Raw genomic sequence first — 72,089 nt, forward strand, 5'->3', positions numbered from 1 at the left:
TCTGTCTCCCTCCCTTTGTCAACCTCTGTCTCCCTCCCTCCCTCCCTCTGCTTCCCTCCCTCTCCCTCCCTCCCTCTCCCTCCCTCGGTCATCTCACCCCGTGTGTGTGTGTCAGCCCTCGGGCTGAGACAGATTCCCTGGTGCACACACACAGCCGCATCCGAGTACTTCACAGGTCTTTAAAAGACCATTTACATGTTAATTAAGTTTTGTTGTATTTCACCTCTTAGCACCCCTACATCTCCACTCTGACAATCACTGGAATCCCCCGGCCCCCACAGAGCAGAGTCTCTGAGAGTCCGGGCGTTTGCTGACACAATAAAAAAAAAAAAATTAAACACAGGTACGATGTCTGCATGGTCCGCAGGCCGCCAAGTAAGGCTTGCTGGGCCGCTGGCGGCCCGTGGGCCGTACTATGAGTACCAATGCCATGGAGTTTAGTGGCAAAGAGTGCATTGGTTTTGAGTAAAGTGGCATCGAGTGTATTGGCATAGAGTGCAGTGGCATAGAGCGGTATGGCATAGAGTGGAGTAGTGCTGAGTGCAATGTCCCCAAGTTCAGTGGCATAGAGAGGTGCAGGGTAGAGTAGAGAGCAGTGGCATAGAATACAGCGGGCAGAGTAGAATAGAGTGTTGTAGAGTGCAGAGACGTTGAGTACAATGGCGTGGAGTGCAGTGGCATAAAGTGTTGCTTCGGGGTGGAGAGTAGATTGGTGTAGAGTACAATGGCATGGAGTGATGCAGAGTGTAGCGGCGTACAGTGCATTCGTGAAGAGTGGTGTAGAATTGAGAGGTGCAGAGTATAGTGCAGCAGCATAGTGCAGAGTGGTGCAGGGAACAGTGGCATAGAGTACAATGGTGCAGAATAGAGTGGTGTAGAACACAATGGTGTAGAGTGGCATAGAGTGCAGTAGTACAGAGTAGATTGGCGTAAAGTTCAGTGGCAGTTAGCGCAGTATTGCAGAATAGAGTTCAGTAGACTAGAGTGGCAAAGAGTAGAATTGCATAGAATGGTGAAGTGGAGTTAGGCAAGGCAGAATAGAGTGGCATAGAGTGCAGTGACAGAGAGTACAAAGGCTTAGTGTGCAGTGGTGTAAAGTGTTGCAGAGTATAGCATAGTGGCGTAGAGTACTGTGGTGCAGAGAAGATTGGCGTAGAGTGCATTGGTTTTGTGTTAAGTGGTGTACAGTTCATTGGCGTAGAGTTCAGTGATGTAGAGTTCAGTTCCGTGGCGCGGAGTGCAGTGGCGCTGAGTGAAGTAGCACTGAGTGCAGTGGCATAGAGTAGATTGTTTCAGAGTAGAGTGTTGTAGAATGCAGAGTAGATTAGAGTGGCATATAGTGGATTAGCATAGAGTGCACTGGTGTAGAGTGGAGTGGCACAGAGTAGAGTGCATTGGAATAGAGTGCAGTGCTGCAGAGTAGAGTGGCTTAGAGTGAAGTTGTGCTGGATGCAGTAATGTCGAGCGCAGTGGTGCATAGTAGAGTACTGTGGCGTAGAGTGCATTGTCATAGAGTGGTTTATAGTATACAGGAATGGTGTGGTGAAGAGTAGACACGGTGTGGACAAGTGCAGAGTAGAGTGGAGTGGCGTAGAGTGCAGTATGCATGGTGTGGTAGTGCACTGCCCAGTGGCGGTTCGTCCATTGGGGGCGTTGCGGCGTTGCCCCACTTATGCCACAGCCCCATTTAGAATGTAATAGTTTTACTTCTGATGCTAATTGCAGCAATCAGGGCTCCTGATTGGAATTAGCGACAGAAGTAGAACATGCCACGGACGCTGAAGGGAAGGGGGCGGGGCAGCGGCAGCACTGTCAGGGTTGTGTGACAGCAGGCAGAAGAGCGCAATAGCTGCTTTGGAAGAACAATGGTTCAGGGTAGGCCTTAAGAGGTCCTTAGCGAGGAATAGAACAGAGAGCGAGTGCTTAATAAGTCGCTGGGGAGCAGAGGTAGTAGGTATTGGTAGGAGTTTTTTATTTTACTCTCTTTTCATAAGGGTATACATAAATAATTATACTGTATTGCAGGTGCTCAAGTGAATAGTACGGTGCAGGACGTGACATAAGTGATCAAAGTGAACGAACTGTCACACAACAACAACAAGGATAAAAACACAACAATTATATACAAATAGAACGGGTGAAATTCCTTGGGTGGGTCGACGGCGTTTCGATCTATATTAATCTAGATCATCATCAGGACAGATGAGCCTCCTGAAACTTGCCGGTGCTCTTTAAGGCAAGGATGATTAGTTGGCAATACAGTAGATGTTGCTGTACTCAATTTGAATTGTTTACTTAGTGAAAGCATGGGTCTTCCACTGAAGGGAACAAGTAGCGCTCGGTCACATCTACTTTGCCGAGGGTCCTACTTGAATTTGAGGGGTTTAACTGTGAGAACCCGAAGTTAGTAGAAGGGGTTCGCTTAGCAAGGTCGCTTTTGCAGTGCAGCAGTCTTGGCGCCTGTAATTAATCGGGCGTCACGTCGTGGCAGTAGAAGGGAGTCCAGGTATCTCTTCCGCGATAGCTCACCAATAGTGCGCAGGTTTGTTTTTGGGCTGATCGTTTTTCCAATCAGCTCAAACATGCGCAGTAGGCTTCTCCTTAAGAGACCGAGGGTTGCTTCATGCGCAGCCCCGGTCTCCTAACGGGCAGGGAGTATCCCTGCCCTCTGCCAATCCTGGCGCTGCTGGCGCAGCGTCTGGGTTGGCTGTGGGGTTGCCAGCCACTCACCCAGAAGTCATTGAAGTTAAGGCGCCAACGCACCGGAACCCGGCCCAGGAGCAGTCAGCAGAGGCAGCGTGGACCCGCCTGGTCTGGTAAGCTTAAGGTTTTTTTTTTCAACTTTATTTTTAAAGCCCCGGCACACGTCCCGGCGCAACCCCCCCGCGTGTATTAAGAGCTGCGTGGTACGTTTTAAAATTATTATTGATCCCCGCGCTCAGTCACTCTTCCCCTATGCTCCTTCCACCGTTTGTTACTGTCGGCCGCCGCTGCATACCAAAGACAATGCCTCAGTCACAGTGGTGTCTGATTTAAGAATTCAAAGTGCTGGGCAGCATTATCTAACTCCCCCGATTTTAATAATGCGGCACGACCTCTGTTTGTAAATAATTAAATAGTGACACATACCGAGGCTGATGTTTTGTAACGGAAGGCAAAATCCACCATATAAAATCCTTTTAAATTCACCCGGGTACCCAACCACATCCACCCAAGTATTCAGCCATCCAGCCATGCATTCATTAAATTCAGCCAGGCTGTAGGTGAGATAGCTCGGTGGATCGGGTGCTGGCTGCTTTGGATTTCAGGGCACAGGTCGGAAACCTGAGGCAGCTGGCTCCTATTTTCAACTATTTGGGAGTGATAAAAGGAGAAGGGCGCTGGGCTATGGAAGCAAAAATCAGTAAGTGCGAGGGCACCATTGCTGCGGTCAGCGGGGTGACTGACTCCCCTTTTCACAGGTTGGGGGGTTGCAGAGGAGAGTGCACGGAATGTCAAGCCGAATTCTCTCCTTCAAACAGATGTGCTTCTTTGAAAGCACGAAATAAAAGTATATCTATTTTTTCGGCAGGTCGCAATCATGTCCATATACTTTTATTGGCGCTGATATGAAAGCACTCCAGAAACACAAGAGAAGGGTTGTCATTAGCCACACCCCTTTAGACTTTAGACTTTCCCTATGCTTGTATGATGTGCATGAGGCTCCTTCTTAACCGAGCAAGAGCCATTTATTTCCCCTCCATAATATTACGTTTTATTTAGCGCTCCATTTCTAAGTGCTCTAAATTCCATTCCTAATGGCTCTAAATGTGGAAATTGGGAATGGACCTCTTGTTCCTTTTTGTTTCCTTTGGCATCTGAAAGAGTGAATGTCCCTCTCTTATTATCCTAACCGTCCCTTTCCCCTCTGTGTACATGTTCTAGATTCTTGAGTAGGGAACCTCTGACGGTCGCCATTTTCTCTTGCTTATCCACCGCTATACTGCCCTTCACCCTCTACGTTTTTCTGGATATGTCTTTTCGAGAGGCAAACATTGTACACGTTTGCTCACCTAATACACTTATTTCCTACTTTCTTGTCAAAAGTCTTGTGACCGTTTTAAAATGTATGGACGTATTTGTATTTTTACACATGGCTGTGCAGCACGAGTGATGTTGCTGCTTTGCACGGGACAGGACAGGTGCCAGGGCAATTAATCCATTTCAAGGTAAATGGGCCCCAGATTCCTCATTAGCTGCCACATATGAGTGTGGGAGAGGAGGAGGCAGGGGGAGGCAGGGGTGGTTGTAGCCTTCATCTCAAAAGTCCAGGCTGGCTAGCAGCTTTCAGGCTATGCTTTGCTGCCCACTCCTCATGATCACAATCTTCCTTTATATATGGGGTTGTTGATTGTGGATTTTGCCCTATTTATTTGTTTTAAAGCTATTTTACATCATGGTATTGGTAATTGCTCCTGGAAGGGAGGGGGCTCCAAGAATTGACATGAAATGGGCCACACTTTATCTTTAGCAGGCCCTGGCACAGAATGTGCCAAAGGTGCGGGGTATTTGTTTGTGTGGTGCCCTGTGTCACTATTAGATGGGTTGGACATTAGTGAGTTAAGAGGGGGCATGTGAGTTCATGCGAATGTTGGTGGCGTTCATATATAAGCTAGAGTAGGTAGTGTTAAGTTGCAGGGGTATCACTTTCCAATAAAGGTGAGGTTTTTATTTTTAAAGTGGGTTGTGGGCAATTCGCATGAAGTCAATGGTAATTAAGGCAAACATAAGCGTGTGTTAGGGAAAGTTGTGCTTAGAGTAAAGATACATGCAGAGGATGGACAGGAAAGTGAGAGTCATTTGGAAGGAAAAGGAAGAGGTGACCCTCAGAAGTGTTTGTTTATGCCCTAAAATGGCTTGCAGCCTACCTAAAGTGGTTTGATGAAATAAAATGCATGCCATGCTTTAGGACATAAACAAAAACACCAGGCCTGGTCAGAGAGGGTTTAAGGCATTGACAAAGTGGGCTCAGCTCTGGCCCAGGGTCCCAGAATTTCACGTTTCCCCTTATAGAGCCAGCTCTGCTCTGCAGAGATTCCTGCCCTGATGACATTGAATAATTCTTAAACAAACAGTTTTCATTATTATTTAATTTATTTTGAATGTAGGTGGGGTAAGAGGGTATTGTAGACATTTTTCAGAGAAATGCTTTGTTTGTTTAATGCAACATCCATATCAAAAGTTTCTTTTAGATCAAAACAGGACCTCACATGTGAGAAATGTGAGGTAATCACAGAGAATATTTGCAGTAATATTAGTGAGCATTATTGATGTTAAAACTAGAATTTAACAATTGCTTCATTAACCTTCTAGCTTTCTCAAATATGCTTGAAAATGCACCATTTGCTTGCTCTTTTTTCAAAACATTTCTTGGCGGAGAACCCTCCCCCAAACCCCCTTTTAGCTGTCTGGCTGGCTCACTGAGCTCGCTCGCCATAAGCCACTCATCACTAACTTTTACGCCCCACCACTTTCAAATCTCACCAGCCACCACTGGCACTGCCATTACAGACAACACATCTTCAAATGAAGTGACAATTAGCAGTTTTCGGGCATCAATAAAAGTGTCACAATAACTCCTGTGATTAGTGTACCTGCTAGAGAGGGTAAACAACGTTTACCCCGACACTTTCTCCCCGCAGGGAATCACAACGCGGTCATTACCATGACCGAGTTGTGATTCCACATACCATCACTCCGTAAGTCAGAACAACGACTTGTGGAGAGGGGGGGGGGGGGGGGGAGGTGTTGGATTTAAAATCCAACACCTTCCCTAGTGTCCGCACAGACTGGAGTTGGAATAGTAAATTATACTATTCCAACATCCAGCGCCCCCCTCAGCAAATCGTTGTTCCGACTTGCAGAGCAATTGTATGCGGAATCACAACGCGGTCGTGCTAACGACCACGTTGTAATTCCCTGCCGGGAGAAAGACTGCGGCGTAAACGTACATATTCGCTAGCGAGAGATTTGAGTTTTGGCTAGTGGCAGCTTTGACTCATCTAAGGTAATGCATATGGTTAAAATGCCTGCTGCAAAGAACGTATACCACGCACCAAAAAAAGAGTATTGTATGTGCATAGCTCAGTGGGTTAATGCTTTTGTCACAGAGATTCTTTTGTTACTGTGCAGTTCATAAGTTATAATCGTAATCTAGCACAGTGAGCTATGAACTGCCTTTAAAGAGCTGCATGCAAACTGCATGGTAAGTTATGTTTTTTCCCAGTCTTTCAGTATCCTGATGCTGTTACATTAGGTTTGTTTGGGTAGAAATACATTCTTATTATTAAAGTCAATGCTAACCACTGTTATGTTTTGAATACTGAGTTTGTGCTTTTATAGACCAAGCACTCTTACAAAATGCCTACCAGTATCGATGACATGTGAATCCTACACCTTGTGGTCCCCGTTGCCTTATGCAGCATTTTCAATACTCTAATTTACACACACACAAGTCATTGTCTCTGGATGTGTGTGAGGTAAAGTGCTCTGAAACACTATACTGGTATGAAAGGCAGCAGCAGTCTGTGTAGGTAAGTGGAGTGGGGTGGTGAGGTGGTGTGGGGCAGGGTGGAGGGGATGTCGACAGATGACAGAATATGATTCATTTATTTAATTTTCCCTATTCCGTCGCCTGTCAACTTTATCCACTCGTTCCGCCCCACCCCACCACACTTACCTGCACAGACCGCCTCTGAGGAGAGGTGCTATAAAACAAATGAAATACACGTGAGAGAGAGGCTAGGGAGACATGAGGGGCACTGTTAGAGGGCGATAGTGAGGGAATCATTGAAGAGTCCCAACAAATATTGTTGTATCCTATTGCACTGTAGAATGCACCGTTTTTGCCAGATTTTCTGGGGGGGGGGAGGGACGGCATCCCAAAGCCGCTTTCGTAGTGGTCAGGCTCACTTGCTGCACTTGGTGTGCACTGTGCGGGGATTGGCCTGACAACATTTGCTGCTTTGGGTTTCCAGTCTGACTCTGGCAGGAGCCTCATACCTCGAAAAAAAACTAAACACTGAATAGTCACTGAGCTGCCCCACTAAACTTCCCATTAAAATGTTTCAATTTTTGCAAATTTATTCAATATAAATGAATAAAATCTTTAGTAATTCGAGTATTTGTTTGGTGTGCACTTGTTTGGGTAATTTTTGCTAATGACTCTTTTAAGTTTGGAAATTTAAATCATACAAATTGCTTGGGGGGGGTCCCTGGCTTCCAGTAGTGACTCAGTGGGGGTCCTCAGGAGTCAAAAGTTTAGGAACCAATGAGCTAGTGTATTGATTTGTTTTGATCATATTAACATTTGTTCCCATCACACTTCAGAATTACCCCAAAATTAGCTTCATTTGTGCTTTTCTAATTCTGATATAGTTTGAAATATCTTCAAAGTTAATTCATGGACATTTACATTTTGTTGTGTGCTATGAAAAAAATAACATCATACAGCCTTCCTCAAGCACTCACCCCCCAAGCCCGCATGATTGTCACATAAATCCTCTTAGTCACACCAAGCTCCCTGAAGACAGAGCTTGATGTCTGACCTCTGTCTTTGAATGCGCAGCAAATGTGACAAGATAAGAACAAGATTTAAAGGCCTCTCTACAGAAATACGGTACTTGTGGAAAAGTACAGTAAATAGGGTTTGGGCAAGGGAAGTGATGAACTCAAGCTGGACATCCTAAAGCAAACAGAGCAAGCAAATAGAAAGCTAGCAAATGTAAGTTACAAACCACAAAGCCAATGGTCAGCGACAGGGGGATTGCATTGACCAGGGAAGCTTTCAGAATGTCCCCAACAAAGGCTTAGACCTAAAAAGCGCTAGGACAAGATGAGTGCCGGACTTTCATTGCGCTTTTTTATGGCTTGTCTAGGCAGCACTTGCGCCGTCTCTTCGAGACATATTTTATTCAGGTATGGACTTGAAGCTCCGCCCACTTTCTGCCCATGTTTTTAATTGGCTTCTGTCATTGTCCTTTGTAAATGGTGGCTTTTCATTCGTCAATAGGCTTAGTAGTCCGTACTCAGTACCGCCTTTTCTCTTCTTGTAACCTCCCATGGGGAAACCTCCTGTTACACGTGTTGTTACTCTGTACTTTGTAAATAGGGCCTAGGAGCACTATTTTGTTAAATGCCTTTCTCCTGCCTCCGGTTGTAGGCAGGATACACTTTCCCGCAACTTTATTTTTTTTCATTTAACCAGCGCAGCACGGCTTAGCCGATATAATGGCAGCCGCGCCTTACTTTTGTTATTTGCAGTACCGAACGCAGCCGCTAGTTTTTTTTCTTCTATATATTAACTTTTGTTATAATGGCAGCACCTGCGCTTAAGTTTTTAACATCTTAAGCTAAAGCGCGGGTGCAGCGATTGCTTCAAAAGTAAAGAGATGTTTTTTAAAAATGCACATTTTTTTTCTATTTCTTTACTTTTGAAGCAATCGCTTCACCCACACTTTAGCTTAAGATGTTTAAAGCTAAAGCGCAGGTGCCGCGATTGTAACAAAAGTAAATCAATAGAAAAAAAAATTTTGTCTGTTAAAAAAAAAATTCTTTACTTTTGTTACAATCACGGAACCTGCGCTCTAGCTTTAAACATCTTAAGCTAAAGCCTGCGATCCATTTGGGATGCGATAGCTCTTTCATTACTGAACGGTTCAGCTATTGGCGTTGCATTAATATTAGCAAGGCCACCAGCTTAAATTTTCAGTAATGCGAGACCTATTGCATTGCAAATGCTTTTTTCTGTGAAGAGTGCATCTACCAGGCGCGGACATGGTGTAACGGGAGATTTTTATGAGGGTAGATCTCCTGGTTGATGGCAGCAAAAAAACGCTGCATGCAGCAAGATTGCATTCGATGACGGAAATATACCGTCAGTAAAAATGCTCTTTTGAATTATTATTTGGTGCATGTATCATTATAGGTGTATCCCAGCTGCTCCACAAGGCAAGATCATGTTGTACTATTATCTACAGTGCTTGAAATGCATGAAACTGCCTTATCTCTTGTGAAAGTGATTACCCATATGGACTTTACCATTGGTGCGTGTAGGATTGTCTGTGAGGAGAAAAGGAGGAAATTGAGTATTGCAATAATGTAACGTACCATGGGTTGCATGGCAACTAACAATATGACAAATCCATGTATTTTTTCCTTTACTGATAAGCATAATGAAAAAAAAACTCGGATTTGCGCACTGACTCCGTGAAGCCCCTAGACGTAGGTGAATATGAATTCCTTGTGACCTGCAGCTGTGTAATTGTAACCTTATTTCAATTCAATGTAGCACCGAAGGAGTATGCAGTTCCTGTAGGGTGGGGAAAGAAGAAAAGGAGCCTAGGTTGGTCAACACCCTTACTCAGTAGTGGAGTGTGTGTGTCTCCAAATTTGTTAAGTGGGGCCTTCACACACCCATTTGGGTGTCATGCTTCATCATAGGGCTTGCTCCTCGTCAGGCTGGCGCTCCAATGCCTGACGGGCACCCTATGAGGGGCTCTTTGTCGGAGATCTTTTTCCCAAGCTGTATAGGTGAGGTGTGTGTGGGGGGCCTAGTGGTGTAGATGTGAGGTGATGTGAGGAGATATAAAATGAGGCGAGGTGGTGCTCCAAAATGAATTTTAATCTGCGAGTCCACTCGTCTCAATTAAAACCAGAATAGGGATGCCGCTGATTATAATGGTCGAAAGTGTCTATACGTGTATAGTCATGGTCAACATGTTTCTTGCCTTATGTGGATAAATCACTCATCAATTCTTCAGGACCTATCTTGATGCACTGGTTGGTTATGAAATATGAACCAATCACTCTGATCACCTTTCAATGAGGTACCTTAATAATACAAATCATGGGACCAACCCAATTCGGGTTCAAGTCACGCCTCATCAATAGTTAGGCAGAGCAACGATCGTTACAAATGTTAACGTCATGAGTTTTCCTGGAAAACAGGTGCCGAGAACCTACCCCTCGCTCTGCCTCGTTCAGCAGTCGAATCCTAACAGTGTTTTACCTGTACTACACCAGTAACTCGTGTCATGTGGTGCTGAGATAATCATGTATGTGTATCCTTATATTCTGGCAGTGAGATGGCTCCGTGCACAAGCACCCGAAACGCGGGTGCCAAGCCTGCTTTCACCCTTTTCCACCCAGACCCACGGTAACTCTGATTTTGTAGCACGCTAATCTGAGGGGGCCACAAAACCGACCTTGATCTATATATTACAAAAGCTCCCCAAGAAGGAGAAATTAAAAGTTTATGCCATGGTACTCAGAATTTGATTTACTAATAGGAAACAAGTCCAATTTCCATTGGAGCACTTGCATAAGTCATCAGTTCTGCTCTTCTTCCTCTCATCTTCAAGGTATCTGTTTACAGCTTTGTGTCCTGGGTAGGGTTGGGTGAGATCCGGAAGCCAGTCGTGTTTATAGCGTTTTATAGACAGACGAACCACGAGGGAAAATTAAATAAACTATTATTTTCCCTCCTCCTCGTCTGTCGAAATCTCCACCCACCTGGCCCCTCCCGCCCCACCGCTCTTACCTGCACGGGTCGCGGCTGCATGCATTGGCACCCTACGAAAAACTTTGAGCTCCTGCACTTATCTCTCTTTTTTTTTTTACAAATTAAGCACTGCCAGTCAATTTAGGGGTGTGGTCAGAGTTTCGCTACCCTGATAAGATAAGAAAAGCTCTGTTGGAAAACCTGTTTGGTGTACACGGATATCCGTTTGTACATTTATTGGTTGTTCAGGGCAGTGATAAGGAGGGCGTGGCTGTTGGGAGTCCTTTGAAATGTATACTTCTGTCGTGCTCCATAAGTGAGGATGATGGTACAAAAGGGGGTGGTGATGGACGGAGCATCTGAACCAATCAAACACTCACACCCAGCCAACAGATCTGGGTTTAATCCATCACCGTTCTTTAGCCCACTCTGCCACCCCAGTTCAGACATGGCCATATGCAAATCAGTCTGACCCTGTGCCTCATGGGAACAGTCCAGCCCGAACTGCCAAGCCTTGCCTTCCCTGGACCGGAAACAAGCTTCCGAGGACCGGTTTCTGGCATTTCAGCCGTCTTCAGCCCGGCTTGCTTGAATCCAGTGGCAAAGTGAGTAAGGGACTCACGTCTGAGCATACCCTGCCAACTTATGGCGAACAAAGTGGTACAAAAGGGGGTGGTGATAGATGGAGCATCTGAACCAATCAAACACTCACACCCAGTCAACAGACCTGGGTTTAATCCATCACCGTTCTTTAGCCCACTCTGCCCCCCCAGTACAGACATGGCCATATGCAAATCAGTCTGACCCTGTGCCTCATGGGAACAGTCCAGCCCGAACTGCCAAGCCATGCATTCCCTGGATCGGAAACAAGCTTCCGAGGACCAGTTTCTGGCATTTCAGCCGTCTTCAACCCGACTTGCGTGAATCCAGTGGCAAAGTGAGCAAGGGACTCACATCTGAGCATACCCTGCCAATTTATGGCGAACAAAGTGGTACAAAAGGGGGTGGTGATGGACGGAGCATCTGAACCAATCAAACACTCACACCCAGTCAAGAGATCTGGGTTTAATCCATCACCGTTCTTTAGCCCACTCTGCCACCCCAGTTCAGACATGGCCATATGCAAATCAGTCTGACCCTGTGCCTCAAGGGAACAGTCCAGCCCGAACTGCCAAGCCATGCCTTCCCTGGACTGGAAACGAGCTTCCGAGGACCAGTTTCTGGCATTTCAGCCGTCTTCAGCCCGGCTTGCTTGAATCCAGTGGCAAAGTGAGCAAGGGACTCACGTCTGAGCATACCCTGCTAACTTATGGCGAAAAAAGTGTTACAAAAGGGGGTGGTGATGGACGGAGCATCTGAACCAATCAAACACTCACACCCAGTCAACAGATCTGGGTTTAATCAATCACGTTCTTTAGCGCACTCTGCCACCCCAGTTCAGACATGGCCATATGCAAATCAGTCTGACCCTGTGCCTCATGGGAACAGTCCAGCCCGAACTGCCAAGCCATGCCTTCCCTGGACCGGAAACAAGCTTCCGAGGACCGGTTTCTGGCATTTCAGCCGTATTCAGCCCGGCTTGCTTGAATCCGGTGGCAAAGTGAGAAAGGGACTCACGTCTGAGCATACCCTGCCAATTTATGACGAACAAAGTGGTACAAAAGGGGGTGGTGATGGACGGAGCATCTGAACCAATCAAACACTCACACCCAGTCAACAGATCTGGGTTTAATCCATCACCGTTCTTTAGCCCACTCTGCCACCCCAGTTCAGACATGGCCATATGCAAATCAGTCTGACCCTGTGCCTCATGGGAACAGTCCAGCCCGAACTGCCAATCCATGCCTTCCCTGGACCGGAAACAAGCTTCCGAGGACCGGTTTCTGGCATTTCAGCCGTCTTCAGCCCGGCTTGCTTGAATCCAGTGGCAAAGTGAGCAAGGGACTCACGTCTGAGCATACCCTGCCAACTTTGGGCGAACAAAGTGGTACAAAAGGGGGTGGTGATGGACGGAGCATCTGAACCAATCAAACACTCACACCCAGTCAAGAGATCTGGGTTTAATCCATCACCGTTCTTTAGCCCACTCTGCCACCCCAGTTCAGACATGGCCATATGCAACTCAGTCTGACCCTGTGCCTCATGGGAACAGTCCAGCCCGAACTGCCAATCCATGCCTTCCCTGGAACGGAAACAAGCTTCCGAGGACCGGTTTCTGGCATTTCAGCCGTCTTCAGCACGGCTTGCTTGAATCCAGTGGCAAAGTGAGCAAGGGACTCACGTCTGAGCATACCCTGCCAACTTATGGTGAACAAAGTGGTACAAAAGGGGGTGGTGATGGACGGAGCATCTGAACCAATCAAACACTCACACCCAGTCAAGAGATCTGGGTTTAATCCATCACCGTTCTTTAGCCCACTCTGCCACCCCAGTTCAGACATGGCCATATGCAAATCAGTCTGACCCTGTGCCTCATGGGAACAGTCCAGCCCGAACTGCCAAGCCATGCCTTCCCTGGACCGGAAACAAGCAAATCATTGCACCTAAACAGAAAATAGGTTCTGCTATAGTTTATATTTTCAGTCCCAGGAACTAATGAGGTGATTTCTGGAATTGATTGAGTTCATAATGCATGGGGGGTTGCAACAGGATGGGCAGAGGCCAGAGAAACTTGAAGAGTGAGTGGGACACAGAGGCAAAGTGGAACTCAAGAAACCACAGGCGAGGGAAACAGTGGGGACAAAGTGAGACCAGGGGAAGAGCAGAGTAGTGGAAATGCTAGTATGCTATATGGACTGTATGTTCACATTTGGAATGGAAAAAGGGATGAACGAGAGAGGTAGTGCTTAATCTGTAAAAAAAAGAAAAAAAGAAAGTGCAGAGGCCACAATTTCTCTTCGCTCGACCTTCTTCTGAATGTCAGGTTGCTCTATACCAAAGCTGCCTGTTCTTGTTCCACTTCTGACTTCTTTCTTTTTCCACCCTACACTTCGGTCTCTTTATTTCAGCGTTGCAGGTTCTTTTTCATCCCTACATTATCCCCTTTTCCCAGTCTTATAGCTTTTTCTCCTTCTATTCTGCCTTTTCTGCCCTTCGTTCTCTTTTTTTCAGGCTCAGACTGATGATAAAAAATAAGACCTGGTCCCCAAAAACGAATCGTCCCCGATTATTGGCTTTTTTTCGGGACAACCTCTTCTCACAACTATACCAAATAAATAGTGCCTTGTTTTCCAAAACGATACCAAAGGGGGTGGGCTGTTCCTTTCAGGCATAGGGTCTGACTGATTTGCATATGGCCATGTCTGAACTGGGGTAGTGGAGTGAGCTAAAGAATGGTGATGGATTAAACCCAGATCAGCTGACTGGGGGTGAGTGTTTGATTTGCTCAAACGCTCCGTCCATCATCCCCTTTGGTATCGCTTTGTTGGCCCTAAGTTGGCAGGGTATGCCCAGACGTGGGCCCCCTGCTCACTCTACCACTGGATTCAAGATAGCCTGGCTGATGAGGATTATGAATCCAAAACCGGTCCCAGGATGCTTGTTTCCGGTCCAGGGAAGACATGGCTTGGCAGTTCGGGCTGGACTGTTCCCACAAGGCACAGGGTCAGACTGATTTGCATATAGCCATGTCTGAACTGGGGTCGTGGAGTGAGCTAAAGAATAGTGATGGATTAAACCCCGATCAGTTGACTGCGGGTGAGTGTTTGATTTGCTCAAACGCTCCGTCCATCATCCCCTTTGGTATCGCTTTGTTTTCCAAAACAGCAGCTTGCTGTTCCTGTTTTGAAATACACCCCGCAGTTGCAAAACTCGCTGAAAACACAAAGGGATAATATCTCCATCATCACCTTTACTACTCCACCTTACCATTACCCAAAGCAGGAAGTCTGGAAAGGAGATATACTAAAACATTAGAAAAGCCAGGAACATATTCCATCTTAAAGTTCTACTTAAGAAGTCAGTATAGTCACTTGGCATTTCTAAGAGTAGTTTTTGCACAACCCTTTGGCATTACAAAAGACAGATCTCATATATATGTTCTGAAATGATACATATTCTACACTAACAGCTAAGGCCTTCTTTTCAGTTGAATATTTAACCACTGCCTCCATCAAAGAAAGTGAAGCAAATTAACCCATTTCAAGTTTTCAGTTGGTATCTTGAAGTAATACTGCACCAATGCCAACATAACTCACATCTGTAATGATGACTTGAGTACAAGCCATATCAAATGTACTAGAGCTGGGGAACTTGCAATCAAGTTCTTCAGAATCTGGGCGGCACATCTAGCAGCCATCAGTCATGGTACCTACACCCGGCCGGGCAATCCTGGTTATGCCATGGACAGGTGGTTTCTTCCCGGGGGGAACTGTAATAGAGCTCTCTATTCCAAACCTCAACACTCTAGATGGGCTGGCCCACCAAACATTCAGTCCACGCTTGGCATACCGCTACTAAATGCCTTGGCTGGAATCACCGGCTGACGCTAGCGACTCCACTATGGGACACAGAACAGCTGGGTAACCTATGGAAATCAAAAGGGTGTGACAAGTGGGACCTTATTAGAATCTCGCACATCAAAGACCTCTGGGATAAACTGGATGTTAAATCATTTACCACCCTGCAACGTCAATTCGATCTTGCCGACACAGAATACTTTCGCTACACGCAGACCCGACACGGCTTGCGATCCCTTTTGCCGCAGGGTACCACCCTTCCTGAATCTTCCCCACTGGAGGACAGGGTACTGGATGGCCACCATCCCGAAAAAGCTAGCTCCCTGATATATAGAAAACTGATAAACAATATGCCAAAGCTTCTCCAAGCATTGCGGGAAAGATGGACGGGGGATGGCATTGAGATGGATGACGAAGAATGGCAGGAGACAGTATCCTCACCAAGAGTCGTTGCTATTCCAGTGCTACTTAGACTGGTACAACTCAAAATCCTTCACAGGGTATACATGACAGGACCCCAGCTGGTGTAGATGGGGAGAGCTGACGGGGTGAGTATATATTATGCACATCATTTGGGATTGAGACCTTATTCGTCCCTACTGGCGGAAGATACATGACACTCTCGATGCAGTGCTGACCACACACCTCCACCCTGAAGCCCGTAGGTGCCTCCTGAATGTTTGGGAGCCGACGGATTTAAATGTTTCTCTGACACAATGGGTCACCCTGGGTTTAATGCTCGCCAACAGGAATATTTCACAGTTATGGGGAGCATCTCATCCAACCACAGTAGAGACCTGGGAAAAAGACGTTGGCTGGTGAATGCACATAGAAAAGACAGTGTATGTGGATTGGGGCTGTCCTAAAAAATGGACCTGCATATGGGGCTTGTGGAATTCCTACCATGGGGATATATGCCAACCGCCTTGTAATGTCAATTACGATGAACCACCCTCCCCATAGACTTTCCATGTGACGTATAACTATATTTGTTCTCACCTATTGTCTCCATGATGGCAGACGTTGCTACTTCCTCTGTATTGAAACTAAGATGGCGATGCATGTTAATAAAAAGATTTACAACAAAAAAATGTTCTTCAGAATCGCAAACTTACTCTCACGTTCATTGTTCCACACAAATTCCACCGTTTCTTCATACGGTGCCTCATGCACGATGTTTTCTCAGAGAACTTTGGAATACATTTTGAGTAATAATCAATTCCAGAAATTACCTCATTTGCCGCTATATGTATCAAGCTATTTAGCATTCGCAAAGGCCGAAATTCTGCGAATTTCGGCCTTTGCGAATGCTAATTAGACAAATGGAATGTATCAAACTAGTTTGATGCAAAATAAGGAATAGCAAAATTTGCTAATCCTTATTTTGCGATTGCACTTAAGGAATTGCAAATTTTGCGATTCCTTAAATGCAATGTATCAAACAAATAAAATGCAATAAATGCCATTAAGGATTAGCAAATTACCACCAACTTCTAGTTGGTGGTAATTTGCGAATTCTTATCAAAAATCTTTTTTGATAAAAACCAAAGGTGCCATATGACGCCCATACATGCCCTTAGGGCATGTATGTGCGCCATATGCCCCCAAATGTCTTTTTCAGGGGTGCAGCAGGGTGTTCTTGAGACACCCCTGCACCCTTGGAAACATCCCTAATTTGCGATCAGCAAATTGCTAATTGCAAATTGCACTTTCATTCCTATGGGCCTCCTGGCCCATGGAAATGAAGGGGTAATTTGCGATTGACAATTTGCTAATCTCAAATTAAGGAATGCTAAGGAATCGCTATTGGAAAGCGATTTTGTACATACATACCGTTTTGCATTTCCTAAATAGCGATTCCTTAAAATTCGCTATTTAGGAAATGCAAAATGGTTTGTTGATACATATAGCGGTAGATCTTTGTTCCTGGGTCTGAAAATATAAACTATAGTGGAAACTATTTTCTGTTTATTATTTTATTATTTATTTTCTGTCCTCACTTATCCAATGACCAAGATACTCAACGCCACTCTTGCCAACCATGCATTTGCCCTTGGCAATGACCAACCCATGACCCCCCAAGACTGCCAAAATCTGAATACGATTTTAGAATGCTCTTTAGGAGAAAGTCCATGAATTAAATGCGGTATTGAAAGTACAACACATTCTCCATACCCTTCAAAGGTTGGTGCATGACGCTCTGAAAAACTGCTACAGTAGAGACCAGACCAGAAGGCATATATCCTCGCCTAAATGCTCCCTCTAGAATAACAAACAATGTATATAGACTTGGACTCCACGTGCAGGGAAATCTGATGGTATGCAGAAGATAAGCTGTGAGTGGTAATAACAAAAACGTAGCCTGTCTTAATGTTGCCAATCTTTTGTAGATTTTAGGTAGTCGGTGATGATCCATCCACACATTCTTATTTTGATCTCTCAAATCAACACATACTCTCACCAGGTCATTCTCCTTATGAACCACTATGAGCAGCAACAACTGTTCTTTGATTAAATTGAAGAAATCAACCATGATTCAATTTCTTCAATCATGCCCTCTTGTACAAAATATTACAATTCTTGTTTAGGATAATTTCTCACAGCCAAAGGATCACTCCTCACTTTATGTGCTACAAGTAAATCATTTTTTGAAAATATTCTTATGCACAAATCCTTTCAACAAGCCTAATGAATCAGAAAAAACTTTGGGAAAGATTGTTGCCACTGGTCAGGCTCATCTGCGTCTCAAAAGCAGGTAAGGGGAACACCCCAACTGCCGCTGTTCGAATACCCTTTCTCCGTCATTCCAAACAGAACACTCTGACAAAACAATGTCTGTGTAAAAACACAGAATACCATGCAAACATGTTCCATGCAGTGGGAAGGTTTGAATCTGCACACCAGTGTAACTCATCCAAAGCTGAGATTACCACTGACTCTGTGGACGTAGTTTCCACAGTGTAAATTTCTGCGCTTTTAAACTGAATTCAGGGATACACTATGCAATGTTTTACTGTATTTACATAAAGATGTTTTGTTAAGTTGGCCAAACTTGGCTTACCCATGCTTTCAGGCCTACTTGGTTTTCATTTTCTAGCTGCACTTTTAGACTGGGTGTGAAGTGCTGCCTGACACTGACTTATTCGCCCCCGCCCCTGCCTTTGTACTGCGGAGCTTCACATGTGACCTTCATAATTTCATGACACTTTCAACATTCTGTTCACTCTATGGACCTGCTTCTAGTTTCCATTGTATAATTTTTTACAGTGTATTATTTTCTGTTCGTGAACGTTCCTGAGAGGACAGATTTACAAAAGTACAACATTGAAAGCCACTTCCTTAGGCCGAACGGAGGTGTTGTTTATATTTCTGAATGTGGTATTCTTGTTTCATAATACTTTATTCGCTCTAAAAAGCATATAGATCATAAAGCACACAGCACCATATGCACTAAAATATCATAAATACAAAATGCAATATATTAGGCAGCGTACAGACACATATTTAAAAATGGCTATATCATAGTTACATCATAAGTCTTCTTGCTTTCATTACTAGACATAAGAAGGATGCTACAGAATAACATGTATGGCGAGCTTGTAACCTTTGCAAGAAATATAATGCTACCCGGCATTGCCTAAAGTTACATTTACGAATAATTGGGAGTATAAAAGATTTACGATAAAGTGCATAGTGCTTACAGAAGAACATAAAATGTAAATTGGTTTGAGGTGAAACACCATCACAATTACAGGGAGGTAAAGCCTGCTGCGAGAAAATACCCGATGGATAGCTCAGCATGCAGGGGATAAGATTTAGTCTAAATCTCACCAAAACAAAAATATGCTGAGGATTTGTTACAAACAACAAGTAGGAGGCTGTTCCCTCATGAATAACAGGTATGCTAAAATACTTTTAAACCGTTTTTTTGTTAATATTATGCAAATATCGTTCTCCTTCCATTTTACATAAAAAATGATCTTTGATACATTTTTTGAATATCGACTCACAGGCTAATGGGGTCTCAAAAATATTTTGCAAGCCTAAAATATTAAAAGTATGTCGAACATAGGAGATCCAGGGAATTTCTAAGCCTTGTCAAGCGATAAAAGTCCCTAATTATATTTTGAGTTAAATGTAGTGTTTCTCTTTTCCATACTGAATGCCACAGCAAAATTGGAGCCAGGTGAATCTGATCAGTTTTGTGTGGTATATCTAACTTACGATGGCAATTAAAAGAAGAACAGCTTCTGGGGAGTGCTACAATTTTTTCCAGAAAAGTATCGTCTATCGATTGAATTGAGTCGGAGTTTTTAAATCCCCATACTCCTGCTCCATACGATGCAACAGAGATAGCTTTAGCGCTATACATATCTTTTAGGACATCCAGTGGTTTGGAGCTCAATTTTTTCGTAAAACTAAAAATAGCATTAATGCTTTTTTTCTAAAAACAAGCGTCTATTTACAACCATATGATTCCAAGATGCGGTTTTATTAAACAATATTCCCAAGTACGAGAAAGTGTCGATTTGTTCAATTTTACGACCACCTATATGAAAGACAGAATTTTCTTTGCCCATTGACCAGCCACTAGCGCAAATGATTTGGCCTCATTTACGAGGAGGTCCAGCTTTTCCATAAATATCACAGGGCAGATTTACTACTTCTGGCGCATCTCTGCTAATCAGCAGGGATGCGCCAGAAGAGTTGCAACGCATCTGCCCACCCGTGCGCCACCACTAATGCGCCGCATTTACAATGCGGTGCACCGTGGCGCACGGAGGGGCAGATGCATGTCGCATCCCCCGGCGGAAAGGCGGCGCATTGCTGGAGTTGCGTCGCAAGCGCAACGCAGCTCCAGCAAGGCTCGGGGTGCCTAACATGCTGCGTCAATTCTTACGTCTGCTTCAAGGAAGTGCAGGGTTTTGACGCAGCATGGCCGTAAAAGTGACTGAGTGAAATCTTGTAGATTTCACTCAGCCACTTTTGCGAGGTGTTCCTGTGCCGGAACATCCCCTCCCCCTGTGCTGGCACGCCCACATGTGGCGCAGGGCTTTACAACGTGACGCGCCTCCCTAGATGTGTCACGTTGTGAATACCCCGCAGCATGGCGCTACCTTTGCGCCGCCACTGCATCACAAAAGTGACGCAACAGCAGTGCAAATGTGGCGTAAGGTGCTTGTAAATCTGCCCCAAAATACTCAGTTATCAGTTTCTGCAGTGCCTATAGCATAGGGCATATATAGTCAATAACTGGCAGGATGAGCAACAATAGACAATTTCTAAATATACATAGGGACACAGATGGGCTTTCGCATAGTATATTATTTATTTATAAAATCTTTGGAATATTATTTATAAATAAATAATCTTCTATGCGAAAGCCCATCTGTGTCCCTATGTATATTTAGAAATTGTCAATTGTTCTCCTCCTGGCAGTTATTGACTATATATGCCCAGTGCTATAGGCATAGTGATTAACACTTCCTCAACTCAACAGCTCTTGCTGGTTTAGGACCTGTTTGGCCTTACATGAACTATTGTTTTCTTATAATTCCATTGCTCCACAGTGACTGGGGAGGATCATTGCATAGTATTGTAAAGGTGTGTTATTAGTTTAGTTGGGGAGGAAGTTGTGAGGATGTTTTCCAGCTCTGGAAGGACCAGGGTTGGAGCAGGGAATGTGTTGTGTATTGCGCGGCACCATATCCATAGTTGATAGTATAGTGATGTGTCAAGAAACATGGGGGGTGGGATCCCTGCAGTCTGTAGTGATGAGAGGAATTGTCCTTCTGGGTGCAGATCTGAGAACAGTTTTATCTTGTGCTTATGCACGTGCATAAAAGCTCCTTTGTGTAAAAGTGGTGGTATCTGGGGGTTATTAGCCAATGGGATAGAAGGGGCATACAGATGTGTGAGTTTTGCTCATTTCCTCAAACCCTCCCATGCCCATAAAAGACATTCCACAGTATCTATCTGCCTTCCAGGAGTATTGTAAGCGTGATAAAGCAACATATTCAGAGGGCAGGACGCGGCTCGAATTGCTTCAATGGCCACGTGAGGTTGAAAAGGGGTCAGGAATAGCCAGAAATGCAGATTTTGGGCTTGAGCGCAATAAGCATATTGGGTCCGGAGCACCCATTCTGCCTTATGTCAACGGGAGAGTGAGAAGTTCCCTGGATACTCATTTTGTTTACCCGTCCATATTAGAGTGGCCATGCTGGATTTTAAATGTTTGAAGAACTGAGATGTGAGCGGAAGTGAATTATTGACAAATAGAGAAAGGAATTTGGGGAGGATTATTATTTTTGCTATTGCAATTCTGCCAGCTAGTGACAGGAAGAGCCTGGACCATATAACTACCCTTTCTTCCAACCACGTCATAGTGTTCCGTGAGAGGGAATAAAATACATTTTGCCCAGTTAACGTGTATGCCTGAGTGCCACCAAACAGGATCACTTCTCACGTCAGGGGAGCTAAGTTTTGCTCTAGATCACAGGCGTATGGTGTGATATCATCTGTGTACATTGAGATTACCAACCCTCTGGTGGCGAAACCAATGCCTCTGTTTGTGTGGTGTTGCCGAAGTTGCACCTAAAGCTGCTCTATCGCGATGGCAAACAGGAGTGTCGCGAGGGCATACCCTTGCCGTGTGCCCCGGGGAGATTGGGAGGGGGGACAGAAATGAGTCAGACACACCCATGCAGTAGGAAGCATGTAAAATAAGCGTATTTGTTTAATAAAATGAGGGCTAAGGCCGACTTGGGAAAGAAGAGGAAAGAGGTACGCCCACTCCAATAAGTCAAACGCCTAAGTGGCGTCGAGCAGGGCAGCCACTGCAGAGACGGGGGGTCAAGGTGATGCATTATTACTGCAAATAGCACGCACAGGTGGAACTGCAGTATAGCCAGAGCAGCCCCGGCAAGCCTAAGGCCTTCTCCCGCAGCGCCGGAAGTCACAGATAAATGCTGATATGGCTCAGAAGACAGGGTAGCCGACAGTGCAGCATGCGGTGCAGTCAGGCAGGGCCTTCACAGCTAGGGATACCAGATGCGCCTCTCCCATCTGCAGCTGCTGCACCAGGTCGTAGGTAGGCCCCGCCACGCCATCGTCGCTGTAGGCACCGAGGGAGAGCCTGCCAAACCCATAAGTAACGTCAACCGGGTCCGGAAGGCATTACAGGGCTGCGCCAATGTTTGCTGAATGGCCAGCAGAGCCCTCTCAAAGAGCAGCCATCTTGCTGGTCGGCAAAACCACGCCCCAAATATCCATGCTTGGGCGGTTAAAGATGGTGCCATAGGGCTTACAAAGCATATGAAGGATTAAGTCTTCAGCGAAGCTTGCTTTTCAGTTGTGAGACTTTGCCAACAGAGTCTGAAGAATAACACCTGGTTGCGCTCTTTGAAGTGAGCATCAGAAGGTATGTTGCCCTGTAAAAGAATGACTATAGGTCTACTCAGAATTAAGGTATTTCTTAAGATTCATGAATACTCACATTAGTGCTGAAAAGTTTGCATGATATTGGGTTGACAATGAGAAACAAGAATTCTCTGTTGACGAGCATAGTAAATTTGGGTCATGGAGTTAAGGACAGGACTAAGCACAAAGCAGTGTGGAAAGCACACTGCCTTTGGAAACTAGTGGCGGCTGCCACAAATAAAGGGTGGTGGGGTGGGAGGGAAAGCGTTGTGGGAAGGGTCGCGTGGGAGGGAGGGTTAGAAATAATAGATTTTTTTTTAACGTACCTTTAGTCGCTGGCAGCCTCTAGCATTGCGTTGTGTTGCCGCCTCTCTTCTTCCTAGGTCACAGCAGCCTCTGGAACTGACTCCAATCCCCGTGCTGCAGAGCAGCGCGGGGATTGGCCTGAGCGGGCGGAAAATACACCCCGCTCAGACCAGGGAGTCTGTGGGGGTTTCTTCAAAACGAACTGTGCAGCTGGGCTGGAGAAAACCTAAGTGCGCATGTGTGTTTTGGTTGGCCTGAGACGGCCGGTCAAACACAAATGAGCACTTAGGGAGTGGAGCACATGTATCACTCCTCCTACCGCTACTATGCCTAGGCCGCACGCCCCTCCCTAGAGTGCCGGCTAAGAGCTGGAAAATGCTAACTAAAACAATGCATTTTACATTTGCTGGTTCTGAGCCAGGCAGTAGGGCGACGCTCCTCCGCCATTGTAGAGGAGCCGTCGCTGTTAGAAACTGATATAGATATAACTGCTGTTGGTCTTGCTTTTGTCAATTATTTTTTGTTTTGATTGAGTTTTGTAGTTACTGAATGTAATACTTGTTTTGCCTTGAGGCCGTCCATGGATGGTATTATTTCCGTTCTATATAACTAATCAAACCATTGCCAAGATTTACTAAGATTTATGCAACAACACAATGCTGCGCAGACAAATAGAGTGTTGCGCTAAACGGCTAAAAACTGCAAATCACTTTATTTTCTTTTTTTTTTGTGCCCCGGCTAACTGAATGGGTGGTGTCCTGCATGATTATTGTCCTTCAGATACATCCTTCAATATAGATCTCTATGCGCTGACACCTGTCTAAGGGTAAATCACAAATTATGAGTGATTTTGCTTAAATTACATGTGTTATATGAGGAAATGTCATTTGTTTTCCTTTTGCCTATTGTTTGCACGTGTTTTCATTTGGAGCGATAATTCCAGGCACCGCCTGCCCATTTACTTTGCCTCATTTTAGTTGATCTGGCTACACATGGAACCCTGGGGGTGTTTGTACTTTTTCAGCTCAGATTTGCCCCCATGTCTCTGAGGCAACGGGCTTTATGTATATTCCATATCGGAGAAAGAACGGTTGGCCTGTGTGGGCTGTAAAGCATTTCAGGGCGTACTCGCGAATAAGGGACCGACACAAACCTTTGTCGGCATATTCCCATAAGCAAGCTCTGAAAAGGTCTCAGCTAGAACATGGCAGGTGGGTTTTTTTCGAGCTCAGGACAAGAAAATGGCATGTCACTGGCTGTCAGTGACGAAATGCACTTAGGAATACAAGAAAGCTAAACATTTACAGGTAAAATACCAGCGCAAGATGAAAACGTCTTGCTGGTACCTGATACATTTGAAAAATCAGCTCAGGCCTTCGCAGAAAGAAAGAAGCATTGGCAATGCCAACAGATCTGGCTTCAAAAATACGGAGCCTCCTCTGTCAATGATGGATCCCAGGATGCTTGTTTCCGGTCCAGGGAAGACATGGCTTGGCAGTTCGGGCTAGACTGTCCCATGAGGCACAGGGTCAAGACTGATTTGCATATGGCCATGTCTGAACTGGGGTTTGTGGAGTGAGCTAAAGAATGATGATGGATTAAACCCAGATCAGTTGACTGGGGGTGAGTGCTTGCAATGTACAGAACTCTGTCCATCTTCCCCTTTAGTTTTGCAATGATGGGTTTAGCAATAAATAAGTCATCATCCAAGCACTGTCATTGATTTTAGCACTCATATTTTAGCACTTGCGTATCTATTCACCCACTGGACTCACGCTTGCATCTACCCACTTAGATAACCGCAATAAATTCACACACAAGCTCAACAACATATGGAAAATAAATTAAAAGTAGAAAAAGAAAACTTGTAGTCGGCTAAACCCGGCTTATGTATGAAATAACAAATTAAATGACACATAGCAAGGGGTGGACGCCTTGTTGTACGTATTGTACAAGGTGTTTTGAAGTCCCAGCACCGCCGTGTGGAACCAATGAGTTGGTCATCTCGGAATGGTACAAATGTGAAATTATGGACAATGATGGTGGCCTGGTCTAGAGGCTGTGGCCTCACTATATGCGGCACACTGCAGATGAAATAAATAGAGAGCAAACAGTCTGTTAACACTTTCTGGAGAGCTGTACTATGCTCTACAAATAATGAAACTAAAAAGATGAGAAGAAAAGAAAGGGGAGGCAAACATGGAAAACTAAAGAACTGGCTCACCAGTCCTGGCACTATAGCACATAGATTTTTAAGTGAATGTGGACGTGATCAGAAAAATGCCAACACTCATAGCGCAATAGAGCCAGTGTCTAAATGTTGTCCTGTGAACAACAACTTTTTTCTGATCTTTTTAGTTTCCTTCTCCTCTTTTTAGAGATTGAGAGAGAAAAGAGCGAGAGGGAGAGAGTGTGCTACTTGAAACCTCACAGCTTACCTTTGTGTGTGTGCTCGCGCACACACACAAAGGTAAGCTGTGAGGTTTCAAGTAACAAAACATCCGCGTGTTTAACACAGTACTGTACAATCCACCCTTAAAGGCTTATTGGCTTTAACGTAGGTGGTTCATAATAAATCAATGAGCCCTAATGCGTTTGTTGTAACTTGTATAACAAGCAATTACGATGCAATAGGTCTCGGATTAATTAAGTTTGAGCTATTGCCATTGCTAAATAGTGCAACACCAACTGCAACAAAAGTCTATAAATTGTAGGCCCAAAAAATGTGTATTTATTTTTGTAGCAATGGTGACATGCTGCGCTTTAGATGAATATGTTTAAAAGTAAAGTGCCCCATACTGCGATTGCTACAATAGTTAATTGAGGATGTGTTAACAATTGATGTGTGCACTGATGGCTGGTGGTGTGTGTGCCTGTAGAAATTGTGCACTGATGGCTGGTGGTGTGTGTGCCTGGTGGAAGCATGCACTGATGGCTGGTGGTGTGTGTGCCTGGTGAAAGCGTGCACTGACAGCTGGTGGTGGGTACGTGCACTGACGGCTGGTGTGTGTGTGCCTGGTGAAAGCATGCACAGACCGCTGGTGGTATGTGTGTGCCTTGTGAAAGCGTGCACTGACTGGTGGTGTGTGCCTGGTGGAAGCGAGCACTGACTGCTGGTGGTGTATGTGACCGGTGAAAGCGTGCTCTGACGGCAGGTGGTGTTTGTGTCCAGTGAAAGCGTACACTGACGACTGATGGTGTCTGTGCCTGGTGAAAGTGTGCACTGATGGTGTGGTTGTGTGTGTGGTTGTATGTAATTGTGGTTGTGTGTGTGTGGTTGGGTGTGGTTGTGTGTGTGTGTGTGTGGTTGTGTGTGTGGTTGTGTGGCTGTGTGTGTGTGGTTGTGTGTGTGGATGTGTGTGTGGTGTTGGGTGTGGTTGTGTGTGTGTGTGGTTGTGTGTGTGTGTGTGGTTGTGTGTGTGTGTGTGGTTGTGTGCCTCGAGCTGGGAATCCTTTTAAATAAAAGGAGATGCGCGTGCACTGGTGCAGTGTGCGCCTCTTGGTATGTACACAGACACATACTCTCTCGTGCTCTCTCACACACCCATACACACACCCATACGAACACACTTTCACATCACATACACACAAACACACACACACTGTGCTGGGGCAGGGCACAGGACATGCCACTCTCACCGTGAGACTCCATAGTGTTAGAGCGCATGTACCCCGGGAGGCACTCACAACACAGGCGTACATGTGCGCCTCGAGCTGGGAATGTTTTTAAATAAAAGGAGAGGCGCATGCACTGGTGCAGTGTGCGCCTCAGGGTATGCACACAGACACATACTCTCTTGCGCTCTCTCGCACACCCATACACACACCCATACGAACACACTCTCACATCACATACACACAAACACACACACACACTGTGCTGGGGCAGGGCACAGGACATGCCACTCTCGCCTTGAGACTTCATAGTCTTAGAGCCCAATGATTACTAAACACTTGCCCTAACATAAAGCTAGACTTATTAGTTTTGCCTATGTTTATTTAAATATATAGTTGGATTGCATCTATTTTTGCGAGGCACTTTTTAGGACTCTTCTGAACTTTCTGGAGACTTGCATGTGAGAGTGAATTGGGATATGGGCATGGTTAGGGAGAGATGCCGAATACCCCAAGGGCTATTTTGTTGTTTTTACTTTGGATTATACCTATACCCTCAATCGCACCCCTCTCACAAGTCCCCCCACACCCACCACCACCAGAAATATCAGATGTGGCACAGCCAACCCCACGGCACTATGAAACGGCCCGGTGCACCCCCACCCAAACGCCCACCCACCAGGATGCACACCCACCACAAAAAAAGCAACCTCTCTACGGTTGCACCACCCCAAACAACCCGAAAGGGAAAGTCCAGTCCACCGACAAATCTCACACAACTCTACCCACGCTCTCAACGGCAAGGCAAAAAGTCTCCCGCACCCTGCCAGCTCCACAACATGCAAACATGCTCTGCAACCACCGCCCACTCGGCGCACGCATCCCACCCCCCGGGGCAACCCCTGGACAGCCACATGGAAGTCCCACCCACTAAACCCAGTCAGTCACCCCCGGGCAGAACTCCCACCCCAGCACGGCAAAATACAAGTGATTCTAGAGAATTTCTCCATGAGAAAGATATAAATGTATCTGCCTTGGTATGTGTATTTGTAATGCGCACTATCACCCGCGAAGGTATCCTGTCTCCTAGTTATGGTGAAATGCAGAGCTGGCTTGCTTGTCAGACACAGTTGCACCAGCAATGGCTTAAATCCCTGAGCAATTTTATTTGTTCCAAGATTCAGTTGTCATAAAACCAGAAAGAATAAATTGTCACGGAGAAATTCTTCAAAAATTACCCGTAGTCTGCCACACAAAGGCAAGAACCCTGGACAAGAGCGACCGTAAAGTGTCAATCCCACAAGTCCAACGAAAGGGACACACTGCAACTTATCCAGAAGCCACCCCAGAAAGTGAAGTAAGCACGCCCAGCAAAAGGCGACCACAGAACATGCCCACACTCCACAGAGCCAACAGGGTGAAGGAAACTCTCCACACCGCCACCGAATACACAACTAGAACTGTGCGAGCCATTGGTGGACTGGACCCTCCCCCCCCCCCAGACAGCCCAAAGCAGCCCAACCGCAAAAGCCACCCTTCTGCCGTGGGTCTGCACCCCGGCAAGCAGGCACCCAAATAGAGGCACACCGGACCGACCCACGCCACGAAATTGGCCACTCCACATCCGACACCCCAGGCAACAAGCATGGAGGGACCTGTGAGAGAAGTGCAACCAAAGGTACGGTATAGTTTGTGCAGGAGCCCAGGAGCGACTGAAAGTAATTCCAGTAACAGAAACAGTTGAGAGCATCATACTTGCCAATATTTGGGAACATCTAAGTGGATGATAGAGTTTTTAAAAATCGTTCACACTGGAAATACCCCAGCTATAATTAAATAGGCGTGGGGAGCTCACCTTAAAGATATTGGAGGCATTTTCAGTCAAATCAATGACAACACTCTTGGCAGGCTAATAAAAAATACACAAGCAGCACTGAAAGCGATCGCTATTGTAAAAAAAAAAAACGCCTGCGAGTGGGGCGCACGCGCCACTGCGAAGCAAATGTTTTCAATTATCGTGCCCGTGTCTGGGCACGATAATCGAAAACATATGGGCTTTGGTGCGCGTAACAGACACCAATAGGCCATGGGTGGAGCTATGCGACCGCCTATGGCCTACTGCGTGTTCTGTTAAAAACAACACGCACGCAAAGCCCAATCAAAATGGACGATAGGAAATGAACACGAGTGTGTGGAATTTCCAGGTCCATTTTGAAAACCCGTACAAAAGGACTCTGGCTGCACGAACACTGCTGCGCAGTGTATCGCTAGGCCGAGGCCAAAAAACAGGTCTGAACCATGGCATTACATTTTCCAGTGAACCAATCAGGCCCACAGCTTTTGTCTAACCAACTCAGACCGACTGTATTGGATGTGAGAATTCCCACGAGGTAAATATCAGGTACACAGTAATAAAATTACAAATATGTACAAAACTACAGTTGTCAAAATCCATATAAAGTCCCTTCTTAGAGGGCTATCTCATTGCAAATCTTCTCTCCCCGTGATTTGTTCCAGTAGATCACCAACAGCAAAATCCTTGCCTATTTTGGTAATCTGTGAGATTTCATTCAACAAATTACATGCCTATAGGCTTTGACCATAGTGTAATAACAATAAACTATTAAAGCCTATTGTCTTTAACTCTTGCTTTTCAAATAGGTAAGTCAAGCCTACTGGGTTCCTCATGACTTTTGACAATAAATAGATCAAACGTATAAAATCTGAAGTGACTTTTCACAATGGACCCTTAAGGCCTATGCCCTTTCCCATTTCATTGGCTTGACACCAAAGCCAACACAGGCTTACTGAAGATTGCAAAGGTTAGCAACCATTATGCATACAGTTATTAAATTACAAAAATGTACACATTTACAGTTAGCAAAGCAATATATGACCCCGATGAAGGCAGCTGCCTGGGATGTAGCTAGGCAGGTCGGAGAAGGCGTCCGCCGTTCTCCATAGGTGGCTCGTGGGGCCACAGTTAGAGGCTGATGGGGTGCCGCACCGGGTTAGGTAGTAGGCACGCTCAAGTAGCGCGGTGGCGGGATCCATAGACAGCAACTGTGTGCTGTTCGATATCATGCGTGATAGCAGGTCAAGACCTGCTATCACGCATGATACCGAACAGCACATCTAACTGTAGCCCCACGAGCCACCTAAGGAGAACGGCGGACCCCTTCTCCGACCTGCCTAGCTACATCCCGGGCAGCTGCCTTCATTGTTGTTGTATCGTGGATAACCAGAGCGATAATTATCTGTTCCACGCCACATTATCCTTCTACTCACCTGATCCCTGGATACTACTGCAGTTTGGCACTAAATGTTCTAAACTAGGCAAATGTTATGTTCTAGTCCTGATGATGATCCCGTTTTAACTAATGAGCATGGGATCGAAATGTCGACATTTCTAAATAGTGCCACAAATGTCCACTGTGTCTAACTATTGTGGTGTCTATTTTGGTTAAACTTGCTGCTATTTACCTCTGTATGCAAGTTACCACAGCTCAAAGTCTTTGCCTGTATTTGTGTTCTGGTTTTATTGCTTGTATTGTTACCCCATTCCCCCACACTTCCCGTTCGTTTCAGGGTACAGGCTTGTGCCCCACTATTATTGTTGTTCAAAGTAATTTTGACTTTATTTTTTCCATTGTATGAATAAAACTCCATGTCCGGCTGGACATTGGATTTATATAGTAACCCAACGCGGTCTATATTCTATCATTGTGTGTACCTCTATTGTTCGCTCAGGACCTTTGTTCTCTGAAATACTCGATCTATTCAAAGCCTTACCAAAATGGAGTTTGTTCTAGTCAACATCGGCAGGCTTCAATGCCAGATCAAGCCTTAAATCTCTACGATGAACTTCAATGGCTTTTCTCGCTCTCTCTTATCCTGAACCAGGTTGCTTGCCCTCTATATCAATTATTCTGTCAAGAATTCCATGAAAAATAATTCCCGACAGTGAGGTACCAACTGAGCCCAGACAGCTGGATAAAGCCATTTCTTCCACCAAAACTAAGAGTTTGGTACTGGTTCCGTACCACATTGACAGGATAACCTACTCGTTGGTCCCCATACACAACACTCGCTCTTTTGAAAGATACCCCATATGCCAGTGTCCCCTTATCACCAGTTAAGGCAACTCCAATGAGATCTCCTCTCCATGAGACAATTTCACTGGCTCCACCTACATTATGAATCAAATCCAAATTCTGTTGTTCGATGTACAAGGCTAACAACAGGAAGAAAACAGACTATCTGTTTCATAAGCTGCCCAGGGCAGGCATGTTCTGCCCCAGGCACAGCCCTTGCATGGCAGATCTACAAATTAAAGTAGGAGCATGAAAGAAAATAAGTTATTTCAATTTACCATGCACCTGAGAAGAGCTTACCTTACACCTCTGAGACTCTTGTGACTCTACAACAAGCTTATCTTCTTATTGAAACTCTTGTGAATCTACAAAAAGCCTATCTTGCGCCCGGGAGTCGTTCTACGCAACAGCACAGAACAGAGTTCAAAACATTCATTTCAATGTGTTCTTGATATCAAGAGATTGACTCTCAATCTGTATAATCCAACAAATGAACCCTTCTTCAGTGTCTCTTCAACCACAGTTACACACAAATCTAATTGATTGTTAAGGAAATATTCTTGAGTGCCAACCATAAAAAATAATTCAGTTTTTATATAAAGCGAATTTGTCCAAAGGGCAATAGAGGGCTTTACATGAGCACCAGATTACATCACATAAGGTCAGATTAATTTTTTTAGGCATGATTAAGTGATTTTCCCAGAATCCCAGGTTGTTGAGCCAACACTGGGACCCTGGTTCCCGTGTTCCAAAATTGTCAAGTGCCACTTGGAAGGTAGGGCCCAGAGCAATTGCCCACTTTTTCTGCACTTCATATACCACTGGTTAGGCTAAAGACTGAGTTAGAAGAGATTTGCTTACAACCTTCGGAAGGTTGTATGTCTCACAGCAGCTGCAGTGCTAAAAAGTCATTCGTTTACCTCATACCCAATTCAAATTTTTATTCGACCGAGCTACGACCCTTGTGTCTAAGTTAATTCAAATGGAAAAGATGGGGATGCATAGTGTGTGGAGATAGATGTGATCAGGTTAAATAACAGACCCCTTCAGCACAGAAATCAGTAATGTGACAATGTTTTATGTTTCTATCAATATATCAGTTTCAGGCCTATATACACCATGGTCGGAGTACAAACTTGTGGTTGTGGGGAAGAACTGTCCTAGCAATGCTTGAAGGTGACTGTGGTGTATAGACATCTCTAATGTAAATACAGATGAGATACTAACAACGACCTTCCTACTCCTTAACTTTGAAGCCCTTTGAAGTCTGAAATTTGGATTGCATTTTGGGTTTCTTTTTTGAGACAATGGAAGATTTCTGCATAGGGACCATAATTCTAAAAATTGGAATGCAGACTGTAGGAGGCGAACACTGGGCGTGTACCTTTCTTGGTGGGTCTTTTTTTAGCCTCATCCCAGCTTGGTACCCGTTTCACTTCTTTCCCGCTTGAAATGTCAGAAGCTCGAACAAGGATATGGATTTTGCGTTCATTGGTATGGACTTTGGGATCAAGGATATAGACCTGTGGGGTCAAGATTATGGACTTTGGATTCATTGACAGCCCTTATTCCTTGTTCCCACTGTACTGATAGCCATGCTCTACAAGTCCTTGACTTATTATTTTCCAACTGGTGCAATGTGTAATCCGGCATATCGCGGAAGCACTCACTCTTATGGACACCTAAGACGTTGTAAGAACATTTCTGATTGTCATAAAGGGTTCAGCCTTTTATGCAGGGCCGAAAACCTTGGCAGTACACTGCCTCCACAACATCAAGGATACAACCCAGAGTGTTGCTAGTGCAGCAGTCATCCTTTTTGACCCTTTGTATGGTTTTGGTGCCGTGGCGCCTACGTACACCCTGATCACCCTTGTAATTGATCCGTCGCAGTATGTTATTCCAGAGAGCATATCTGAGTTCACCTCTGGAGGGTGTTTGTCCTTTTGTCAATATTATAGTTCCTCTGTCGTTCATCATCCGATTAAATCTGCCATTGAATACAGTGAGTGTAGGAGAGTGGGGTCTGCAATCCTATGGTCACCCCAGATTTTTGCTTTTTGCTTCACTGGTTTACGACTTTCCCTGGCTGTGGGCCTGCTAATCAGATCCACAGCCTAGCTGTTCTCTCTCTAAATTGACAACCATGTACTTTAGGTGCATTTACCAATTGGTACTGGGCCACCTTATCAGTCCCTGTACAGTGTACCTTAGGTATCCAGGGCATAGGGGTACCCAGGGCCTACCAGGGGCTGAAGCATGTATTATGCCACCCCTGGCTGGCCATCTAAAACTGACACAACTGGCTGCACGACAGCTGGGGCAAGGTGGTGTAATCACCCTTTGCTGTAGATATAGTATACCTATATCTAACCCTAAAATGGACACATATCCTCCTATCAGTCACTCCTATGGCAGGCCTTAACAATCCTGAAGGCAGAGTGCTTGGAATTATGTGAGATGGTGCTTTGGCATGAGCTGAGCTCGTCTGCAGCTTGTGGAACCAAGTCCTAATAGCTGTTCCATGATAACGCTATACCATACACTCTTAAGTGCATTATCAACCTCGCGGTTAAATGCTAACTCTGGTATAACATTATTAAAACATGTCGAGTAAGGTGTCATACAAATTGGAATACTACCCCCTTGCCAATTCTGGCGACGGGGGTAGCATTCCACCCTTCTAGAGGGGCACAACATGTATGTAACTGTGAACCCCGGTTAAAGTTAACTCGAGCCTCAGCATCACAAAATGGATGCTGCCACCACAGACACAAGTCTGACCTCCTGCTGCTGGGAGTCCTTCCAGCGAGGGAGGCTTGGACAAAGGGTTTCCTGCCTTGGGAGGTGCTAGCACCACCCCAGACAGGATTTTGTGTATTGGGTAGGACCGGCCTGAAAGGAATGAGACATGCCTGGGGCACACAAGGTGCCCTGTGCATACACCGGCTCAAACCAGTTGCTGGGGCACCCCTGCCCCAGTTCTGGCGCGAAGCCGGACAAAGGATAGGGGGTGTAACCACCCCCCTTCCTGGTCCCACCCAGGGGAGGGACCTAGTCAGTAGTGCAGTCCCCTTTAGCAGGATAAAGATAGGAGCTGGTCCCATTCCAAATTAGATCAATCCTGAACTACTCTACAAGAAGAAACTCTGGACTTCGACGTTCCGCTCCACAGAAGACTGAAGAATCTCCCTTGTGGACAAGGAGTGTCCACCCTGCAACTGCAGGCACCATCAAGCATCCAGCGGCTTCCCTTTGTCGTCTTCCTTCCAGGATCCAGACTTCAGAGCCCGACGAGACCCGGATTCCCAGACCTCTCCGACCTCAACTCACATCTGCAGCACAGCTGAGACCCATGGGTGCGACGAGACACGTGGGACTGGCCATCTTGGAAGAAACTGCACTTCGCTTCCAGCACGACTCCCGAGGTAAACTCGACCAAGTGCTTTGGGGATTGAGAAGCCCCAGCCCCATGCAGCCCCTGCACCGAAGACCAGCCCTCCAGCATCCACGAGATCTGCGTGGGGCCCTTCTGCTTGTTTGCTGCTTGACGCGTTGTCTGGTCACTTGCCGGCTGGCTAGTGGCCTCCTAGACGACGAACCTTGAAATCTTTGCTGCTGGTCTGGTTGCTCCAGACTTACCCTTGCTCCCTTCCAAAAGAGGGGCACCCCGGACTCTCCTAGTCCGCACCAGACGCCTTTTCCACTCACCGCGTGGGTTGCCTTTGCCAAGGCCTGTTGACGCCGATTCTGGAACCAACACCGCCGACAGCGAGAGCCTGCGTGGGACAGCTCATGCTTCCATCCTGGTTGTCGAAGACGCCTCCTGGTCCACGTGGCTGCAGAGTCAAGCGTCCACTCTTCACTTAATCGCAACGACGACATCTGGTTCCTTCCTGGTTCCACTCCAGTCACTGGATAGTGACTGTGAACATTGTCCCCTCTGCTTTCAGGTCTTCAACATCTCTGATCCATCCTTGGATCCCCCCGGACATCTTCCTCCTGGTCGCCTGCAGCATCTTTTCTTTCAGGCTCCATTGACTTCAACGCAGAAACCCGACACGACTTCGCACCTATGCACCCGCAGCCCGTGGGTGAGGTAACGAGAGTATTTCGGTGCTCAAGGGTAGCTTGACTCTCCTTGTGTCCAGATTCACAGTCGTTTTAGTCCTACCTAGTCAGGATTGTCCGTACTTACATTTTTCATTGAACTGTACTGTCCATAGACGTTGTTACGCATCCCGCGTGTGAGTTCACACTCTGCACCCGCGTCCCGTGGGCCTCCTATTACTTACCTAAGGTTAGGATAGCGTAGTCCCAGCGGTCCTGCAGCCTCTGGACAGCTCCATTTCTTCTATCGATTCTCACATTACATTTACTTAGTATATGGTTTGCCGTGCCCCTAGGGCACCATTGTAATTTTGTGCAACTTATCGTATTTTTCCTAAGAGATTGTAATGTGCTTAGCCCTCTGACCTCATAAAGAGTTCAGAGGTGTTTGTTATTAATAAATATACTGTTTATTTTCATAACAACCTGTGTGGTGTCCTTTCATCTGGTATTCAAGGGGTTATATTGTGGTAAAACAGATGGCTTCACATGCCAAAAGAGTTTAGCCTAAGACTGCTTTGTCCATGCTACCATTAGGATAGCTGGTCTATAAGGTTGCCTTACAACCAATCACCATAAGGGTTGTTTGGACTGATACAAGGTGATCACTAGAACTAGTGCGCATCATATATCAGACCAACTTCTCACATTGGTGTGCAGCAGTTGGGATTTGAGCTTGCTGTTGTTTTTACCACGTATAATCTTGAAATATCATTTGAAAGATCACATAAGGTACTATAGGTACATATAACAAGCTTAGAAATACTCTGAGTTCTACTGAACCAGCTGTTGTAGTAGAAAGGGCCTAGCACACCCTGACTACAACTCTTAGCAAGGGATCAGTAGGAAAACCCATAGTGTAGGTAGGTGCATCACTTACACCTCACTAGAAAGCATGTCTACCCATGGAGAGACTTCAGAGACTCCCCTAGTGGTTAGTGACCCTCCACAGGTCCTTTCCAGATATGCAGCTCTCAGTTTCCAGGAGATGAAACAATTGTGTACCTCCAGGAAATTGAAACAGGGTGCTAACCCTACCACTCCTTTTCTGTTAGGTCTCTTAGAGACATATGATGCCAGAAGGGCTGCTGAAACAGACCCCTCTAATCCAGATAGGAGCATGCCTGCCTTAGAAGGTACTCGTGGTGATCCAGACCTCCCTGAAACAGAGGATGTAGATGAGGAGGAGGAGGAGGAACCATCTGAGGATGAGGTAGACAAAGGTCCTGTAGTAGTCAGCAGACTTACCAGGGCCAACTTAGACCTACATAGGGAAGGAACTGGGGGACCCCCAGTACTAACCCTAATCAGGCCTAACTTTGGGGTTTGAAGAGATAGATCTCATTCTAGGGACTCCAATAGATCTGTGCACTCTTGTGCCTCTCATGCATCTGCTCAGAGGAGGATGACTTCCCCTCAGAGGAGAGAGCATGAGGCAAAGATGAAGGAGGCTAATCTGAGGATCCAAAGGGAAGAACTTGCCCTGGCCAAAGAGAAGCTTGCCTTTGGTAGAGAGCAACAGTTGAGTGGGGTAGTCCCCACTGGTGGCAGCAATATCCCTAGGGATAGAGACAGGAGTTTTGATAATAGACACCTGAGTAAAATAGTGCCCTCCTATAAGACAGGGGATGATATCCACAAGTGGATAACTGCTCTGGAGAGGGCCTGCAAAGTACAGCAGGTACCCTAGAGTCAGTGGGCAGCTATATTGTGGCTCTCCTTTGAAGGTAAAGGTAGAGATAAGCTCCTCACTGTTAGAGATGAGGATGCTAATGATTACCAAGTCTTGAAAACTGCACTGATTGATGGGCTTGGCTTAACAACTGAACAGTACAGGTTGATGTTCAGAGACACCCAGAAAACTCAGGCTCAAGATTGGACTGACTTTGTTGATTGTGCCACTAAGGCTTTGGAAGGCTGGTTACTGGGTAGTAAAGTTACTGATTACACAGGATTGTATAATCTAATTATGAGAGAGCAAATCTTAAATAATTGTCAGAACCAGTTGTTGCATCAGCACTTGATTGACTCAGATCTGACCTCTCCCCAAGAATTGGGAAAGAAGGCAGACAGATGGGTCAGGACCAGGGTCAAGCAACAGAACCAGAACCAGGGTACTGGCCAGAAGACAGCAGACCAGAAGGGTAATGAGAATAAGCAAAATGACCAGAAGTCTTCAACAGGGCCCCAACAACCTAAGGAGGGTGGGTCCCAAAATTCCCAAAAGAAGAAGAATGATGGCCCCAAGAAACCATGGTGCCAATACTGTAAAAGTAAAACTCACTGGTTTAGTGAGTGCACCAAGAAAAGCCAAACTCCTACCACTACTGTCCCTAAGACACCTGCACCCCCTAGTACAGTTAGTAGTGGTAGTGTACCTCCCAAGGCTATAGGTGGGTTAACCCTGGGAATTGAGGTGGGTTCTGACTTAGTCAGAATACCTACTCAGGCAGTTCTTGTTTGTACTGGGGACATGGATATGACCCCTACTGTAAGCCCTAGTACTCTGGGCAAATACAGGCAAACGCCTTTAATCAATGGAAAGATGGCTCAGGCCTACAGGGACACATGTGCCAGTGTCACTATGGTGACACCAACATTTGTGGACCCTGACCAGATCATGCTAGGTTCAGATTACCTAGTGACCAATGCTAGCAATGTCACTACCAATCACAGTATGGCAGTTGTTAATTTCTCCTGGGGAGGGGTAACTGGCCTCAAAAGGGTTGTAGTTAGTTCAGACCTCCCAGTAGATTGTCTTTTGGGCAATGATTTGGAATCCTCACTGTGGTCAGATGTGGAGTACAGGACTCATGTAGAAATACTAGGTCTCTCCTCACATGTCCTTGCTGTGACTAGGTCACAGGCCAAGAAATGCCCAGCTGAACAAGTGCTGGATCCTGGAAGAATGGACCAGACACTACCCAAGAGAAGGAATGGTAGGGTTAAGGCAGAGCCTTCCCCCCTGCCTCAGGTTGAGGATCAGCCCTCTCAGGAGGCTGACCCAAAGACCCCAGAAGGAACTGTCCTAGAAGAGCTTGAACCTGAACAGGTTGAGTTTCTTGGGACAGGGGGACCTTCCAGGGCAGACTTGAGACAGGCCCAATTAGACTGTTCCTCTCTTGAACCCCTCAGACAGCAGGCTGCTGCTGAGGCTGCAGGGAATGCTACAGGTGCCCATAAGGTATATTGGGATGATGGACGCCTATACTCTGAGGCAAGAGACCCCAAGCCTGGTGCTACCAGGAGGCTGGTCATCCCCTTGTCTCTTAGAGGTTTCCTTCTCACCTTAGCCCATGATATTCCCCTTGCAGGTCACTTAGGCCAGAACAAGTCTTGGGACAGGCTTGCCCCACACTTTCACTGGCCTCATATGTCTGAAGACACTAAAGAGTTTTGTCGCTCATGTGTCACCTGTCAAGCCAGTGGCAAATCAGGTGGCACAACCAAGGCCCCCCTCATACCACTACCTGTGGTGGGGGTACCCTTTGAAAGAGTGGGGATAGACATTGTTGGACCTATGGACCCCCCAACAGCATCTGGGCACAGATTTATACTGGTGATAGTGGATCATGCCACCAGGTACCCAGAAGCTATTCCCTTTAGGACCACTACAGCTCCTGTTGTGGCCAGGGCCCTACTTGCAGTTTTTACTAGAGTGGGGTTTCCTAAGGAGGTTGTCTCTGACAGAGGTGCAAACTTCATGTCAGGATACTTGACTGCAATGTGGAAGGAGTGTAGTGTGAATTATAAATTCACCACACCCTATCACCCACAGTGCAATGGGCTTGTTGAGAGATTCAACAACAAGACCATCAAAGGGATGATAAAAGGGTTACCTGAAAAGCTTAGGCGAAGATGGGACATCCTTTTACCCTGCCTCCTGTTTGCTTACAGAGAGGTCCCACAGAAGGGGTTGGCTACAGCCCTTTTGAGCTTCTGTTTGGGCATCCTGTAAGAGGACCCCTATGTCTGGTGAAGGAAGGATGGGAGTTACCTCTCAAAAAGCCTAAACTTGACATAGTGGACTATGTACTTGGTCTCCGCTCCAGGATGGCAGAGTACATGGAGAAGGCATCCAAAAACCTTGAGGCCAGCCAAGAACTTCAAAAATCTTGGCATGACCAAAAGGCTGTCCTAACTGTGTATCATGCAGGACAGAAGGTGTGGGTGTTGGAACCAGTGGCCCCAGCAGCTCTCCAAGACAAATGGTCTGGACCCCATACCATCATTGAGCAAAAGGGAGAGGTCACCTACTTGGTAGACATGGGAACTCCCAGGAGCCCCCACAGGGTGCTTCATGTAAACAGGCTCAAGGCATTTGTCTACAGGGAGGACATGGGCTTGCTCATGGCCACAGATGAGGGGCAGGAGGAAGAGAGTGACCCTCTCCCAGACCTGCTCACTCAGAACCCTGATGATGGGTCAGTAGATGGTATAGTCTTTTCTGACAGACTCTCTGAGCATCAACAAAAGGATTAGAAACAGGTTCTTCAGTCCTTTAGGCAAATGTTCTCACTGACCCCCAGTCAGACAAACTGGTGCACCCATGAGGTGGACACTGGTGACAGTCTGCCTGTCAAGAGTAAAATCTACAGGCAAACTGACCACGTCAGGGACTGCATAAAGAAAGAAGTTCAAAGGATGTTGGAATTGGGAGTCATTGAACCCTCAGAGAGCCCTTGGGCTAGTCCTGTAGTTCTAGTGCCAAAACCTCACACCCAGGATGGTAAGAGAGAGATGAGGTTTTGTGTAGACTACAGGGGTCTCAATGCTGTCACTAAGACAGATGCCCATCCAATACCTAAGGCAGATGAACTTATAGACAAGTTGGCTTCTGCAACTTTCTTGAGTACATTTGACCTAACAGCTGGTTATTGGCAGATCAGGTTAGCTGAGGATGCCAAGGCCAAAACAGCATTTTCTACCCCAGGAGGTCATTACCAATTTGTGGTGATGCCCTTTGGTTTGAAAAATGCACCTGCCACTTTTCAAAGGTTGGTGAACCAAGTTCTCACTGGGTTGGATGACTTTTGTGCAGCATATCTAGATGATATTGCTGTCTTTAGCTCCACCTGGGAGGATCACCTGATCCACCTGAGGAAAGTTTTGGAGGCCCTGCAAAAGGCAGGCCTCACTATCAAGGCCACCAAGTGCCAGATAGGGCAGAGTCAGGTTGTGTACCTGGGCCACCTTGTGGGTGGAGGCCAGGTTCAACCCTTGGAGAGCAAGATACAGGCCATAAAGGACTGGGCTCCTCCAACCACCCAGACACAGGTCAGAGCTTTCTTGGGCCTGTCTGGTTACTATAGGAAGTTTGTCAAAAATTATGGGTCCATTGTGACACCACTTAATGACTTGACAAGCAAGAAAATGGCAAAGAAAGTTCAGTGGACAGTTCGCTGTCAGAAGGCATTCGATGACCTAAAGCAGGCCATGTGTACTGCACCTATTCTCAAGAGTCCTGACTACTCCAAAACCTTCATTGTCCAAACAGATGCATCTGAGTTGGGTGTGGGAGCTGTTCTATCTCAACTGAATATTGATGGTCATGACCAGCCCATTGCTTTTATAAGCAGAAGGCTGACCCCTAGAGAGAAACGTTGGTCAGCTATTGAGAGGGAGGCCTTTGCTGTGGTTTGGGCCCTGAAGAAGTTGAGGCCATACTTGTTTGGAACTCACTTCAAGATTCAGACCGACCATAAGCCCCTCTTATGGCTAAATCAGATGAAGGGTGAAAACCCCAAACTTCTTAGGTGGTCCATTTCCCTACAGGGGATGGACTTTACAGTGGAGCACAGACCAGGGACTGACCATTGCAATGCAGATGGTCTCTCCAGGTATTTCCACTTAGAACAGGAAGACTCACCTGGTCAAGGTTAGTTTAATGTCCCTAAGTTTGGGGGGGGGGTTATGTAGGAGAGTGGGGTCTGCAATCCTATGGTCACCCCAGATTTTTGCTTTTTGCTTCACTGGTTTACGACTTTCCCTGGCTGTGGGCCTGCTAATCAGACTCACAGCCTAGCTGTTCTCTCTCTAAATTGACAACCATGTACTTTAGGTGCATTTACCAATTGGTACTGGGCCACCTTATCAGTCCCTGTACAGTGTACCTTAGGTATCCAGGGCATAGGTGTACCCAGGGCCTACCAGGGGCTGAAGCATATATTATGCCACCCCTGGCTGGCCATCTAAAACTGACACAACTGGCTGCACAACAGCTGGGGCAAGGTGGTGTAATCACCCTTTGCTGTAGATATAGTATACCTATATCTAACCCTAAAATGGACACATATCCTCCTATCAGTCACTCCTATGGCAGCACTTAACAATCCTGAAGACAGAGTGCTTTGAATTATGTGAGATGGTGCTCTGGCATGAGCTGAGCCCGTCCGCAGCTTGCTGAACCAAGTCCTAATAGCTGTTCCATGATAACGCTATACCATATACTCTTAAGTGCATTATCAACCTCGCGGTTAAATGCTAACTCTGGTATAACATTATCAAAACATGTCGAGTAAGGTGTCATACGAATTGGAATACTACCCCCTCGCCAATTCTGGCGACGGGGGTAGCATTCCACCCTTCTAGAGGGGCACGACATGTATGTAACTGTGAATTCCGGTTAAAGTTAACTCAAGCCTCAGCATCACAAAATGGATGCTGCCACCACAGACACAAGTCTGACCTCCTGCTGCTGGGAGTCCTTCCAGCGAGGGAGGCTTGGACAAAGGGTTTCCTGCCTTGGGAGGTGCTAGCACCACCCCAGACAGGATTTTGTGTATTGGGTAGGACCGGCCTGAAAGGAATGAGACATGCCTGGGGCACACAAGGTGCCCTGTGCATACACCGGCTCAAACCAGTTGCTGGGGCACCCCTGCCCCAGTTCTGGCGCGAAGCCGGACAAAGGATAGGGGGTGTAACCACCCCCCTTCCTGGTCCCACCCAGGGGAGGGACCTAGTCAGTAGTGCAGCCCCCTTTAGCAGGATAAAGGTAGGAGCTGGTCCCATTCCAAATTAGATTAATCCTGAACTACTCTACAAGAAGAAACTCTGGACTTCGACGTTCTGCTCCACAGTAGACTGAAGAATCTCCCTTGTGGGCAAGGAGTGTCCACCCTGCAACTGCAGGCACCATCAAGCGTCCAGCGGCTTCCCTTTGTCGTCTTCCTTCCAGGATCCAGACTTCAGAGCCCGACGAGACCCGGATTCCCAGACCTCTCCGACCTCAACTCACATCTGCAGCACAGCTGAGACCCGTGGGTGCGACGAGACACGTGGGACTGGCCATCTTGGAAGAAACTGCACTTCGCTTCCAGCACGACTCCCGAGGTAAACTCGACCAAGTGCTTTGGGGATTGAGAAGCCCCAGCCCCGAGCAGCCCCTGCACCGAAGACCAGCCCTCCAGCATCCACGAGATCTGCGTGGGGCCCTTCTGCTTGTTTGCTGCTCAACGCGTTGTCTGGTCACTTGCCGGCTGGCTAGTGGCTCCTAGACAACAAACCTTGAAATCTTTGCTGCTGGTCTGGTTGCTCCAGACTGGCCCTTGCTCCCTTCCAAAAGAGGGGCACCCCGGACTCTTCTAGTCCGCACCAGACGCCTTTTCCACTCACCGCGTGGGTTGCCTTTGCCAAGGCCTGTTGACGCCGATTCCGGAACCAACACCGCCGACAGCGAGAGCCTGCGTGGGACAGCCCGTGCCTCCATCCTGGTTGTCGAAGACGCCTCCTGGTCCACGTGGCTGCAGAGTCAAGCGTCCACTCTTCACTTGATCGCGACGACGACATCTGGTTCCTTCCTGGTTCCACTCCAGTCACTGGCTAGTGACTGTGAACATTGTCCCCTCTGCTTTCAGTTCTTCAGCATCTCTGATCCATCCTTGGATCCCCCCGGACATCTTCCTCCTGGTCGCCTGCAGCATCTTTTCTTTCAGGCTCCATTGACTTCAACGCAGAAACCCGATACGACTTCGCACCTATGCACCCGCAGCCCGTGGGTGAGGTAACAAGAGCATTTCGGTGCTCAAGGGTAGCTTGACTCTCCTAGTGTCCAGATTCACAGTCGTTTTAGTCCTACCTAGTCAGGATTGTCCGTGCTTACCTTTTTCTTGAACTGTACTGTCCATAGACATTGTTACGCATCCCGCGTGTGAGTTCACACTCTGCACCCGCGTCCCGTGGGCCTTTTATTACTTACGTAAGGTTAGGATAGCGTAGTCCCAGCGGTCCTGCAGCCTCTGGACAGCTCCATTTCTTCTATCGATTCTCACATTCCATTTACTTAGTATATGGTTTGCCGTGCCCCTAGGGCACCATTGTAATTTTGTGCAACTTATCGTATTTTTCCTAAGAGATTGTCATGTGCTTAGCCCTCTGACCTCATAAAGAGTTCAGAGGTGTTTGTTAATAATAAATATACTGTTTATTTTCATAACAACCTGTGTGGTGTCCTTTCATCTGGTATTCAAGGGGTTATATTGTGGTAAAACAGCTGGCTTCACATGCCAAAAGAGTTTAGCCTAAGACTGCTTTGTCCATGCTACCATTAGGATAGCTGGTCTATAAGGTTGACTTACAACCAATCACCATAAGGGTTGTTTGGACTGATACAAGGTGCTCACTAGAACTAGTGAGCATCATATATTAGGCCAACTTCTCACAGTGAGCTTGCGACCTTCTTTGGCATAAGAGGATCATTACATAGATCTGACAGACTGGTTACTCTTCTCTTTATTTATACTCATGTGTTTCATTTCAGGAGTTTTGCATCTCTCAGTGTGGTCCTGTGAGGTATTCAAAGTTTAGGGATGGTGCGTTTTCATGGTGCTTTGGAGGGTCTGAGTGGATTTGTTCGCTTAGTGAGTTCATTTTGCGGTTAGGGTAATTTGGGTGCTTCTCGGTACCCTTTAAGATTACTGAGCTTACAGTTCTCTGCATTGTTATTGGTCAATTCTGGGTAAAAAGTAGTTTACGGTATTACACAAGTCTATATTCAGTACAATCTTGTTTTTATGATGATACGATTGAAATTAAAGAAGCTCGGCTGTGGCCTCATCTGTCTGCGCTCGTGACCCAACCCACAATGAAAGTCCCCTATCCTTTCTCACACTAACCAAACCCGTTCTCACTGGGCCTGCTTGGTGCCAGGATCCACCGACTTGCCTCTGGGCTCTCTCCTGTCCAGCAGAAGCCAGGAAACTGGTTGCCACCAGTAGTGCATGCTTCACCAGTGACGCCTTTGCTCCACCATGAGCACCAGAGCAAGCTACAGGGAGGCACAGGAAAATGTTAGGAGGCCGGAGGAGCTACTTCCATGACGGCCGGGTATGCGTTGTCGCTTCTACAGAAGTTACAGATTTTGTTTCCCTGAAGAATTGTTCCAAACTGAATGTGGTGGTGTTGGTGGCGGTGGTGGACTGAAAGAGTCCAGGTATCTCAGTAAAATGGAGACGAGTGAGAGCAGACCGCACCACTGCCACAGTGGCCATCTCCGTCCTGCAGGTGTGTCTTTCCCCAGTATACCTGCTGCCCTCATCAAGCTCGCCTCTCACTACACTCTTTTATTTCTGGCCTACTTACAGCTTTATCTGTTTTGCTATCTTATGTTAAAAAAAATAACGATTAAAAAATACATACATATATACATATGTACAGGAGCTTACAGTCAGCCCTTTTTAGGTCTGGCCTACGCAGCGCTTGCCCTGTCTCTTTGAGACATGCCGTATTCAGGATAGGGGCATAAAGCTCCGCCCACTTTCCGCCCATAATTTTAATTGGCTCCTGACCCTGTCCTTTGTAAATTGTGGCTTTTCATTGGTCAATAGGGTTAGTAGTCCCTCCTTAGTATTGCCTTATCTCTTTTTGTAACCTCCCATGAGGACACCCCTTTTACATGGGTTGTATTTCCCTAGGTTTTAATGACAGCCTCAAGGCACTATTTTCTTAAAAGGCTTCAGGCAGGACACACACTAGATCCTAAGGTAGGCTGGCAGTGGTTACTTCACTCAGTAGAACATCTCACATTTATATGAGACCGTCTATAAATTTCCCTTCATCAGCTCCACACAGAGTACAACCTCATCAGAAATTAATGTAATCATTTGTTTGTCACATTTCAAAGCTACTAATTGTATATCTGGACATAGCTATTTGAATGTACTCGTAGTACTGTCTTGCAAACAATGCATTATGGGTAGTGTGGATTTACCATATCTTCTGCAGGGTGCAGTACAATATGTGACCAAAAGAAGTCCCCTTTTGGCCACATATGGTACTGAACCCTGCAACATGGCTAGGTAAAAGACATTGCCATTTATAATGCCAATAACTCCAACTTTGTAGACATGGAGTGCTGGTGCCTTGCTCTCTAGGGACCTCTATGAGCAGCATGCGGTACTGCAGCTAGACATGCAGTGCTGGTGCCTTTCTCACTAGGGACCTCTGGGAGCAGCTTGCGGTACTGCACCGAGACATGCAGTTCTGGTGTCTTGCTCACTAGGGACCTCTATGAGCAGCATGCGGTACTGCACCTAGACATGCAGTGCTGGTGCCTTGCTCACTAGGGACCTCTAGGAGCAGTTTGCGATACTGCAACGAGACATGCAGTGCTGGTGCCTTGCTCACTAGGGACCTCTAGGAGCAGTTTGCGATACTGCAACGAGACATGCAGTGCTGGTGCCTTGCTCACTAGGGCCCTCTAGGAGCAGCTTGTGGTACTGCACCTAGACATGCAGTGCTGGTGCCTTGCTCACTAGGCAGACCCCCCAGGATATAGCGGCATGGATTAGCAAATTTAGCGGCACAAAAATGGAAATTTAGCGGCACAAATATGGAAATTTAGCGGCAATTTAGCGGCATTTTATTTGGCGGTTTTTCCTACAACAAACACAGATATCTGTGTGTGTTGGTCCCTGGTGTGTCTGTGGTCTGTGTGTGTTGGTCCCTGGTGTGTTTTATGGTCTGTGTGTGTTGTTCCCAGTGTGTTTATGGTCTGTGTGTGCTGGGCTCCAGTGTGTTTGTGGTCTGTGTATGTTGGTCCCTGGTGTGTTTGTGGTCTGTGTGTGTTAGTCGCTGGTGTGTTTGTGGTCTGTGTGTGTTGGTCGCTGGTGTGTTTGTGGTCTGTGTGTGTTGGTCCCTGGTGTGTTTGTGTTCGGTGTGTGCTGGGCTCCAGTGTGTTTGTGGTCTGTGTGTGATAATTACGGGTGTGGAGTTTCCATCCTGCAGTTCCTAACGAGGGCTTCAGATGGCACCTGAGATTGTTGGGTTGATGCTTTGTGATCACTTTGGCAAATTGTTTTAGCTTGGCAAATGTACGAACCATGTTTCACTTTCGCCAGGTAAATACAAATAATATTCCTAGCATGCAATGCAGGTTTTTATTTATGCAAGTAATAACAGATGCCAAGTGGAAATCGTCATATTTACTTGCAGCAGTAAAAAAGGGAATTACTTCCTTTTGAAGCGGTCATCGAAAATGCTCTAAAAGGATGTGAAAAAAGAATTAGCATGGATCACAACATTAAACATATTGTCCCTGGCGCCAACCCAGAAGAAAGAACTGAAGCACATTTTCAATAATAAAAAAATGGTGCCAACTGCCTAATCTGCATCTGTATAAGTACTGTTTGGCGTTATTACAGTGCTACTGCCCCAAAGTGCGCCAGAAATTACACACCAGGCACATGGCGCCCCCTGCTGATCTCCAGCGGCAGTGAAAGTGTCATTTTCCCAGGCTTCTAATTGTGTCTCGCCTCCGTAGACAGCAAAACTCTAATGCCTGTGGTCAGCGAGTTTTTTTATGGACAAAGGCGGGGTTTTAGGTTTTCGCATCTGCAGGAATCGGGATATTTTTATGGCGCTGTGTTTTCCATTTCTTTAGCTTACAGACTTTAATCTGCTTTCACTTCACTGCCGCATGGAAACCACCACAGCTTCCATTTATCTACCGACCACTATATACAGGGAGTGGAAAGTTTATTGAGCAACTCGGCCCTCTCCCTTCGATCATGGGATCAGCAGAGAGCACCCCTGGAGGGTCTCACAGAGTGGCCCCTTCCCAGATGGCTCTTTCCACTAGAGCCCTCACCCCTCCGCAGCCGGCCCCGCCCCCTTGAAAGGGGTCTGGATGTCAAGATTTCGCGGGCACTTTAGTAAAAATCCCGCCATTTTTACAAAAGTGCCGATTTCGCGGGCACTTTTGAAAAAATCGCGGCATTTTCACGAAAGTGCCGATTTCGCGGCAAATCGCGATATCCTGGAGGGTCTGACTAGGGACCTCTAGGAGCAGTTTGTGGTCCTGCACAGAGGGCTGGTACCTTGCTCACTAGAGCCCTCTGGGAGCAGCTTACGGTACTGCACTTAGACATGCAGTGCTGGTGTCTTGCTCACTAGGGACCTCTATGAGCAGCATGCGGTACTGCACCTAGACATGCAGTGCTGGTTCCTTGCTCACTAGGGCCCTCTAGGAGCAGCTTGCGGTACTGCACCTAGACATGCAGTGCTGGTGCCTTGCTCACTAGGGACCTCTAGGAGCAGTTTGCGGTCCTGCACAGAGGGCTGGTACCATGCTCACTAGAGCCCTCTGGGAGCAGCTTACGGTACTGCACTTAGACATGCAGTGCTGGTGTCTTGCTCACTAGGGGCGGTAATTGCAAACACAACAGTGATGGACAGAATGTGGATCAATGTCACACATTCACCCCAGTCCAAAGATCTGGGCCCAAATCCATCGTTTTTCCACTCCACACCACCCTGGGTTAGACAATGGCGATATGCAAATCAGCGCTGACCCTGTGCCCCATGGGAACAGTCCAGTCCGAACTACAAAAGCCATGTCCTTCCCAGAACGGAATCAAGCATCCGAGGACCGGCCCGGTTTCGAGGTAACACCTCTCATCAGCCCGGCTAGCTTGACTCCAGTGGTGTGGAGTGCCTGGGACTCACGTCTGAGCATCCCCAGTACACTTAGAGCGGTAATTGCAAACACAACAGTGATGGACAGAATGTGGATCAATGTCACACATTCACCCCAGTCCAAAGATCTGGGCCCAAATCCATCGTTTTTCCACTCCACACCACCCTGGGTTAGACAATGGCGATATGCAAATCAGCGCTGACCCTGTGCCCCATGGGAACAGTCCAGTCCGAACTGCAAAAGCCATGTCCTTCCCAGAACGGAATCAAGCATCCGAGGACCGGCCCGGTTTCGAGGTAACACCTCTCATCAGCCCGGCTAGCTTGACTCCAGTGGTGTGGAGTGCCTGGGACTCACGTCTGAGCATCCCCAGTACACTTAGAGCGGTAATTGCAAACACAACAGTGATGGACAGAATCTGGATCAATGTCACACATTCACCCAAGTCCAAGGATCTGGGCCCAAATCCAACGTTTTTCCACTCCACACCACCCTGGGTTAGACAATGGCGATATGCAAATCAGCGCTGACCCTGTGCCCCATGGGAACAGTCCAGTCCGAACTACAAAAGCCATGTCCTTCCGAGAACGGAATCAAGCATCCGAGGACCGGCCCGGTTTAGAGGTAACACCTCTCATCAGCCCGGCTAGCTTGACTCCAGTGGTGTGGAGTGCCTGGGACTCACGTCTGAGCATCCCCAGTACACTTAGAGCGGTAATTGCAAACACAACAGTGATGGACAGAATGTGGATCAATGTCACACATTCACCCCAGTCCAAAGATCTGGGCCCAAATCCATCGTTTTTCCACTCCACACCACCCTGGGTTAGACAATGGCGATATGCAAATCAGCGCTGACCCTGTGCCCCATGGGAACAGTCCAGTCCGAACTAAAAAAGCCATGTCCTTCCCAGAACGGAATCAAGCATCCGAGGACCGGCCCGGTTTCGAGGTAACACCTCTCATCAGCCCGGCTAGCTTGACTCCAGTGGTGTGGAGTGCCTGGGACTCACGTCTGAGCATCCCCAGTACACTTAGAGCGGTAATTGCAAACACAACAGTGATGGACAGAATGTGGATCAATGTCACACATTCACCCCAGTCCAAAGATCTGGGCCCAAATCCATCGTTTTTCCACTCCACACCACCCTGGGTTAGACAATGGCGATATGCAAATCAGCGCTGACCCTGTGCCCCATGGGAACAGTCCAGTCCGAACTACAAAAGCCATGTCCTTCCCAGAACGGAATCAAGCATCCGAGGACCGGCCCGGTTTCGAGGTAACACCTCTCATCAGCCCGGCTAGCTTGACTCCAGTGGTGTGGAGTGCCTGGGACTCACGTCTGAGCATCCCCAGTACACTTAGAGCGGTAATTGCAAACACAACAGTGATGGACAGAATGTGGATCAATGTCACACATTCACCCCATCCAAAGATCTGGGCCCAAATCCATCGTTTTTCCACTCCACACCACCCTGGGTTAGACAATGGCGATATGCAAATCAGCGCTGACCCTGTGCCCCATGGGAACAGTCCAGTCCGAACTGCAAAAGCCATGTCCTTCCCAGAACGGAATCAAGCATCCGAGGACCGGCCCGGTTTCGAGGTAACACCTCTCATCAGCCCGGCTAGCTTGACTCCAGTGGTGTGGAGTGCCTGGGACTCACGTCTGAGCATCCCCAGTACACTTAGAGCGGTAATTGCAAACACAACAGTGATGGACAGAATCTGGATCAATGTCACACATTCACCCCAGTCCAAGGATCTGGGCCCAAATCCAACGTTTTTCCACTCCACACCACCCTGGGTTAGACAATGGCGATATGCAAATCAGCGCTGACCCTGTGCCCCATGGGAACAGTCCAGTCCGAACTACAAAAGCCATGTCCTTCCGAGAACGGAATCAAGCATCCGAGGACCGGCCCGGTTTAGAGGTAACACCTCTCATCAGCCCGGCTAGCTTGACTCCAGTGGTGTGGAGTGCCTGGGACTCACGTCTGAGCATCCCCAGTACACTTAGAGCGGTAATTGCAAACACAACAGTGATGGACAGAATGTGGATCAATGTCACACATTCACCCCAGTCCAAAGATCTGGGCCCAAATCCATCGTTTTTCCACTCCACACCACCCTGCGTTAGACAATGGCGATATGCAAATCAGCGCTGACCCTGTGCCCCATGGGAACAGTCCAGTCCGAACTACAAAAGCCATGTCCTTCCCAGAACGGAATCAAGCATCCGAGGACCGGCCCGGTTTCGAGGTAACACCTCTCATCAGCCCGGCTAGCTTGACTCCAGTGGTGTGGAGTGCCTGGGACTCACGTCTGAGCATCCCCAGTACACTTAGAGCGGTAATTGCAAACACAACAGTGATGGACAGAATGTGGATCAATGTCACACATTCACCCCAGTCCAAAGATCTGGGCCCAACTCCATCGTTTCTCCACTCCACACCACCCTGGGTTAGACAATGGCGATATGCAAATCAGCGCTGACCCTGTGCCCCATGGGAACAGTCCAGTCCGAACTACAAAAGCCATGTCCTTCCCAGAACGGAATCAAGCATCCGAGGACCGGCCCGGTTTCGAGGTAACACCTCTCATCATCTCTTGCTCACTAGGGACCTCTATGAGCAGCTTACGGTACTGCACTTAGACATGCAGTGCTGGTGGCTTGCTCACTAGGGACCTCTACGAGCAGCATGCGGTACTGCACCTAGACATGCAGTGCTGGTGCCTTGCTCACTAGGGACCTCTACGAGCAGCATGCGGTACTGCACCTAGACATGCAGTGCTGGTGCCTTGCTCACTAAGGACCTCTAGGAGCAGTTTGCGATACTGCAACGAGACATGCAGTGCTGGTGCCTTGCTCACTAGGGCCCTCTAGGAGCAGCTTGCGATACTGCACCTAGACATGCAGTGCCGGTGCCTTGCTCACTAGGGCCCTCTAGGAGCAGCTTGTGGTTCTGCACCTAGACATGCAGTGTTGGTGCCTTGCTCCCTAGGGACCTCTAGGAGCAGCTTGTGATACTGCAACGAGACATACAATGCTGGTTCCTGGCTCACTATGCAAGCATTTGAAATGGACTAGGTCTCGCATTATTGAAAGTATGATCTATTGGCGTTGCATTGCTATTTGCAACGCCAGTACCTCAAACTATCAGAAATGTAAGACCTATTGCATTGCAAATGCTTGTTCACTTATTAGTCTGCTGAAGTGTCATAAAAAATATTTTGCTGCAGACCACCACAGCAAACAGCATGGGGCAGCCCACTTTATTCATTGGCTCTCTTGTAGCATGAGTTACAGCATTTTACCTCATCTCGTGCACTGCCCCTTGCAAAGGACTGACCTTCGGAGGTGCCTGAGCTGCTAGTCGACTTCTTTTAAAAAAAAATATATTTAACTTACATTTTGGAATTTTATGCAGATTGCTCACGTTTGCAAAAAAACAAATAAATAAATAATATCACACGCTTGTCAACGATATTAAGATATCCTATGGGTTAAAGGCCTCACTGCCTTTTCGTCTGATCGAGGTGAGGTATCACGTGATGTGGTTTCCTGTGAAGTCATCATTGGGTTTGAAGTCACGTGATAATCTATCGTCTGAACGTTGGGGAGTCCTCAGCCCGAGCACATCTTTCTGTCCTCAGTAGGCCTCGCTTTCAGTATACATTAATACAACTTAGGCGTGCCACACCCATGGGGCTCAAGGGGCTTAGGCCCCTCCACCCCGTCGTGTGTGTCAGCCCGGGCTGAGACACCTTCGCGGGCTGGCGACCATCTAATTGCAGCCGCACCCGAGTACTTAACACTTTCCGTGCTCATGACGAGCTCAGCTCGTCATGAGGCACAGTTGAGCTGTGCTCATGACGAGCGGAGCTCGTCACGGCCGTTGGAACGTTCGCACACGGGGATAATTTTCCCGCTGTGCTGAACGTTCCAAAACGGGTGTGGCCGTGACGAGCTCCGCTCGTCATGAGCTCCGCGCCACCGTGCACCGTGACGAGCCGAGCTCGTCACAAGCACGGCGGCGCTGCGCGCGGCCCCCCCTCCCCCCCGCACAGCAGGTGAATACGCCCCGCAGCGAAGGGGCTAATAGGTCTTTAAAAGACCATTTACGTGTAAATGAACCTTTTGTTGTGTTTTCACCCCTTCTTACAGCCATCTGTCTATGGTTGGAAGAATTTGCCCCCCCCCGAAATATTTTTCAGCCCCCCCCTAAATGTGACTCTAGTTGCCCGCCTGATACAACTCGTAAAGTGATATCCCTTCTTCGACTGGCTCTGGAAGCCAGGATGACAAGTACAGACCCAGTGACATATGTGTTTACACGGCCGGGGTGGCTGCAGCGAGCCCTCTAAGCCTGCAGCGTTGTTTAGAGAGCGGGAAATCCACTGTGCGCGAGGCCGGCTCGCGGCCTGTCACTTCAGCATGATTGATGCCTGGACCAGGCGCCGGGCCCTCCAAGCGCTGTCAGTCACGTGTCCTTTTAAAGATAAATCGAGGATATACGCCCAACGGATTTCCCACTAACCAGCAGCTACAGGGAAAGCCTCGCGGCATTAGTGGGATGCCATCAGTGGGATGCCGAGATAATTTTCTGCCTAGATCTGAGGCTTTTATAAAGTCAAGTTAGTGTTATTAGCGTTGAAGACGCCCGCCCCCGTATGTACATGCCTCCCGGAAGGGGTCATATTTCTGGGCTTCCCTCGGAGGAGTGGTTCTGCCACAACACACTTATCACACCATTGGACTTTTAAACTTTATTATCCCCTTCTGTCGTGGGATTACATTTAATGTTTATAATCAAATCTGTCTAAACACATATTTGATCAAAAAAGGGAAGAATGCAAGAAGGCACAAACTAATTGTATTATTTGGAAGTGTTTATATGAAAAAGTAATGTATCATTGTGACAGGACATATACACATTAAAAAAAAAGTGAAACAAGGGAAGTGAGGTGTATTCTACATATATCACAACATAATACATGAAGTACATAAAGACATGAAACCAACTACATTTAGGTACAGCGTGCAAACATGGTGAATATCTCAGGATGACCTGGAAATCTATTCCTTCTATTTGGGATGGTCAAATTGGATTTGTAATGCTTATAGTTATGCGTCGACGTTTCGACCCTTGAATTATGGCGCAGTATAAAAGCATCAAACTAGGGTCTTCATCAGGACAAAAAAAAGGTCTACGTATATTGTGAGTTTGGTCCCAAATGGAATCCACAAGTTGTTGAGGGGGCTTTTGAATAGCTTCCTCATGGAGCTTGTGAGTTATTTATAAATGCAATTCAATGGCAAGCACGCCGTGCTCTCAAACCACCTCTGGCGTCACGCGCTCAGAGACATCCATGAATTGCAAAAATTAATAGGAGCGGTTTGCCTCCATACATCTTATATAGTCCGTTTTCTGTCAATAGCAAGCACCGTGTCATCTTAGCACATCTCTGGCAACAACAGCTCGGAGTCGTCATTTGATTGGCCAACTCTGCAGGGGCGATTAACCCCACATTGAGTGGTTTGGGTCCCGGAACAATTGTTTTCCGTGGACTCTCCAAAAGCGCTCGCTTACAAGCGTAGCAACGGCGCGTCTTCTCGGAGGAGTGGCATATCATTTTATAGAATATTATAGAGGTCAGGATGATTTACTAATGTAATTACAACCCTGCCATCGAAATAGTTGGGAAAAGTGTATTTCCTTAGCATGTATTTTGCATTTGTATAGTGCTTACTTCCCCTATGTGGGGCACTGAAGCGCTTACCCACTTGGTTAACAGGCTACCATTCATGCCAATATTTTAGAGGACGCAAGTGGGAGATTTTGTAAAAAAAAAAAAGGTCTGCAGAATGTATTTTACGCACTGACTTATATTGGAGTAGAGGCAATATTCCTGAATCAGGTCTATTGGTATGTATGTATGGAGACAGGCAACCGCCATTTCATTTTTGGCGGTTTAATGATATAACGCAAACAAAAACAGAATTCTAAACTCTATTTTTATTTGTGCTATATAAAACTGCCAAAAATAAAACGTTGTAGCCTTTCGCATGCTCTAATCTCCCCCTCCAAGAATTAAAAAAACCATTGACCTTTGATGCCTTAGGCAAATCTTGGGTGGGGAGATTGGAGCATGCGTGATAGACATCAACGTTTTATTTTTAGCAGGTTTTACAAAACTCCAAACAGGGTTTCTGCATTCAGGAATCAACAGGCGTGAGACTAGTCTTGAAATCGGTAGTCCCCCGCCTGAATCGGGAGGGTTAGCATGTATCGGCTACATAGGCGTGGATTGCAATGTCAGTGGGACAGACACTGACGGCATGTCGGTGTTGGTTCCACTGACATCTTTAACTGAGGTCAGACTGCCACATTTCAATGCTGTCGATATGACCACATTACCCCAGGGACTGACCAAAAGCTTCCGACGGGCTCAAGGAGCCCGTCAGGCCACGGTCGGATCGTATTTCCCACAATGGAGGCGATGCCTTCTCAGGCACCGCCGTAGGGATTACGATGCACCTCTCCACCAGCCATTTCACGTCTGTTCTTCTGATGTGAAAAGGTTGACGGAAAGGCTTTTTTGGGGCCCCTGTCCCTTGTGGCCCTCCGCTATGGGCCCTGTGGGGCACCTGTGGTTCCCCCAAATCACCCTGCATCTGTGGCAGCACCGGGTGCTGAGATGTTTGTAAACATGCCTCTTTGTATTGGGGCTTGTGCTGTGGCCCTTTTCTGGGTCGTACCGCAAGCCTCAATGCAAAGAGGCATGTTTCCGACCGCCTCCCCGGCGGTTGGATCCTAATTTGGCGGGCAGGACCACCGACTACCTGTTGGTCGGTCCCGTTCCCACAACGATGGCGGTCGGAGACCCGTCTGACCACCATCACAATCTGCCCCATAGTGTTGGGTGTGTGGTAGGAAGGGTGTTGTTTTGAGTTGCGCCTATGTGGAAAGTGCTTTCATGCTGTGAGTGATGACCACCGAGGTGTGGTTATCTGTTTGTGGGACTCAACTCCTGGTGGTGTGAAGGGTGAGCGTGTGGGTGAGATGTTCAGATTATAATAAGGACTAAAATATATAGGCCGTTACACATCACCAGCCTAGCCACAGGTGCACTAGGATGTTGTGGATGTATACACCAAAAGGGGTGAGGGTGGGGTTAATCAGCGATGGCCCAGATAATCCATACAGTAACATGCGCCACATAGAGATAGTGTTGAATGAGTAAAAGAATGAGAACTTTGTCTTGAGTGACAGCTGCCTGTGCCCACTATTTATCTCGGTTGATGATGGGTGTGTAGCCAACGACCTGGGCCCATAAGCACGGTCCTCTGGGTCAGACTGACCTAAAGGGCAATTGGGTAGTGCCTGAAGGGCTGGACTGATAGATCAGTTTGTTGGCTGATTTTTTGCTGTTTTGTGGTCTGGTGGGAAGGATTTTGCTGTTGATTACTTTGATATTACCACAAACGTTACCTGCAGCAAGCAAAAATGCATGCAATCTCTCATACCTTGCAAAAGACCTAAGCAGCACGTTTTTAAAAGTTTACATCTGCTCTGATTTGCAAACGTGGGCCACTTTTTTAGATATCAGGGGCGTATTACACAAAGTGGCCCGGGGGCGCAACAGGCATTTGTGCCCGCATTGTGTGCCCCCGGGACACTTTGATATCACAGAAGCTTGTGCGGCCCCTTCTGTACTACTGATAGCACTGGCGCTTTATGTGTGTGCAAGTGCTATCTTCAGGGGGCATGGCCTCATTAGCATGGGGTGTGCCACATGCAAATGAGGCAATCCTTTTGCATCTGTGCCCGCGCCGTATTACAGACGCGGGCGCAGAGACGAAGAAGCTCTAAGGAGGCGCGCTGACAGTGTGCCATCCAGGTGGCACACTATCAGTGCGCCCCCTGAGAGCAGCCCACTGGAGGGGGTCGTATGGACCCCACAGACATCCCCTGCAGGTGCAGCCACTGACTGCACCCGCCTGCAAGAAGATCTCTAATCCCCTTTAAAGTGCAGGCGGGGGCCGCATACACTATGAAAACACCTAGCGGCTTAGAAGCAGCCGCTCCATTATTCACAGAATGAGCTGCACTCAGGGGAGCACAAGTTCACGAGTGCCATCAGGCCACTGCATTTATCGTAATAGAGCGAATTTCCTTCATTGTGTGCACCTTTTAAAAAGTGCGTCCAGCGCAATGTAGGAAAATGCGCCACATGTATAATGCGGCCCCTGATTCGCTAATGTGGGCCAATTTTAGGGGTCGATTATGATGGCGGACGGACCTGAGTCCGTCCGCCTCCATAGAGTAGGAGGGAACCTCCGCATGGCCTGCGGAGTTCCCTCCTGTGCAATTAGGATGTGACCGCCACCCTGGCGGTCACATCCTAAATTTTTACCATTGCCGCGGGTGCGGCTTCAAGCTGCATCCGCCGCAATGGTAAAAATGCATACATTGCATTTGTATGCAGAAAGGTGCCTGCCGATTTCTGCATACAAATGCAGGGGGGTACCATAGGTACCCCCATGTGCACCCCCCACCCCCCCTTCACCCAGGGGGCCCGCAACGGGCCCCCGCAGTGAAGTTACACATTCTTTTCCACAGCGGAAAACCCGCCGCTGAAAAGCATTTTGCACAGCCCATCCCAATATGGCTGACGGTGTCTGAGAGACACAGTCACCATATTAGAGCTTTTCCGCCGCGGTTGTAAGCCAACCGCAGCGGAAAAGCTGCAGACGGAAACCAGGACCCACCAGCCATCCTAATGTGGCGGTGGGCCTTTGATGGGTCCGCAGAGGATTTTCCGCATCCTCCGGCCCGGCGGTGGCTTCCGCCGGCCCGGAGGATGCGGAAAATCCTCCATCGTAATAGGCCCCTTAGTTCGATGCATCAGCCTATTTTCAGTCCCTTCTCGGGCCCTGACTGTCCTTACCTTTCGCTCCCATTCCCTGGTCCTCGCTGCAACCAGTAAACAAATTGCTGTATCCTCTCCTAGTTGGACAGTCCGGGAATTCGTTAGAGCATCTCACGGTGACGCCAAACGCACGTCAAACCGCGAAAACCTTAATTAGGGCCTTTTCCTCGGTAATGATTGCCGTCCTTATCCAGATCAAATGTCACCCAATCAAAGAAGGGCAAAGTGAACATGGCGGCTGCTTGTGAGCGAAAATCCCCATGGAGGCAAAGGTGACTCCTAATTGGGTTGCAGTAGTTAATGCCTGTGCCCTAAACAGAGACTTTATTTATTTAAAGTTCTATATCGCGCTGACCACGTCAGAGCCCTTTACACACTTTTAAACATTATAATAGTATGTTTGAGTAGTTTCTGGGCTGCGTTATATAACATTGGTAAAACTCTCTGTGACCCTATTAAAGATTATAACTGTATTGTGCAAGTATCCAGTTCAGTTTTGATGCAAAGTTACTGGTTTGGCCTAAAAGCGGTTTAAACCCAACTCTTGGCTTTTAGCACTTATGCCTAGCTATAGGAAGGGAGAGGCCTTCGAGTTACTTCAAAGGTGCTAATCAGAAATTGGAGGAAAACACGATAAAATTAAACCTCTTATGATCTTTAAGATGCATGCTTATCCACAGGCATAGCAATTATATTTTACCCTCTTCTATTTACCATCTAAAACCCATAATTACACACCATCCAGAACTATGCGGTTTTCTACCAATGGCCTGGCCTCGGTACCCAGGATACGTCGAGCTCGATCTGGAGGAAGATCCTTTAGGATCCTGGGAGCCCAAGCCTGGAACCTGCTCCCGGCGACCCTCAGAGCCATAATGGATCTGGCTGTCTTTAGGAAACTGCTTAAAACCTGGTTATTCTGCAACTAGCGGCACTTGGGAAGGTAGCTGGAGACTACTAGCGCTGGGACACTCTTGCTGAATAGTCGTGCGCTCTATAAATGCGTTCATTCAGTCATTCATAAGTAGGGCTAGACACCCTTGTAGGGCTAGACACCTACTTAGGGCTGCCACCTGATGTGTGTTTCGCCAGCTTGGCACCATTTTCATACCAAGTCAGGTAAAAACATTTAAGAAAAATCACATTAAGTCTGGTAACTTTTCTCTTTTAAGTATGAATTAAAAGAAAAAAATACAAGATTAAAAACATATCTAAAAAATGTCAACATTGTGGCAGGATTCTCCTGACTGTGGAGGACTGCAATTTTGCTCTACCCGATCTATAAAATCAATAAAATTTTGTTGTGAAAAAAACAAAAACATATCTAAAAAATGTTGAAGCTTTCTAGTTCATTCATAAATGTTTTTGAATGCAAATCGAGGCAGAATCGGTGTGTTAAAGAATACAGTGGGTTTTACAGAAACTATTATTGAAGTACTGGTCAGCATATTTTTTTGTGAAAAGTGTTAACCCTGGGGTGATTCATGAACATTTTGCGAGTAAATGAAGTGCTACTACAGTAGTACTCTTTTTTAGGTCTCGCCTGTCGATGCGCATGCGCATCGAGCTTGCGAGACTATGGGGGCTTAAACAGTCTTTAACCAACTTGCAAGGAATCGTGGCGATTCCTTGCAGTGCCCGTGAAAAAGCGCGTGCACATGCCCCCAGCCGCCTGTCTTGCATGTATTTTCCCTCAGCCTCCCTCCCGCGGGCAGCTTGGCCTCGGGTATTCACCCCAGCGCGACTTCTCCTCCCCCCTAATTACATGCCTGCTGTTTACTTCTTTCACGGCCACTCTCTCGCACATCAAAGGCTGCTCACACACACCATATGCCTGCTCCCCTCCCCCACCCCCCACGCCTCGCAACAGACTTCATTGGAATGCGCTCCATGCATTCTCCCCTCCCTTTTAGCCTCTTTCCCAGCTCCAAGCCGGACCCTCCTTTCTCACCTCCTCTTTCTTTATTTACAGGGAGAACTTGTATTTTTCCCCGAGGCAACCAGTTCTGACACTGCCCATCCCAGCACACACCAACTTAGAGCTTGACTTGTACTGACGCTGTCACCCCAGCAGACATGCAATCTGCATCAAGCATCCATATGCATCAAACATCCACAAGCAACAGACATCCACAAACATCAGACATCCACAAGCATCACAAGCAGCAGACATCCACAAGCGTCAGGCATCCACAAGCGTCAGGCATCCACAAGCGTCAGACATCCACAAGCATCACAAGCAGCAGACATCCACAAGCAACAGACATCCACAAGCATCAGACATCCACAAGCATCACAAGCAGCAGACATCCACAAGCATCAGACATCCACAAGCATCACAAGCAGCAGACATCCACAAGCATCAGACATCCACAAGCATCACAAGCAGCAGACATCCACAAGCATCAGACATCCACAAGCATCAGACATCCACAAGCAACAGACATCCACAAGCATCAGACATCCACAAGCATCAGACATCCACAAGCATCAGACATCCACAAGCATCAGACATGCTTAGCATCAGACATCCACAAGCATCAGACATGCTTAGCATCAGACATCCACAAGCATCAGACATCCACAAGCATCAGACATCCACAAGCATCAGACATCCACAAGCATCACAAGCATCAGACATCCACAAGCATCAGACATCCACAAGCATCAGACATCCACAAGCAACAGACATCCACAAGCATCAGACATCCACAAGCATCACAAGCATCAGACATCCACAAGCATCAGACATCCACAAGCATCAGACATCCACAAGCATCAGACATCCACAAGCATCACAAGCAGCAGACATCCACAAGCGGCAGGCATCCACAAGCATCAGACATCCACAAGCATCAGACATGCTTAGCATCAAACATCCACAAGCATCAGACATCCACAAGCATCAGACATCCACAAGCATCAGACATCCACAAGCATCAGACATCCACAAGCATCAGACATCCACAAGCATCAGACATCCACAAGCATCAGACATGCTTAGCATCAGACATCCACAAGCATCAGACATGCTTAGCATCAGACATCCACAAGCAACAGACATCCACAAGCAACAGACATCCACAAGCAACAGACATCCACAAGCATCAGACATCCACAAGCATCAGACATCCACAAGCATCACAAGCATCAGACATCCACAAGCATCAGACATCCACAAGCATCAGACATCCACAAGCATCAGACATCCACAAGCATCAGACATCCACAAGCATCAGACATCCACAAGCAACAGACATCCACAAGCAACAGACATCCACAAGCATCACACATCCACAAGCATCACAAGCATCAGACATCCACAAGCATCACAAGCATCAGACATCCACAAGCATCAGACATCCACAAGCATCAGACATCCACAAGCATCACAAGCATCAGACATCCACAAGCATCACACATCCACAAGCATCACAAGCAGCAGACATCCACAAGCATCAGGCATCCACAAGCGGCAGGCATCCACAAGCGTCAGACATCCACAAGCATCACAAGCATCAGACATCCACAAGCATCAGACATCCACAAGCATCAGACATCCACAAGCATCAGACATCCACAAGCATCAGACATCCACAAGCATCAGACATCCACAAGCATCAGACATCCACAAGCATCAGACATGCTTAGCATCAGACATGCTTAGCATCAGACATCCACAAGCAACAGACATCCACAAGCAACAGACATCCACAAGCATCAGACACCCACAAGCATCACAAGCATCAGACATCCACAAGCATCAGACATCCACAAGCATCAGACATCCACAAGCATCAGACATCCACAAGCATCAGACATCCACAAGCAACAGACATCCACAAGCAACAGACATCCACAAGCATCACACATCCACAAGCATCACAAGCATCAGACATCCACAAGCATCACAAGCATCAGACATCCACAAGCATCAGACATCCACACGCATCAGACATCCACAAGCATCACAAGCATCAGACATCCACAAGCATCAGACATCCACAAGCATCAGACATCCTTAAGCATCACAAGCAGCAGACATCCACAAGCATCAGGCATCCACAAGCGGCAGGCATCCACAAGCGTCAGACATCCACAAGCATCACAAGCAGCAGACATCCACAAGCAACAGACATCCACAAGCAACAGACATCCACAAGCAACAGACATCCACAAGCAACAGACATCCACAAGCAACAGACATCCACAAGCATCACACATCCACAAGCATCACAAGCATCAGACATCCACAAGCATCACAAGCATCAGACATCCACAAGCATCAGCCATCCACAAGCATCACAAGCATCAGACATCCACAAGCATCAGACATCCACAAGCATCAGACATCCACAAGCATCACAAGCAGCAGACATCCACAAGCATCAGGCATCCACAAGCGGCAGGCATCCACAAGCGTCAGACATCCACAAGCGTCAGACATCCACAAGCATCACAAGCATCAGACATCCACAAGCATCAGACATCCACAAGCATCAGACATCCACAAGCATCAGACATCCACAAGCATCAGACATCCACAAGCATCAGACATCCACAAGCATCAGACATCCACAAGCATCAGACATGCTTAGCATCAGACATCCACAAGCATCAGACATGCTTAGCATCAGACATCCACAAGCAACAGACATCCACAAGCAACAGACATCCACAAGCATAAGACATCCACAAGCATCACAAGCATCAGACATCCACAAGCATCAGACATCCACAAGCATCAGACATCCACAAGCAACAGACATCCACAAGCAACAGACATCCACAAGCATCACACATCCACAAGCATCAGACATCCACAAGCATCATAAGCATCAGACATCCACAAGCATCAGACATCCACAAGCATCAGAAGCATCAGACATCCACAAGCATCAGACATCCACAAGCATCAGACATCCACAAGCATCACAAGCAGCAGACATCCACAAGCATCAGGCATCCACAAGCGGCAGGCATCCACAAGCATCAGACATCCACAAGCAACAGACATCCACAAGCAACAGACATCCACAAGCATCAGACATCCACAAGCATCAGACATCCACAAGCATCAGACATCCACAAGCATCAGACATGCTTAGCATCAGACATCCACAAGCATCAGACATGCTTAGCATCAGACATCCACAAGCATCAGACATCCACAAGCATCAGACATCCACAAGCATCAGACATCCACAAGCAACAGACATCCACAAGCAACAGACATCCACACCCTCACTCACCCTCACCCTCACTCACCCTCAACACCTCATCCTCAACCCCTCACCCTCACTCACACTCACCCTCACTCACCCTCACCCTCATTCACCCTCACTCACCCTCACCCTCACCCTCACTCACCATCAACCGCTCACCCTCACTCACCTTCACCCTCACTCACCCTTACCCTCACTCACCCTCAACACCTCACCCTCACTCACCCTCAACTCCTCACCCTCAACCCCTCACTCACCCTCACTCTCACTCACCCTCACTCACCCTCAACACCTCACCCTCACCCTCACTCACCCTCACCCTCACTCACCCTCACCCTCAACTCCTCACCCTCACCCTCACTCACCCTCACCCTCACTCACCCTCAACGCCTCACTGTCACTCACCCTCACCCTCACTCACCCTCAACACCTCACCCTCACTCACCCTCAACCCCACAGCCTCACTCACCCTCACCCTCACCCTCACTCACCCTCAACTCCTCATCCTCAAGCCCTCACCCTCACTCACCCTCACCCTCACTCACCCTCACCCTCACTCACCCTCAATAATCCCTCACCCTCACCCTCACTCACCCTCAACACCTCACCCTCACTCACCTTGACCCTCACTCACCCTCACCCTCACTCACCCTCAACACCTCACCCTCACTCACCCTCAACACCTCACCCTCATCACCCTCACCCTCACTCACCCTCAACTCCTCACCCTCACTCACCCTCACCCTCATCCTCACCCTCACTCACCCTCACCCTCACTCACCCTCACCCTCACTCACCCTCAACACCTCACCCTCACTCACCCTCACCCTCACCCACACATGCAACGCCACTCACACACGCAACGCCACTCACACACGCAATGCCACTCACACACGCAACGCCACTCACACACGCAACGCCACTCACACACGCAACGCCACTCACACACACAACACGCAACGCCACTCACACACGCAACGCCACTCACACACGCAACGCCACTCATCGACGCAACGCCACTCATCGACGCAACGCCACTCACACACGCAACGGCACTCACACACGCAACGCCACTCACACACGCCACTCATCCACGCAACGCCACTCATCCACGCAACGCCACTCATCCACGCAACGCCACTCATCCATTTGCAAAACAAAAAAGTCAAACTCTTCTATTGCGAGACCTATTGCATTTTCAATGCTTGTTGTATTTTTTGTACCCTTCCATGCCATTTTGAATTTACACCAACACATCTAAAATGGGAATAACATGGCAATATTCATGGACTATTCGTTTACATTTTGTATGGAGACGACTCTGCTCTCTTTGCACTTTTACCAGTAGGGCATTTAATGTTACAGGGCCTATTCACAAAGGGATGTAAGTGTACGGAAACGAGAACTCTTATAGTTGGGGTTATTGGAAATTATGCGATCAGCGATTTTGGCTTTTTTTGCATAAAAATAGATTTGCAGCATTTGCCACATACTACATCGGTTTATGGATAATCTGCAGATTTTGTTTCTAACTCAAATGGATGAAAAGTTACTAAAAAAAAAGTGACGTGTTCCAGCACAGTGGAAGGACCTACGTAAAGGATGACTTGTCATCTTTCAGTTGCTTACTGCTGTATGTGGTTGTTAAACTGGCACTAATAAGGCAACATCTTTTCCCAGAAAGTGTTACCATGAGTTAGAATGACAAAATAATGAAGTAATACTACAGCAAAATATGTTACATTATGCCACATAATTTACCTTTTCTTTCTGCAAAATGTAGTCAATATTTTCACAAAACCTGGTACTCCTCTGCTCCATGTTTTGAGAGGCCCTGCCTTTTGTACTATTTTTCATCCGCATAAATGCTATGTTAGCTGGCTCCACTTCACCTACTGGAGTAACAAGATTGTTCTTACACAGCCAGACCCACTGTGGAGCTACATTTGTTTACGTCAATGCTGTGCTTGCAGGGACCTCTCAATCAACCTTGAGAAAAGTTCAGGTTCTGCAAGATTCTTCCGCTAGGACGGTGACAAATGTAACAAAAGAGCTTAAATGACTCAGGTGTGCCTCTAAGGGGCCTATTACGATCTCTGTCCGAAAGTCTCCGACCTTTGGTCAGAGGCTTTACGAACCTGATCGTCGGTTTCAATTCCAATTGCCTAATTACAATTTAGGTGGTCATAACTGAAACCGACAGGTCATTCGGCTGGATTCCAGACGGAGACTGGCCTGTAATCCCAATGGATAGCGTTTCTGCCGTTGAGATTACGATGCTCGTTTTCCCACAGGCTTTCCATGTCGGGCTTTCCGACATGAAAACTCTGTCAGTAAGCAAGTATGGGGGCCCATAACATGGCACCTTCTCTTTTGTGACCTCTGGTTGGGGGCCTCCTATGGTGCCCCCCTGTTCATCCCTGCACCGTGTGGCAGGCACCCTGAGGTGCCTGCACGTGGTGCCGGGATGAACACAACCTCCCATTTCCCGATTGGTGCTTGTGCTATGGATAGTTTATGGCAGTAGCACAAGCTCCCATAAGAAAATCTGAGTATGTGACCGCACCATGTCCGGGCACATCGTAATTAGGCGGTCGGGACTGCCGACCGGAGGTTGGTTGGTCTGGATTCCGCGATAATGTCGGTTGGAGGCAACTTCGCCCGACATCATAATCGTCCCCTTAGTATGTATTTTGCTCCATGTGGTCTCAAGAATATAATTTTACACCCTCACGTTTATCCACACGTGTATGTACTTATAACCATAAAATCCCTTCAACTGAAGTTTTTAATGACATTTTAATGTCTTTTTAAAAATAACAAATGCTAATTTTGCCAGCGGGTAAAGAACCATGCCTTCCGTTCAACAAAGTTTTTCCAGTGAATTGTTCTGGCTTTTTAATGATAAAGTTCACCAACTGGCCAAAGCAAGAAATCTCTTTTAGTAACAAAAGTTATTTTCTGCTGCGGGTGAAGAACCAACCGCATCTTCCTTTCACTAAAGTTTTTCATTGATTTGTTGTTGTTTTTTTAATGATAGAACTTGCCAAAGGCCTAAAGAAAGAAATCTCTGGCAATACAGAATGTTATTTTCACCGTGGCTGAAGAACCGCACCTTCCTTTCAACAAAGTTTTTTAATTGATTTTTTCTGTTTTTTTATGATAATGTCTGGTCCTGGGCGAAAGCATAAAACCTCTTTTTATAACAAATATGTTTTTCTCACATGGGTAAAGAACCATTCCTTCCTTCAACACATTTCTACAGACAATTGTTGAGTTTTCCTTGTATCCTTCTCTGGAAAACCTTGAGGTCGACAAAGTGATTCAGATTTGGATGTTTTAACAATATTACGCAACCATTCTTGAAAATGTTTGAATTTAACGTTGACAAATTGTCTTGCTGGAATAATATAAATAGCCTTGTGAACCAACCCCATCAGATTATGAACAATGTGCATGCTTTTTTAATGTTTAAACATGCCACTGGGAGCACCAAAAACACTATGCTAAGAATTTTTTCATGTAGGGCCATAGTATTAAATTTACCTCATTTTAATACAGTTTCAGGAAAGCTCACCATGTCCTGATGATGATCTAAATTCATCTAGATCGAAACGCCGTTGACCCAACCAAGGAAATTCCCCCACGCCATTGTATATATTTCCGTGGACTACACCTTGTTTTTGTGACATTCTGTATATATTTTTACTTTGTTCACTCAAGTCACGTTATGCACCCTGTCACCAATGTGAGCACCTAAAAGGTATATCTGCATGAGAATATGAAATAAAATATTCTTTTATATGTTACCCTACCAAAAACCCTGCTCCCTAGATTGATTCAATAACATAATTAGACCTCACTATATAGGACCTTTTTAGGTCACCCCAAACCATTGCTTTTTCTATAAAACATTGCAACCCCAGGTTTAATTTATGGGGTACCCTTGTTTCTCAAAACTACAAAAGTCTAAAAATCAGCAGGATCATTAAAAAATACAAATAAATTGTCTAATAATAATATTCATAATAATAATATGTTAACAACAATCATAAGAATGCTATACTGTTATTAATACCAACAATAATATTAATTAATATGCATAAAAATGCTAAAACCTTCAAGAGTAACACAAACAATAACAATAATAGCAATAGTACTAATGGCAGCAGTAGTGATATCAAAGATAATAATTAAAGCAATAACAAGAATTATTATTGGATATTAGTAATTAATCATATTTATCACTTATGAAAAAAATGATTAGTGGTGTTGCTATAATGGGATATAATGGGCGAGGTGTGGCGCAGCGGCCAGAGCGGCTGACTCCGGAGCGCCGGGCTCGCGGTTTGACTACAGACGGCATCTCTGCTCGGCATCATGTGACTCTGGGCAATATCTCACTTAATCTCCCCAATAGCCTGCAGTGCCTTGAGACCCTCGGGGTGATTAGTTCGCGCTTTACAAATACCGGATTATTATTATTACTATAATAAAACTACTAATAATAATAAGTAGCTGTGGTATTAACATTATATCACAATTATTATTTTCACTTTAATGTTATTAGTACTACTACTAATAATATTCATAACAAAACTTTAATAATTCATATTATTATTGTAGTATTAATAGTAGCATTGTTATTATCGTTTTCATTATCCTTCTGAGCACCTTGAAAGCTTGAAAAATTGAGCTGAGCCTGTGGGGATTTGGATCAATTCCAGCCAGTCACACACACAACTGGAAGGCGCGTGAAATCGCTGATTAAGGTGCCCATAACCTCCATGCTGCCAGTAGGAGGCGCTGTGAGCACGCAGACAGCACTGCAGGGATGTGCCATTTAACCTGACCTGATTTAGGAGACTCCAGTCCTGGCTGATGCGTGGTGCTCTATCAAGCATGGAGCGGTGAATGAGACCCGGGGAGTATCCGGCTGCTGGGGATGGCATGGCGATGGGGGGACCATCGTCTAATCAAACGGTGTCTTAATTGTATCATCACAGCCTGGCCAAACACTTAACCGGGCCTAGCAGCACCGACAATAACCCCTCCTGGGACCATTACACCGCGAAACAAGGTCATTTCTGGAAATTAGAAAACGGTTACTGATAAAGCCAACATAATAGTGACAGAAGATGTAACTGGAAATGTCCACAGGTCTTTTTGGAGAAGGAAGATGTGGCTGTGGAAATGTCCCCAGGGGTTGTAGGTTTTCAGCAGTTATGAGAGACGTGGATGCCTTTCGCAGTATAAGTCCATCCAATTCTCCAGTAACTGCTGCCCACATGATCGTCATCAATCATGCTATAGTAATTTTATGAGTTATCACAGTGGCTCTGTATGCAAAGGCGAGTCCCCAGTGTGCTCAAATGCATGACAATGAGTCTCCTCCTGAAGATACCAAAAGCTGAGAAGATCTAAGAGATTTGACCAACTACATGGGAAGTTCCATGCTTCTCTTCCCATGCGAGACCTTGGAAAGGGGAGTTGTAAACAAACGACATGCAATCAATGAGTCCCAGCCTCTGTTTTATAAATGGAACCAAGGTTCAAACCAAACAGAAGCACTAAAATACCCTATTCATCAGGAAGAGCCTCCTAGATGCACGGGATTAAGGCATGGTGGTAATAGTTTGGGATTAGACCTCACCCTGGCCCTTGCTAGAATAGATCATAAGATCCCTCCCATTAGTCTGGAAACCCAGAAGGAATAATACCCTGAGCTTTGAAATGGATCCAGTCCGCCCTTTTTGACCAGCGGCAACAAATTAGGATAGGTCCTTACTATAGTAACTAGCCATAAGGCTCAGATTCCATATTATCTTCTTTCCTGTCCAATACATGCCTAAAGGAGACTACTCCCGACATAACATCTTGTTCCAAGTATGTGCAGATGAGACACAGATCTATCTCTGCCGGGAGCAGGGTCAAATGAGCTATGGGAATATCACACAGTGTCTTTGGTATTTCTGATTCTGAATGGGGAACCGTCTTTGTTTGAAAGAGTCAACATGAGAAGTTGTTAGAGTGAGATGTTCACCCCTAAATACATACCATTCAACTGATCTCTGGAATTTAGAGAGGCCCAATTCCTGATCCAAAAGCTAAAAATTCAGGGTTGTAATTTGATGCAACTCTCCTACTTACCCACAGGCCCACATCGAAGTGGAGAACGCTAACACCTTGCTGGTCATAATGCTTTAAAGAGCAGGCAGCTTGCAGGTGAGTAGTAAAGCTATATTAATTATGGAGAACAAATCTCCCTTTCTAGCAGGCCCTGCTCCTGCAAAAGCAGCTGATAAACTGGTGTTTGTCAAACAATGGAATATTCAGGGATGAGGGTTGCAGTTGATGGAGGTGGTAGGAATCTTCTAATTACAACAGTGGAAGGAAAACTCAGGGTTTAATGCTTCAGCTCCAGAATCCCTCCTGCATGTGAAAACTCTCCACCATTGTCTGAAGGCTCTGCAGGAGCCTGGCTTCCTTTTTAACACAAAGATGTGCTAACAATACTCATGAATCTGTCTGCTTTCACTGCCAAATACAAGCACCTTCACTGTGGGAAGCATTCTGCAAGAGGCTTCCCTGATTGTTATATTTGGCTACCCTTCTCATGATCGAATATGTGCCATCCTGTGTCACAAGTCTACTTTTGTTTAACTTCATGGTTTTAAAGGACTCTCCTACATTGGATTCGCCTTTCACAATTGAATTGTGCCTAGAACTTTTCGCATACCACTTTCATCCTGCTTTGTTCATCCAAGTACTGTTTCAATTCAGGAGTTACTGCCATACTTTCATTCGAAATAATTCCCTTTTACATTTAGGAAATTACATTATCTAGATTAATTCCCTTTAATTAACAATGATAGCCATACTTGTGACTATGGTGATCTGCTCGTCAGTAATGCCAAAATGATGACTAATTACCAAAATGCTATTTAGCACTGTATTTTAGCGTTAATTGCTCCAAATTTGCAAAGTAATTAATTTTAGCTATTTTTGCTCTAAAAAAAAAAAGTACAAGAAACACAAATGCCAAGAACACCAAAACATTCTGGTTGCTCATGTTGATACTGCAATAATATTTAATTATGCAATGGAGCTTCATGGTGTCATTTGTGGAACTTTTCATTACAAACATACTGTGAAATTCCATGAATTACATTGGCTCAAATAAAGGTTCACCCTGGCCTAGAAGGGATTTAATGCAGTCACTGTGTTAGAGGTCAATCGTAAAATCAATGCTTTTCTTGTGCCACTGATAACCAAGGACTTCTACACTGCAATGCCATTTGCTATCTTTCAAAAATTAATTCAAACATTCAATGCGTCTGTTTCACTGTGGATCATGAATAGTAGCTGAGATGCATTTAAAGTGATCTTTCTTCAAGAATTCATTCATATAAAACGAAATTATTTGAAGTTATATACACCTACGTTCTTCGGTAAACCTTCTTTACAGAAAATGTCCCCCTAAAACAAAAAACAGAGCAGTGGAAGCCTTTTCTATAACTTTAAATCCAGCCTATTATGAATGGTAATACACAGACACAAAGGAATAACAAATATGACCATAAGCAAACTAAGAGGTCCAGCTACATCTAAAGATAAAGCTTGCCAGTAACATTAGAGGACTCACAGGCAGTGATCTAGGCTTTAAACTCTTATCAATCCAGAGACAAACATCACACCGTTGGACCTTCTTGTCAGCTTTCCAATTAATTCCTGAGCACCACAAATAACGTTGCTTAAGATTCTTCAACATAGACAGTCACATGTGTCTTTGATGATCACTTTCTACAAGTTTAGATCTAACTCCTTCCACTGCACACATTTTTCCTTTGTCGTTAACAAAACTTCCACACTCGTGTCATGCTCTAACAGGGAGAAAAAAATGTAGCATTTCCTACAATTTATTTACAAATTGCTTGCCTTCTCGTAAGAAACATCTGACCTGGGCAATGATTTTATCTTTTCCAACACACCTTTGCTCAGACAATCAAAACCTTGGTTAACCAACCCTATATAATAACAATAATAAAAAATAGGTAGTTATGGATGGACATTACCACAGTGTAGTGAGAAGAGCATAAGGGTTCGGTGTTGAAGATTACTTCCTGGCTCTGAACCTTTTGTGATAGTGGGGAAGGTGTTCTCTTGATGGAAACAGTATTGAACAGGATGACTGAGGAATCCATTCAGCCAATGAGTAAAAGCTCCATCGTTGACAGGCTTAGACTCATCCAGTTAAATTACACCAGGGATGTATACAGACCCCGTGGTTTCGGGCGGGGGGTGGGGCTCCCACCTTTCAGGAAGCCCTCAGCCCTCTAGGGGGGCCACAATCAGCCCCAGACCAGTCAATATCTGTGATAATTAGGACTCAGGAGGCCCTCATAACTTTCTGCTGGGGTGGGGCTTCATTTTGTGTTATGCCACTGGATGTACATGTGGCAGTGTGTAAGTGGTGGGTGGTCACTCTTTCGTAGTTCGAGGGAAGTCTGCCTGTTACCCGCTTCCATCTGATAGTTGACTTGGTAGAGGTCATATAGATGTGTTAGGAGTCAGTCAGAGATTGCAATCCCCAAAATACAATGATAGTTGTGAATGAGAAGAAAGAGGAACATGTAAAACTGCGGTGTAAGGGAGGGCAAGAACAATTTGATCCACTGTACGGACACTTAATTGATGGCAGCTGGTCTAGGAGTACGCCATGGTAAATTCTTTCCACTGATATTTTAGGAAGCCCAGTACATGCGTGCATGGTTAGATAGGAAGATGTATACCTTGTTAGTCACTGGTTGACACACAATTTCCAGAGCAGGCCCCCAAGCAACAGAGCGAGTTGCCCTGCTTTTTATAAAGCACTTTTTAATTGTATGCTGAGGAATTTGTAACACCATTTTTTAAGACTGTAAAGCAGGAGCTAAACCCTCTGAGTTGTCTTATTTTGTGTCACTCTCTTTCTATTTTGATGTAGTCTACACCCAATAAAAAGTGCACAAAAAGTGCACGCATTTGCCGGTCATGTTCCATCCATTAAATGGAATAAACTTGGATACCAGGCAGGGCCCGCCTTGGGCATGGGTGAGCTGGGCCCAAAGGGATGTCATGCAAACAGCAGCTCATCCATTCCACTTGGTCTCCATGGAGTCCCGTTAAAGACTTTGTAATCAGCCCTTAATGTACCTCAGTGTAATTCTTAACACCCCATCAACCCTCTACCCACTCCGCCCAGGGAGCTGTACCGGTCAATCTAATTAAGGGCCGGCCCTGAAACCAGGCCCATGTTTTTCTTCCCCCCTGGGAGAGACAGACGTAAATTACAATCCCTTAGTTTGGGGAGATAGAAAGGAAGCTCAAAGACTAACTGCAGCACATAGGATCAATGCACCAGCTGAAATAATTAATGCACACCTCCACGGGGACTAGGCACTTCCCAGAATCCTCTGCTGCAGCGTGTCAGAAGGGGGGAATTAACCAGGCGTCTTTTGTGCATCGAAAACATCTCCGCGTCTTGAGCCTTGGGAAATTGCTACATTCATCTTCCCCCAGCCGTCCTGTCGCCGCCAGGTGCATTGGTCCGCCTAGAATCGCGCGGAAGGAATTAGACAAAATGGCCGCCATTTCTAAGGAATTAGGTCCTCCTCAAATCACAGATTTAATTAGTGTCTTGACATCTCTGCTCATTATGGCGGAAGAAATCCTACCGTGCTTCACAAAGCATGGATTCTGTCCGCGGAATATCCCAGACCTGCTGTATAATTCCTAGTTGATAAAATATCTCAGTGGGCAAAAGCACCTGCTTCCGTTATCTGTTACTTAAGTCTGAAATATCAAGCATAAATACATTTTATTGTTTTAAAATTACTAGAATGTGGCGAGACTGTACAATATGAACTCTACTGTTTGGAGGGGATCACAGAACCCTTATGTGGGAGTGCATACATGAGCAGGGGTTCTGGATGTCACGTGAAGCAGGGAATCTAGCAAACAGATACACCATGGGGATAGGTATTGGATGCAATGAGAAACAAGCATTGGAAATGCAATAGGTCTCGCAGCATTAGAGTTAGTGCTTTTAGAATTGTTTATGGGTTTTTTTTGTAAATCTTTAGCATTTTTGTTTCCTGTAGCCAATGCTAAAGAATTACAAATAAAAAAAGCCATAAACAATTCTAAAAGCTCTAACTCAAATGCTCCGAGACCTATTGCACTGTGTGAGGGTGAGGGGTTGAGGGTGAGTGAGGGTGAGGGTGAGTGAGGGTGAGTGAGGGTGAGTGAGGGTGAGGGGTTGAGGGGGAGGGGTCGAGGGGGAGGGGTTGAGGGTGAGTGAGGGTGAGGGGTTGAGGGTGAGGGGTTGAGGGTGAGTGAGGGTGAGGGGTTGAGGGTGAGGGGTTGATGGTGAGTGAGGGTGAGGGGTTGAGGGTGAGTGAGGGTGAGGGGTTGAGGGTGAGTGAGGATGA

Source organism: Lissotriton helveticus, chromosome 12, assembly GCF_964261635.1.
Source record: "Lissotriton helveticus chromosome 12, aLisHel1.1, whole genome shotgun sequence".
In the NCBI taxonomy this organism is placed as follows: Eukaryota; Metazoa; Chordata; class Amphibia; order Caudata; family Salamandridae; genus Lissotriton; species Lissotriton helveticus.